Source organism: Gossypium hirsutum, chromosome D08 (assembly GCF_007990345.1).
Source record: "Gossypium hirsutum isolate 1008001.06 chromosome D08, Gossypium_hirsutum_v2.1, whole genome shotgun sequence".
NCBI classification, from domain to species: domain Eukaryota; kingdom Viridiplantae; phylum Streptophyta; class Magnoliopsida; order Malvales; family Malvaceae; genus Gossypium; species Gossypium hirsutum.
Window position 1 is genome coordinate 49,577,357 of NC_053444.1, and position 72,089 is coordinate 49,649,445.

The following is a 72,089-nucleotide window of genomic DNA, read 5'->3' on the forward strand; positions in this document are numbered from 1 at the left end:
ATTCTATTTTAATTATCTTAGTTATTTATTTTAATTGTTTTATCTAACTTGGATTTTATTACGTTTCAGGTTATGTCAAAAATCTAAGTTTCTTTCCTAATGTCTAAACCCCTAAGTCAAATCCGCGACTTAGACAAACTTTGCGATCCGCTTCCACATTCATCTGCTTCATTCCTTATCATTTGGTGTCAAATTTGGGCATTTTGGGTGTTTATGGTTGATTTCTGAATTGATTTCCATTGCAAAACAATCTATAAGCAATTTTTACCCAAAAATTTTTTTGGAATTGATCTGAAATTTTATATATTGAGTGGGTAAATGCTTTTCAATTGATCTGAAATTTTATATATTGATTTATGGAATTGTATTACAATATAAAAAAATATTTCCCATGAAAAAAGTGATCGATAAGGTACAGAAAAAAGAAAATACAAAAAGAAAAGAAAAAATAAAAAAATCCTGTGAGTTGAATTTTGTGTCGAAACTTTCTATATAAAATCTACATTATTTGAGGAGGCTCAAATTTAAATTTCATGATTTTTAAAAATCGGGAACACCTCAAACGAAGTTTGTCAAGTTGCTTCTTCGCATTTTTTCAAGTTTTCGGGTTTCAACAATTTTCATTTACTCTTAGCCTTAGGTTTTAATTTGTTTTTAGTTTTTGTTTTTCCTTAGCACATTCTAATATTTTATTGTTTCTTATATTAGCAGGTTAGAGTACATTGCACATTCCTTCCTCCGTGCAACACAATTCTTTGGTGTCTAGCCACTTTTGGACTCCTAGTGCCGTTAGGATATTTGGTAGGTAGATTCTTTAACATTCTGATTGATTTTCATAAATACTCCTAAAACACTCACAAGATTAATCTTTACCTCATTGAGAATTCAATTTTATTTTTGAGTGTATAACGGTGAAATTTGTTTAATTTTTTATTTTTGAGTGCAATGTTTTTATTTTTCAGATTTTTCACAATGTCTCGTACTGGCAAAGGAAGTGATAACCAGAGTGAAACACCACTAGTGACCATCGAAAATATTGTTAGTTTCGCAATAAAATTACAACGTGACCTCAATGAATTCAATGATATGTTCGAACATAGGTTCGATAGGTTGCAACAAATTCTAGACACAATCGACAAAAATTTGGAACGTCTAAGTACAAAAATTGAGCATCGAAGTCATAATTGGGGAGATAAGGTTTATCATCCTCATCTTCATGCAAATAATGCTCGATGTCAACATTCCACGATTTTGAGGGAAGTATGATCCCGAGGAATATTGTGATGGGAATAAAAAATTGAACTTATGTTTCGTTACTACAAATGCCAGGGAAGAGGAAAATGTCCTATTGGTTACCCTTCTATTTTCAGATTATGCGTTGAGTTGGTGGGTTCAACTTGGAATTGATCGTTAAAGAAATTATGAAAAGGTAATTGAAACATGGGATGAGTTGAAGCAAGTGATGCGAAAGTAGTACATTCCTTCCTATTACTATAGAGAGGTCAAAATGAAACTTCAACGCCTTGTTTAAGATAATCGATCTATTGATGAGTACTTTAAGGCGATGAATATGCTTATGCAAAGAGCAAATGTGCGAAAAGATGAAGAAACTACCATGGTGCGATTTGTAGATGGCTTGAACATTTTGATAGCCAATGCTCTTAATCTTCAAACCTACATTGATCTTGAGGAGGTGGTACACAAGGCAGTTGAGATTGAGCAATAGTTTCAACAACGTCAATCTCGTCCATTTGGTGCATCAGAATATTATAGAGGCACGAGTTCTAATTCTACTTTCAAGAATTTGAAATCTTCTTATGCTACTAATAAATTGCTGCCAAAACATGATGAGACTAAACCTTTTGAGTAGAAAAGTGGGGCTCTTACAAAACCTTCTTCTACATCTTCTAAGCGGACCCCTTCTACTAATTTTTCACCAAAACAACAAAGAGCTCGTGACACTGAATGTTTTACGTGCAAAGGGCGTGGGCACTATAGTCGTGATTGTGCCAACACGAGGTTTCTGTTGATAAAAAAAAGATGATAATGAGAATTTTTTCCTCGAATCTATGTAGTTAGATGAGATAGAAATGTCGTGTTCTCCTATTGAGATATATTATATTGAATTGAATATTCATAATACTTGTGAGGGGGATATGAGAAGTGAGGAAGTAAAAATTGAAAAGACAGCGAGAAAAGAAACCTTGAGTGATAAAAGTCTACTTGATAATCCATTTTTGGTGAGTGAAAATACATATTGGGTACAATTGGTGAGTTCTCAAGTGGGACAAAAAAATGAAAAATAAGAAATATTCATGCAAAAGTGAGGAATGATTATGTTTAGTGGTGTTTCCTTGTTGTAGGATTTTAAGGATCCATTGACGGACTTCCAATTACATTACTCTACCATCAATCGACACTTTTACTTGTAGGAGAGAGGTAAGCTGAACATTAATAATTCTCCACAAGTACTACAAGGTAAGAAAGGTAAGGAAACATCAGAAATTGATTTAAGAAGCCATACAATAAATGTTTTTGATAAGTATGCTATTGATTTTGTTTTTCCTTACAACATGCTTTCTCATTGGTCAAATTTAATTAACCCTTGGTCTAAAAGTTCAATTGATTTTATGAGTTTATCTAGATTTGTAAAGGTTAAAAATAGTATTTTTGTTACACTAGATAGATTTATTAAAGCATTTTATATATTTGCTCTTGTAACAAAATTTTCTATCTTGACTTTAACGATGAATTTTTACATAATCTTAACATTCTTGATTTTTATAACTATGTGAAATTCTTGATTCATCATTGGAAAATCTTATGGATGACCATATATATTCACAGAAAGTTACAGGTTAATTTTTACTTGGACACTCATGTGCCTAATATTTTTTTGTTTAGTGTTGATGGTTTGTTTTTGAAGGAGAGATACTTGATCCATGATCATTTGGGAGATCAAAATCATATCTTTGATCCCGGAGACAATTTAGGTGCACAAGAAAGTTTAGGTAAGTATTTTTTTCATTTTATTGTTATTTGTTCTAATCCCTTTTCTTTTTTTGCGACTAAAGATTTTGGGACAAATCTTCTTGAGGAAGGGGAGAACAATGCAAATCTCAAAGCGTAATTTCAGACCCATGAATGTGACGGGATCACATTATCTCAAGGCCCAAAAACAATGTTAAAGGTCAAACAAATCAAACCAAGATTCGATGAAAGACAAGATTCGAGGATGAATCTTTTTAAGTAAAGGGGGAATGATACATGCACAGATGGGGTGAAATTTATTAAATTCCATTCACCGAAGCTACCAATTTTCAAGCTTGAGAAATCAATGGACTTCGATGAATTTTTGGATGGGATCCTGGCATTTTTAGGCTGAAATGTCTTATGGAGTTTGAATATCTATCTCTTAGCTTTGAAATGCACTTTGAATCACTCGATTTTGAGTTCAGCAGCTTAAGTTATGATCGTTTAAATAAAGACTGCGCAAGCAGAATTTCTGGACATGATTATGATGGGAATTATGAGTTTCGGGTTTTTAATTCGAGTTTAAAGCATATTGGGTTCAGGTTTTGTGCTTAATTTTTATTATATATGGCCCAATATTGTATTTATCAACTCTTATTATTTTATTATTCTAAATTTTTAATAATTATTAAGTCGTTTAAGTTATTTAGGAGTTTCATGTCAACAAGAAAGTTTAGTTTAAAACTACTTCTTATTTAGATTAATTAGAGTTTTAGTATACTCAAGATTTTTATTTAGATTTATTTAGTTAGCCTTTATATAGACTTTTACATTGTACACAAAGCATTCAATTCATTATTGTTCAACTTCTCTTTGAGTTAATAAATTCTCTTTGAATTTTTCTTTTCAATAATTTCTCTTGAGTTTCTTTTAGAAGAGTTTTAACAATCTTTTAATGTTGTAGGGATCATCTTCAAACTTTTTCTTACCAAGTTTTCTTTCTTGGAGGGGAAACTAGATCCACTTAAAGGGGGTTGTAGATTCTTCATGTTTCCAAGACTTCTCAGGACTTCTACATACCATATTCTATCTTTCTATCTATCTTCTTTAATTTCTTCCTTATTGTTCTAATCATAGATTTATTATTCTAATTTAATTATCTTACTTATTTATTTTAATTGTCTTATCTAACCTGGATTTAATTGGATTCTATTTAATTGTTCTAAGTTTCTTTCTGAACGTCTAGAGCTCTAAGTCACATCCATGAATTTGAAAAACTTTACGATCCGCTTTCGCATTCATCTACTTCATTCCTTATCAGCTTTAGTTTGAAAAGGTTTTGTGTGCTGGGTTCGCAGGTGAGGTTACGAGACCCAGTTCGCACTTTTTTCAGTACACATAACTTTTTGAAATTAGTTTAAAAACAGATTAATTTTTCTTAAAATGTCCTTGGCAGGGTTCGCATTAAAATCATGAGCCTATTTTGTTTAATGAGCCCTTTAAAAACCAGAGTCTAGGTTTGCCTTTAAAATATGAAACCAGGTCGTACTTTTTTAGAAAACATTTTCTTAGAACAAAATTTGCCTTAGCTTGCAAGACTAGTTCTCGCTTACGTACAAAGTTTTCCTTAGGTCACAATATTGGTGCATCACTTTGTCTTAGTGGACATAATCCAACCTAGCTCACATAGAACTAGGCTCACTGAGGAGCACTATCACTTAAGCTCGCATAGGGAACTTCACTGATACACAACTTACCCTTAGCTCTCGGGGGAGCTTTGTTGATACACAACTTATCCTTAGCTCTCGGGGGAGCTTTGCTAATACAAAACTTGTAGAATAATTCTTAAAACATTCTTCAAAAACCTTGGCGCACATAAGAGCTCGCACGAATTGTGCTATAATCATATTTTCAAATCATAATTGAAAACAGAGTATCGTAACTTAAAATAGAGCTTTTTAGTAACTTACCTTTAAACTTATTTTGAAAACATAATTCTTAGAAAACATATTCAGTTAAACTAAAAAACATAGCAATTGCTATACTTCAAATAATTCCAATCCACTCACACCTTTAAAAGCTTAGTAAAAAACATAATCATAATGAATCCCAAACACTCACTGGAAAACAAAGAACGTAAAGAACTTCAGCTTTGCCTATATCCTTGCTGGTAGACGGTCCGAATGGTTCTAAAAAATACACACACATATTACTTAGAAATAACAAAACATACAGAATTCATGTAATGCAAACCTGGACAGTCACACCTAACAAGACAAAGACTTACCCTGATAGCTACGTATTGAACTAAGAACACAAACTTGACAACATACTAATCAGTGAAGAATTCATAGAATTTAAGAGTCTCATTTATAGACCTAGGAGTCTTGAAAATATTAGGATAACCTAATTAGCTTACGAAAGTTGTTTCTTGGACGTAAAGTATTCCTAAATACACTAAATAAATTTTTTCTAATTTGATTTTGACTATATCTTTAATCGGTGAACTTTAGTTCACAACTTACCTTGCGAACCCTAGTCCGCCAACACACTAGGAAACCTACCTTACAGAGAAACTAGCAAACCCCCTTACGATAACTTTTGGCGTACACTGCTACTAGCAAACACCCTTGCTAATACTCTTTTAGTGAACATGTAGTTTGCACAATTCTTGGAAAACACCATAGCTCGTCTAACGCTTAGCGAAACCCCAGTTTGCGAGAACACTAGCAAACCCTTTCTTCCCATGGTCAAAACTTCTAGGCCCATTTGTGGGGTGTTACAATCTCTCCCACTTAAGACATTTCGTCTTCAAAATGTTCATCTTTGAATAGTTAAAGACACTGTTTCTTCATGGCTTTCTCTAATTCTTAGGTAGCATCACTGCTCTTGTGGTTTCGACACAAAAATTTGACCAAAGAAATCTATTTATTTCGCAAGGTTTTTATCTCGGGAGCCATAATATTTTTAAGGATGATAAGCAGTATTAAATTGATGCTTTGGACCCAAAGCTCATTGCAAAATTTTCCAAAATCGTGATGTGAATCTTGGATCTCGGTTAGAAATTATAGAAACTGGCATGCCATGCTATCGAACAATCTCAACAACGTAAATATCGGTCAGCCTTTGCAAAGAATCACTAGTATGAACAACTTAAAATTGTGCACTTTTAGTGAAACAATCTACATTTACCCAAATTGCATCTTTCTTGTTCACGATCACTGGTAACCCAGTCATGAAATCTAGGGTGATCCTTTCCCACTTCCTCTCAGTTATTTTGAGTTGATGTAACATTCCTGAAGGAAATTGATGCTTGGCTTTGACCTTTAGACAAGTTAAGCACTTGGCCACATACTCTATAATAGTTCACTTCAAACCAGACCATCAATACAATTCGTGAAGGTCACGATACATCTTTTTACTGCCTGGGCGCATCGCATATGGGCTATTGTGTGCTTCTCTAAGTATCGTTTGCTGTAGCTCTTCATCTCTAGGAACACAAAGTCTTCCACAAAAATAGAGCACTCATTCATCATTAAGTGTGAAGTCTCTTAGCACCGCTTGGAGAACCCTCTTCACCAAATTCTCATCAGTAACTTGACTTGCCTTAATCTACTGTGACAATGTGGGTCTTACTTGCAATCTGCAAGCAATTCCCTACCATTCGTCACACTTAGCTGCGCAAACATAACTCACAGATCGCTCATAGACATCATGCTCAAAGTATCTACTACAACATTCGCCTTACCAGGGTGATACTCTATCATGCAGTCATAGTCCTTTAGCAACTTGATCCATCTTATTTCCTGTAGATTCAATTCTTGTTGTGAAAGTAAATACTTGAGACTTTTGTGGTCAGTGTAGATAGTACATTTCTCACCATGCAGATAGTGTCGCCAAATCTTTAATGTGAACACCACTATTGTCAACTCTAAGTCATAGGTTAGGTAGTTTCGCTCATGAAGCTTCAGTTGCTCAGAAGCATAAGCTACCCCTTTCCCTTCTTGCATCAATACACATCCAAGCCCTATGCGAAAGGCATCACTATCAAGCACAAACTCCTTTCTCGGTTCTAGATGTGTCAACACAGGTGCTTTAGTAGGGATTTTTTTAAGCTTATTGAAGCTTTGTTGTCTTTCTTCTGCCCAGGCAAACTCCTCTTTCTTCTGAAGCAGCTTTGTTAAGGGTGTTGCTATATTGACGAACCCTTCAAAAAAACTTATGATAGTAACCTGTGAGTCCTAAAAAGCTACACACTTCAGTCATGTTCCTTGGTGATCTCCAATTCACAATGGCTTCAATCTTCGTTGGGTCAATGCGAACTCCTTCAGCTAAAACAATGTTCTCGAAAAATGTAACTTCTTTAAGCCAAAACTCACACTTGCTGAACTTCGCAAGCAATTGTTTCTCTCGCATTATTTGTAGCATAGTTCACAGATGTCCATCATTTTCTTCTATACACCAAAATGTCATCAATAAATACTACCATACATTGATCCAAGTATTTAGGGCATGCTCGATTCATCAAGTCCATAAAAGCAGCAAGTGCATTCATCAAACCAAAGGGCATTACAAAAAATTCGTAGTGCCCATATCTCATCCTGAAGGTTGTCTTCGACACATCAGATTCCTTCATCTTTAGCTGGTAGTATTCAAATCGTAAGTCGATCTTTGAAAACACAGTCACACCTTGCAGCTAGTCGAACAAATCATCGATTCGCGGTAACAAGTATTTGTTTTTTATAGTTAGTTTATTCAACTGTTTGTAATCGATGCACATCATCATACTTTCATCCTTCTTCTTCACAAATAGCACTTGTGAACCCCAAGGTGATATTCTTGGTCTAATGAAACCAATATCTAGTAGCACTTGAAGTTGAATCTTCAACTCCTTAAGTTCATTAGGTGCCATACGATACGATGTAATAAACAATGGTGAACTACCAGGATACAACTCAATGGCAAACTCCTCCTCGAGATTTAGTGGTAAACCTGGTAGGTTGTCAAGAAACACATCAGGGAAATCTTGAATAGCTCGTACCTCACAAACCTCTTTCGTCACATCCCACTTACCCATAACGGATGCAAGATAGCCTTCGCAGCCTTTGCTTAAAATTTTCTCTACTTTTAACATTGAGACTATGTTGGGCATTGTTCGAACTTGCTATCCTACCACCACCACTTCTTTTCCTTCACAGCTTTCTAGAGTGACTCCATTATGCTTGAAATAAATTTTGGCTTTGTGCTCAGTCAGCTAGTCTATTCCTAAAATAATGTCGAACCCATAGAATGGAAACTCCATTAAGTTCGCATAGAAAACTTGACCTTGTACCTCTAGTGGACAACTATGGTACACTTAATTGACTAACATACTTTCCCTAAATGAACTAGTGACAGTCACACCCTTTTCTATGGTTTCTATTGCTATTCCAAGTCACTAGCTAATTTATCAAGATAAACGAGTGTGTTGAACTAGAGTCAATCAAGGAAAATAAGGGAATAATGCGCAAGGTGAAGGTACCTATGATAATATTAATGACACCTTGCTCATGTGACTTCTTCATTACGTAAAATCATGCGAGGCCCCCTAACTCTTCTTCTTGAGTCGAAACATTATGGGCCATGGTCCATTGCCCAACTAGAATTATCTTGCGACCTCTACCCCTTCCTCGACCACGAGCACTAACTCGCACTTGGGTAGTGGTCGCAGCTTGAACTTGCGAACCCTTCTATCGTTCTAGGTAGTCTTTAACAAAGTGATATTTAGAAGCAACACCTAAAACACCCTCCAGTCTTTTTACAACACTCACCAAGATGATTTCTTTCACAGAGTTGGCAGTATATCCAGTTCGCAGACTCATGCGAACCCTTTTCTTATCATAAGTGTCCTTCTGACGTAATGGTCTATCTTGAAAGCTCACTTAACATTCTTACTAGAGTTTCATGAGTCACTGTCCCATTTGAATACTAACTCAGACACTTGTTTTTCATTTCGCGAGGTTTTAATGTCTTCAATGGCTTCGGCTTTGACCACCATCTCATCGAAGTTTACAGTGTTGTGAGTCACTAGATAGAGTTGGATGTCATAATGCAGTCCAAATCAAAACCTCTGAAAACGATTCTTCTCCAGTGATACCATCTCTTCAACATATTGGCTCAGTCACACAAACTCAGCCTCGTACTCAGCCACTATCAGTTCACTTTACATTAGGTTGATGAACTCTCATTTGCGAGCCTCTAAATATTGTTCTACCAAAAAATTCCTTTTGAAAGTTCCCAAAAAGAACTCTCATGTCAGTCTATTTGTAACAATTCCACGTTTTACAGTGTTCCACCAGCAATGTGCTTCACCAATGTGTAGGGACACTGTACATCCCAACTTCTTTGAATTAGAATAGGCTATCTGCTCAAGGATTTTCTAAACACCCTCAATCCATTACTTAGCCTTAATGGGATAAGCTTCATGGTCACCGCTAATTTTTTTTCCACCTAGAGTTCGTAAATGCTCCAATGGTAGTCCACAATTCACAGGCGCAACGTTGGTTCCAGCAGCTCACTGAAAAGCTCCAATCATAGCCTAAACCAAAGGATCCATGCTTCCTTCCAAAACATTTTCCCTATGGAGTCGGTCTTGCGTAGCCGAAATTGGGTCACCTTCTATAGGGTTAGCAGTTTCATCCATACGATTTGCATTCACTCTATGATGAGGCATTCTTTCTTTTTTTATCATACACAAGATACTAACTTGAGTAAGAGATTAAACACATAGCTGGGTATCTAGACTATCAGACACACTTGCGAACATAGTTCGCATAAAACAAGCTTTCACTTGCAACCACAGTTCGCACTTAGAGCAGACTTTTACGCGAACATTGTTCACGAAGAACATAACTTACTTACATAGTTGGCAGAGAGTAGAGGGATGATTCGGGCATCACCCTATAGAAGATATTGTTGAACTAAAGGCGATGTTTCTTCTCAGTCCTACCCCTGTAAATAATCTTACAATCATGCATACAGAGCAGTTCAAAATTTTCATACAAGCAAACTTAATTTTTTGCTCTGGCGGCCTACCTCGTCAAATCTGGCAAGCACACTTCGCCACTTTTTGGCGAGCTCACCTCGACATTTTCTAGAAAACTTATCGACCTTTCCCCTGCTATGACGAGCTTAACCTAGCTCTGATACCAATAAATATAACACCACAAACCCGACCTACAAATTTTTTACCCTGATTTGGCGAGCTACATTAGCCATCGAAATGACTCTCTGTTAACTCCCAACCTAACCTCTAACACCCCACTTAGTCTTAGAAAAAGTTTCGCTAACTAGTAACTCAACAGTAGAAACAATAAGCAGACGTGCAACATATGCAAGTTTGCATGCCCCAAAACATCACACTTCCTTAAGGCGAAATCCTAAAAAGTGCATCGGTTTAAATATGATTTAGGCAATATTTGTTTTGGACCAATTGGGCCTTTCAAGCCCACCTTATCAATTGTTATCCCTAAAAGCCCAATTTTGCGCTATATGGCCATACTTTTTTTTATTTAAACCCTGAATTAAGTAGCTTTCCCCTAAAAATTTTCTCGACCTTTTATACCATCAAGTCCTAACATTGCTTGTCTTAGATATGTTTTGAGAATAAGTTTGGGGAATTCAGAGAAGGGAATATGCTAAAAAAGTTATCTCTTCAAGTAGTCATTGTTGAAAAAAAATAAGAGAAAAATAAAAAGATAAAAAGTTATCCTAGAAATGGCACAGCTTTGAAATCTAAAAAGTTATCCTAGAAATGGCGCATCAATGCTTTGAAATCACTATTTTTTCAAACCATATTGGGTGCAAACCATAATTTAAATTACACCATTGCTCATGTACATATCTATATATATAAGAGGTATGAAACCTTGATCAGTCGAAGTTGTATAAATTTGGGCTTAATATGGAATGTAAAAACTATATCGAATTTTTTATTAGATCTACAGTTTCAAAAGCATAAGCTCGAATATATAGAGTTCATTCTTCAAAAATACATCGTCATGACAACACTTACATGCCATACATAATACAAAATACTTAAAAATCTCATGACGATGATTTATCCTCTGGCATAGTCTTTAGAGGTTCCTTTGCTTTGTCAGCGAGCCTGAGAAGGAAAGGTAATTAAGTAAGTTCAAAGAACTTAGTGATTCTCAAGGGTAAACAATTCAATAATCCTATACATTTTAAGTAAGCCTTTCTATCTCAGCACAGTCACACAATTTGCCAATTGGCGAATACCAACAGAGATAGACAACACGTCAAACACTATTCATTTGGCATGTACACTATGCTCATACAGTTATACAAACAACCTTCTTGGTATTAGCCCAAACCCTAGTCCATTTTTAGTCTCATATCATTAGTTTGTTTCTTTTCCTTTGTCAAGCCTTGTTAATCTGGTTTGAAATAACACTTGCCCTACCAAAGGCTGCACAACCATTTTCATGTATTACGATCTACCAGTTCAATGCACATTTCACTGAAGGCATCGCCATGAATCTACTTCATTTTTTTCTTTTTAGACCATATGGTTCATTTTAAAAGTGGGGGTGATGGCTTAACACAAAGAAAGACCCTTACATCTTTCACACAGACATACCCAAAACAGACCATTGACAACAACTTCTGCTCACTTGGACAAACATTTCATTTTCATAGGATAAGTATAATTACCTTGAATAAGACATAAATGAAAGCATATCTATACACACATAGAGTAAGAAGGAACTCACCAGATAGATGTAGAAAAGTTCAAATAGCAGGACCCTTACCCTTATCTTGAGAGCTTTCGAGAGTTTCTTAAGCTATAATATCAATATTTATCTTATCATAACATTTTACCAAAAGCTAAGCAAGTTTTAACAAAAACATTAATAGGAAACCAAAATCTGAAAGTTTCCTCCTTTCTCACTTTAAATTAACTGTAAAGCACAAAAGTCTAGGGCCTCGTAAATAACCATGAAAATAACTTGAGTTTCATCGATCTTTACCAAGCACTTAACGATAGAGGAGTTAGATGAATACAGTGAACCCAATCCTTCAAGCAATTCTTAGTGCTAGAGTTTTTTTCCAGGAAAAAGAAAATTTGGAGAGAAATTAAGGTTTGTCAAAGAAAGCATAAAACTTGCTTAGGAAGCATATGTTGGCTTTATATAGGTGCACACGAAATGAAAACTTAGTGAGCAAGTTTTATTTCATTCAATGCCCTTTCTTCGGTGCCTGTGACTAATAATTTTCTCTCTCATCTTAAATGCATGTCCTTTCAATTTAAAAAACCTTGTCTCATTCTAACTAGTCCTTTTTAAACCAACTAAATAGTTTAACCAGAACTATAAAATAATAATATAACCAACAGTTCTTTCAAGCTAAGGACTTAACACTAGGAAATAAACATTAGCGTTTATCAGCTGGGGTGGCATATACCTTGCAAGAGGGTCCACCAGACCCCCAAGCTCATCTTAACATGGACTTCATCCAAGGGCGTATTCTATAGACTTTAAACATTTAGTCATATCTATCACCTTATTCATTCAGAACTTATTCTATAAACTTTACTCAAATACTAGCTTTCGTCGGGCGGGATGTTACATTTAAGTTGGATGATTTTGGGAAAACACCCCAATTGAAGGCAAATTACATCAGTACGAGGCAAGTTGAGTTTAAGGTTGTAAGCTTAGAAATGTCAAATCCAATCCACACCTTAAACCTAGCCCCGTTACAACCCTACAAAGACTTGTAAATTTAAATCACTAAGTTGACTACATTAGTGGAGATTAGTTATTGAATTCAACATATGAAGACATGTATTGACCCTCATGAATGATGCTTACTTTAATCTAGGGAATTAAAAAAATTAAGTGAAGAGGAATCAAATGCATATATATAAAAGGACATTGAAATCATGATTTTATTAACACTTTGATATTTGAGGAATTTTGGGTAATAATTGTATACGAGGTGCATATTTGCAAAATTAATTTGAGGGAACGATTTTGTTAATACATAACCACATGCGTAATTAATTCTATTTGGTCTTGATAGGTTTTTTAGCATTTTTCATCTCTTGGGACGAGCAATGATTTAAGCTTGGGGTTTGCTAATTCTAAAATATAGAGTTATTTTTAGCACTTTTTAAGATATAAATTATGTAAATTATGGGTAGTTGATAATAGAGGTGATCATGGGCAGGGCCGGGCCGAGTTCAAGTCGGGCCCAGAAAAAATTTTTGGCCTCGGGCCCAGCCAGGCCTGAAATATAGGCCTAAACTTTTGTCTAGGCTCGGCCTGGGGAAAAATTCCTAAGCCTGAGCCCAGCCCAGCCCGTTTTTTTTTAAAACACTAAAATTGTATAAAAAACTTGCAAATTATAAGCAACCAACCAGAATATCCATACATTAACCAATCTACATATTTAATTTTATAACAAAATAAGAGCTTATGGATATAAAGTTCCGTTGCACCCTAAGCATGCCAATTTCATTTGGCTTATGCCTTATATGATAAACAGTAACGCTAATGGGGGAAAAACATTGATCAACTTAAATCGCTTAAAGATTTGAGCATAACAAAGTATGAATTCATATTGCAAGTTTTTTTATTTCAATCTAAGAGAGGTCTTTCAAATGCCTTTCCTCCACCAAAATAACTTTTCTTTCCCCGACAATTATGGAGTTGATATAAATCTTTCTTTTGATAAAAAACAACTTTTTATATATAACCATGAATCAAACACATCTCTTTGCTTTTAATAGGCACTCAAGCTCTATCAGAACCATCAGCAAAAGATACAAGTACCAACCACATCCCACAATTAAGCATTAAGCAACCATTTCCAAAGGAACTAGAGTTACATCTCTTTTCTAATGTGTTTCCATGAACCTTTAGGACCCTGAAATTTTGACAAATTCCTTCTCTTTTCTTACAAACACAGAGGATATTTGTCACTACAAATAGGATAATGGCCACCCCATGATTAATTACTTCATTTACGAATTTATAGTAATAAAATCCTGGTTACAAAGATGACAAGTACTGCAGCGGCCAATCCCACACTTAAAACCTAAGGCAGCAAATAATCAACATCCTCCAAGTTGAACTAGTTCTCTAATAAAAAAATTAGCCAGTTAAACATATAAAACTGGTTACTATATACTAGATATAGAGAAATAGTGCTTTAAGTGTCACTATAAGCTAAAAATGCCCATTCTACCGAAATTATCCAATCTATATTGATATATAGTTGTTGTTCAATCTCATTTATGTCTCTTGTAGCCAATCAGACAAATCAATACATTTCGCCTTAAACTTAATTAGGATGAAAAATTTATATAGGTTAGAAAGTCCTTTTGTAGAATGATAGCTACATACTAAACTCGAATTTTTCGATTAAAATAGATCTCAAGATGTAGCCTACCTTATCCATGTTGGGGACAAGCTCCTGAAGCTTTCTAATGCGATCGCTAATTTGTGTTCTCTGAACCTAACAAAAATAGTCATAGATAGTTAGAACTAAACATAAACACCATTTTACATCTTAATTATCAGCAAATGAAAACACTTACCCTTTCTGCAATACTTCAAGGATGAGTAGCACACCCTCGCTTCGCACAGACCCTGCAAGGTACCGAATCCTCCAAAAGTTTCTCCATATCTACATCTATAAGATTAAATATCCCACCAGAAATCTGATCACTTAGCTCTCCTTTGTACCCAAAAATAGAAGGAAAATAATGGGTATTGTAAAAAAAATTGGGGATTCAACCATATATATTTTTGCTCAAAAGAGTAAATTTATCCTTTCCTTTTTGGCTAGAAATGTATGGCCATTAGTTGGTCAGCTTTAAAAGGAAATAGTAAAGCCTAAACCATTAAAAGAATACTAAAAAGAATATAATAAGAAGACGATCAATATCTATCCTTTCACAGGTAATTCAAAGACGACAAAAACATAAAACAGAAGTATTCAAAATCCATATAATAGAAAAACTAACAAGCTGTGGAAGTTGAAATATAATATTAGTATGGCTATCTCTTAGTCTTACCAACTGAGAATGGAACTTTGTTAGTGGGAATTGCGTATCAAGCTCACTAGCCCTCTTAATCGAGGGAGAAACATCCATGGTTGGCGATAAATAGTCATAATTTGCAACAACTCCAAAGTTAGAGAAGTAGGCATCAAAGGCAGCAGCAGGATTATTCCCAAGAAAATTAGCTGGAGAACTTATGGATATAAAGTTCTGTTGCTTCGCTCTAACCTCTAATTCTGGAAATGGGTGGAGCCGTGGAGGATCGGAGGTGGATCGGTGGAGGTGGATTGGTGTCGGAGGTGAAGGTTGATTTTCGAATTGAGAAAAAAAAAAGGAGGGCAGTCGGGCACGGGTTAGGGATTGTGATTCGTGGAAGAGGGGAAATGGGAAATGGGGAAATGGGTGTTAAACTGTTAATGGGAAATGTATTTTAAAAAATAAAAATAAAATATATATTTATTATATTTGGGCTGGGCCCAGGCCAAAAAAATTTTGCCTGTGGCCCAACCCGTTTTCTAAACGAGCCTCGTTTTTTGACCAAGCTCATATTTCAGGCCTATATTTTTACCCGAACCCTCCCATATTTCGGGCAGGCCATCGGGCCAAGCCGGGCCACCTAACCCATGATAACCTCTAGTTGATAACACTTTTTATAGTTTTTCTTTATTATTATTTTTCAATGCTATGTAAATGTGTTATTTTAACTAATTTTATGCTAAATAATTTGTTTTCCATATTTTTTAGGAAATAAAAGAACCCATTAGAGGAAAGAAAGTAGGAATTCAAGTGTTAGGCTGATTTGTTAACGTCTTTGGATGTCCCAAAAATGCTTATTGGGCTTTAGAATCCATCTTGGCCCAACTCTAAAAGGAGTTAGCATCCTTGGACAACCCACTAAAAAATTTGAAGGCCCAACCCATCCAAAAGGAATCCCAAACCATCTATCCAAGGGAAAAATAATCCACAAGACCTTTCCTTCAACCTTATTCCTTGAATCAAGGAACCAACAAGAGAAAATAAGGGGATGACAACCACCAAGTGGAGGGAATCAAGGGGACGAATTCTTCCTCTTCCACAAATACCAAATTCATCCACTCTTCTTCCACTACTCAACGAATGGGCACACAAGTGAGATTTTCAAGGGATTCCTATGCTATTTTTAGGATGGGACGTTAAGGGGCTTCTCCACTATAAATAGGGCATCATTCCATCATTCATTAATCCTATTTTTTTCCACTTCTTAAGCACTACACTCTAGATAAGAAACATTAAATTGAGAGAAGCAAAGCAGTAAGATTTTGAGAGTTGCTAGAATCGACATTGAGAGAATATTTCTGCATCAAAGCAAAGGAGGGGAGCAAAGGAAGATCAATACTACCAGTGTTAAAGAAGTCAACAAAATTGACTTTTGGTTTCTTTCTTCTACTCTTTTACTTCTGTTCAAGTTGATAAACATGATTGCAATTTATTCTTTTGCTTTCAGTTCAATGTTTATAGCTTAATTTTGTTGAAGTCAGGTTAATTGCAATTAATTGATTTATTTTATTTATACTTTGTTAATTATGTTTTTTGTATTAGCTTGTTTACTCATTTAACTAAAATCATGCTCATGTTTATTCATGCATAATTAATGTTGGGAAACATTTGGACTAATTATTTTATTCAAACAAAATGATAATTAGTGGACACAATATTTGAATGGTGCATATTTGATTTCTTGGAAATTTAATTAGTAATGGTATTTAACAATATTGTTACCTTGTATAACCACGATATCTGCTTGTGAGGTTTTGATGTAAATTGATCATAGAAATATGCTAAAGAGACTTCAAGGTTAAAAAGTTTGATTTCATAACTTTTAATTTAAGGTTAGTAAATAGCCAATTTGCCAACGGATTGACCGTAACATTATTAAAATTTTTAAATTAAAGGAAAGTAATTAATCTAGCTCATTCATGTCATATTAATTTAAGCTTGTGCTTTGTTGATTTTTATTCTGTAGTATTTACTTTCATTTTTCTTTGCAAATTTAGGGAATTTACATTAGGTAAAATATTTATTAAATTCACTTTTATTTATTTCTTTCACCGACTTGTTATTTAATAATTTCACAATTTTTGCCTTACATATACAATCCCTGTGGAGACAATACTTTTTACTTATTACTTTATTACTTGTTGACAACTATGTATACTTGGACATCATTGATGGATAAAATATTTATTTTCTGCGATAGCGTACAAGCTCGTCCAACATCGTTTTCATGAAATGTTGGAGAACTTGCACGCCATTAACAAGGCTGGTGCAACGTACCTCTCTAACATACCCTTTGAGTAGTGGACTTAGTCGTGCAATGGAGGTCTACGATACGGGCACATAACAATGAACCTAGCAGAATGCATCAATTCCTTATTGAAGGGGACATTTCATTTGCAAGTAACGTCCGTTGTGAAAGAAACATATTTCTGCTTGGCGGCATTATTTTCAAAGTGAGCGGAAAAATACAATGGACAGATAAAGGACAGACACGTTTGGTGTGAGGATGTGATGAAAGAAATAAGAGACAATGCAAAATAAGCAAACTATGTCTACAGTGTGTCACTCGCGTCCAAACCTATTGTTTCAAGTTATAGAGTTCGACAGACCCGACCAAGGTATTTCCGAGTAAGCCTACTGTGTAAACTTGAGACAACGGACTTATGTTTGTAGTTGATCATAGAAATATGCTAAAGAGACTTCGTTATCCATGCGCACATGCAGTTGTTGCTTGCAAAGCTTTGTGGATGAAGTGCGCAAACTAGAACACATATACAACATGTGGAAAGCTAAATTCCCACCGGCCCTAGATGAACATATGTGGCCACTTGTATCGACTGCTCCATTCTAGTTGGTACAAAATATTTTATTGCATCGGAACCTAATAGGTCAATCAAATTCTAATCGAATACGCGACAATATGAATATTCGGGAGAGGACAGACCAACCAAGCTTATGCAATTATTATAAGAACCAGGGCATACTAGCCAAAATATCCACACTTCGAGGATACATTGAGGACAAGACCTCGTTAACAAATTTATCCATTTTTCGTATAATGGTTTGTTAATTTTTTTTCATAGATATATAAATATTGGTAAATTTTAAATATCGATATATTATTCATGTGCAAAACAGAATGATACAATATAAAAATCTATTCCATTTTTTTTGGAAACCTAATTGACCATATATGTTTTTTTATATGAAATACCTAATGCATGGAAATAATTGTACCAATACATATATTGATACTTTGTTGAAGTCTCGATACTTTTTGTTTGTTTATCAAATTTTTTTTAACTTTAAAGCTCAAACTGGTATTGATACGATAGGTTTGGTATCTATAAATTAGTTAAGGTATCGATATTTTGTTCAATGTATCGATAAATTTATTTTTTTTAATTTTTTTAACTTCGAAGCTCAAAGTGGTATCGATACCAAGTCAGGGGTATCGATACTTAGGTCTATTACATAATATTTTCTAACTGCTTGAAAGATAGATTTTGAAGTTTATCTCTTACAACTATTTCAAACAAATTGTCACTTAAAACTTATCGATTGTGTTTCAAAAACAATATTTATTTCAAACCATTACATTTGTAATATCGATCTCAAGTATCAAAATTTACATGTATGATTTACATGATAAGACAAAAAAATCATCGGCTTCGTCAGGCTGAATGTGTGCCACAACCCATGGGTATTGGTTGCAAGAAAGATTTCTTCTTTGTACAAAGATTTCTTCTTTGTACAAGTTGGGGTTCTAGCTCCTCTTCTTCATATTCAACTTCACCTCGATCGTCGTCTTTATATTTATCTCCTTCCTCTAAGGTTGAGTGCTATGTCATCGTAGGTTGCCATCGTGTGTCCTTCGTTCTATAAACAGGTAGTTGAAAAGATGAGCCACATTGGTAGAACAATGATGTTAGGGGTGTTTGTGACACTAACGGGGTACAAGTGTATGGTGTTGTATACATCGGTTGCATATAATATGGTGGAATTTTCAGAGGTGGTGGATACGTCGATATTGATGTGTAATATGCTGGGGACGAATGTGGTGCAAAAAACATAGCTGCAGAATTGCAAAAGGTGTTGAAGCAGGGTACGATGGTGTGCAGTGTGGTGCTTGTGTAAAAAATACATGGTTAGTGAAAGCACCAGAATAAGTCTAGCTATAATGACCGGGAGGTGGTGCTTTAATAGCCCGATTTTTAGCGATACCGAAAACAGTAGTTTCGAAACTCTGTTTTCTAGTGATTAAGTCCGTAAATGTTAATTATTAATATTTATGAGGTTATTATAGTATTATACTAAATCTTGGATTTTGCATCTAAAATGAAAAACCTTCTTTGATCATTATTTGAATAGATAACACAACCATGATATTGGTGGAAAATTCAGATCTGTCAATGCTAACATTAATCTATACACTCTTCTAACATCAGTACAATTCTCTTCAGTCTACAATTTCTACCATTTTGTAACAAGTCAACCAATATATATCATGAATGATATCATATTTTTAAGGAAATGTACCGATAATAATACTAGTAACAGAAACCTCCCCATGAGCTCGAATAACACAAGCTCTGACAGTAGCCTCAGCTGTAGATCTGATAATCGTATATTTAATCTTCATTTTATTGTTCTCTACACTACTATTATATTCTCGATCGTCTATTTTTCTGAGGAGTGGTCACAGATTTCATACTTTGTTTCTCGTTTCAGTCTGTCCAATTCAAACAATCTCGTTTCCAATGTTCCTTAGAACCACATAAATAAAAGCCTCATTATATAGTCAACACTCACCTCAATGATTTTTCACTATGAATACAAACCGATCTATCCATTTTACAAATACTTCCAATACTGGCTGCTGATGTAGTCGGGGATCTCAAGTTACTTGATTTCGGCTTATCTTTTCTTGAAAATCCTGACGGATAAGTGAAACAACTATAAACATCTTTTGATTACATCGATGGAGGATTCAAAAATGATCTAATTGTACTCTGTTTACCGCAATCACGGAGTCTCAACTTGGTCTATTTCCTTTCATTGTATACGTCTTCCACGTTTTATGATCGTTTAGATAAAATTACAAACTCTTTCTATTTCAAAGCTCTCATTAACATTTGTACATCTTCAATTAGACCCCATATAAAACGAGTCAACATTTTAGCTTCTATTGGTACTATATCTCTGGTATATTTACCAAGTCTGATAAACTCTCGTTCATTCTTTGTTACAGACATAATTCTCTGTTTTAGCTCTAGAAATGCTCTGTGCCTCTTTTCTAGGTACAGTCAAATGATGTATTTCTTCTTGAACTCTAATTGGAAGAGTTTTCAATTTTCTTGATATTTAGCAAAACCTGTTGTCAAAGTTATTCATCTATGATAACCTTCACCTTTCAAAGTGACATAGTGCTTTAGACTATCTTCAGAAAAACATACTATTTCATCAAAACTTGCTAAGTATTTTCCAACAATATTCAATTCTAGCCGCATCATCATCAGTTTCATCCCTGAATTATTTAGCTCCATGTTTCAAAATCTTATTAACTAAAGGTTTATGAACACTTACCAGATTTTGAGGACAAAAGAATGCTTTGGAAGGTACCATTGGTGGTGAAGGTCGTGGAGCCACAAGATTAGCTCGCATAACTCTAAGAATTATTAGTTTATCTTTTAAAAGAAAAAACCTCTTGTTTCACTATCCAACCTCTGCGAAATGACACACTATAACTAGCTCCTTGATTGGAAGCGAAAACATTACCATTTACCTCATCTAATACTACATAATTTAAACTCAGCTGAAAGTCAGGTCGAATCATACTACATCACACTATCCCAAATTAATGAGGCATGTATTTCTAGATTCAACACAGGCTATGTTCAGTCCTAGAATCAACTAAACCGTAGCTTTGATACCACTAAATGTAAAACCCCTTATCTATCCAGTCATAAGACCTGAGCTACAAAGTGCTACAGTTAAAGCTAAAACAAAACACATTCAATTCACATCAATTATTTCAAATAAACGTGATATTTATTCAAAAATACACAATTAACATTCAAATTATACATGAATCATACAATCATAATCACTTCACTGCATAATCACCCAATATAAATCTTTCTCGGGCCTTATACAAGCTTATGTATTCACTAGTATCAAGCTAAAAATTAACTAGGACTAATGTGCAACATTTTTGAAATTAAAGATCAATTATATCATAAATAAAGCCTTCCAATAATCAATCATGTCATAAACATTCAAATATTATTAAATACAATTAAATCTGAGCCTTAATTGAGCTTACGAAAGCTCAAAAATTGACCCAAAAACACATAGCGATCAAATCGTAATATTTTAAAAAGATAATGGAAATTATGCAACACAGAGGTCACACGGTTGTGTGTCCAGGCTATGTAACTCACTGAACTCGTGTGGATCAAATTTCAAATTTCATAAAAAATCACACGACCGTGTGACAGACTGAAATCGTGTGATACATATACTTCTTAATTTCTAAAGAGCACACAGCCGTGTCACTAGCCTGTGTGTGACACATGGCCTTGTGTCAAACCGTGTGGTGTAAAAATAAGTCACTACATGCATAGCTCAATTAAACCATTCAAAGGGACCTAAAATACACATTTAGCCAACACAAATACTTGTTCAAACATACACTTTCCATGCCAAAAATACAACTTGTAACTTCTTCCTAAATACTTTACCAATATGCCACATTGGAATCATCACAATGAATATCTAAGAAACTTTCAAAACATTCATCCAATTCAAATAGGCATATAAGCTTATGTTACAACTTTCAATTTATCAAAATAACTTGTCAAAATCTCACTTCATTGACCTCACTTTATTTCACACCAAACTTAACCATTTAGGCTTCAAACATAGCTACTATCATTTAACATACATGCATTAAAATTTCATCCTAGCATTATCTAGAATCGACCTCTTTGTTACTTCAAAATTATGAACACCTTAACCACACACACATATAACATTCATGTTTCCAAGACATACAATATAACCTTTCAAAACTAACATTACATATAAACCATTTCAACAACTTTACAAAATTATCTCTTAAAACTCAAGAACACATATTCACATCCAAAACTATATACATTGACTTACCATTTAACACCATTTTTAATATCATTTCCATATACCAAAACTTATACCACCAAATCATATTCAAAGCCAAACAAACTTATCAATCCAAACTAGTTATATTAACCTATGGAACATTAGGACCTAGTCATTCACTTGTCACAAATATGGTTATTCACTTGCCACATACATATCTTATAATAATACCAAATCATCCAACATCATCCAACATCATCAACATCATTAAACCAAGATCATGAACATCCAAGATAATTTAAACAAAAATACAACCCTAAATACAGGACACATAACTGAATCTGTAACAAAATAAAAGACTATCGAATCAGAGGCTAAATAGTGTGAGCTCTGAGTTGATCCGATCGACGCATTCCACAAATTAACCTATTCAGAGACAGAAAAGCAAACAAGAAAAGCATTACGACTACTTAGTAAGCTCATATGACATTTAGACAACATACCTTGACCTTAAACTAAATTAAACTATTAAATCAATTTGGTAATTATTATGGCATTCTTATCTTCCTTGTACTTCTGTATACATTTCCACAAAAACAACCAATAGGTTAGTTTATTTATACATCAAGAACTATTAATGCAAATCACATATACTTATTCAAAGATTTAATATAGCAAAGCATATAATATCCAATTCATCATCAATTTATAACACATATACTTAAGTTCTCTTTCATAGCACATTCAATCATACTCGTTTTGAAACATTAGAAATTACTTCATTCAATTTTTTATTCACACACAATTCATACGTGTAATAATCAATTTCATAATTAATCTTTCTATTCATTTTGGAATTGTTTACTTACTATTTTCGCCCGGAGAACTATAGTAAATTTACTTTGGATGCACGGGATAAGATTGCTCACACAAGTTGTAAATTGGGACATTAACCCATAGCTATGGAGAATCTGTAACACATGCAGGATCTCAGCCATCGGTAAGGTATCCATCATCGGTACATAGTACCTGATAAATTATAAACACTGGCATATAGTGCCTGATACAATATAAACACTGGTACATAGTACGTGATAAACTATAAACATTACCACATAGTGCTTAATACAATATAAATATTGGTACATAGTACCTGATAAATTATAAACACTGACACATAGTGCCTGATACAATATAAACATCGGTACATAGTATCTGATAAATTATAAACTCCGGCATATAGTGCCTGCTATAATTAAAACCTAATGACATGTCATTTATATCTTAGTTATTCACTAAGTTTACACGGGCCTTAACACTGTCTTAGTAACATTTTAATCTTTGTATCACCATTCTATACATATCATCGTTTCACATAACGTTTCATTCATACAGTACTATTATTGTATTCATACTAATTCAATCTCTATAGCCATATATACGCCTTCATATTTCAAAAAACAATCCAAATACATTTTAATATTGACATATACACATCATTCAATCGTATCACAGCTTCGATCAATCAATACCACTCATCTATTCACTATTACCATTTAACTCTCTTATATTACAATTTAGTCTGATAGATGTCATATTAATAAAAATTACACTTCTGTATATAAAAAATTAATAGGTATAAACAAAAAATTCAAATATAATAATAGAATACAATAAGTTTCATATGAACTTACCTAGAAAATAGCAACCAACGAGAAGTTGAGGACTAATTTGTAATTTCTCCTATTTCTCAATTATTATCTGATTGATCCAAATCCAATCTATAATAATTCATTACAAATTATCTTTTCTAAACATCTTATAACAGAATATATTAAGCATGTATCAACTTAATTTCATTTTTTGTATGTCCCCTAAATTTTTGGATTTTATTCAATTTAGTCCCTAAGACCGAAATTTTCACATTTAAGCCATATTTTATCAGCTTGATTTCAATTTCATCCTTGTACAGTCCTCTAAATTCAATAATTACGTAAATTTCATATTAGTTTCAATATTTACATTTTAGTCCATAAACTCAAAATTAACAAATTTCACTCTACAATTTAGTCCCTATTTCATCTCTAAGTTTAACCAATAATATAATAGCATCAAAAAATGCAAAGTTCATTAATGGTAACATTTAAGATCTTTAACAATATCAAAAATTAACACCCGAGTTAGCTACACCGAGTCACAATGATATCAAAAACATAAAATTCATGAAAAATGGGTTGATGTAAACTCACTATGCAAAGTTAAATGCTTGAGCCCTAAGAGAGTTTTCTTCAATGGAGGTTTCGATGGAAGGGATGAAGATGAGATAGTTTTTTTCTCTCACCTTCCACCTTATACTTATTTGTTTTACTAATAATATCTTATACATATATTAATATTTAAAAAATGTTAACATTATTAATTAAAATCCCTTCAAACCGTGCACTTACATGCTAAAATGGGTTGACTTCCAATATAAACCTTGGTTAATTATCATTCAAGCCCTTTTAATAATTAAAAATCAATAGCAATTAACTTTTATGATATTTACGATTTAGCCCTTATACCTTAATTAACTATCAAATCATTAAAATTTTTGAACCAGAATTCAATTAACCTATATAAGAACTTTGTAAATATATAATAGAAATATTTACGAGCTTGGTTTGCAAAAATGAGGTCCCAAAACCTCATTTTCTAAAACCACTAACTTTAGGTACAAATCACTTGTACCTTGACCAACTTCCACATAACCAAAATTATTAGACCATAATTTAGTATAATATAGTAATAACCTTGTAAATATTAATAATTAAAATTCATGAACTCAATCATTGGAAAACGGGATTTCAAAACTACTGTTTCTAGTACCGCTTAAAATAGGGTTGTTACAGGTGTAGCCATCGGTGCCTCTTATTGGGTTCAAGCCTGTGTTGAACTCATCTCAGCACCTTTTCCACACCTTAGATTCTGGTTTGATCGTTGTGGCCTTCTTGGACTACGTTGCCTACCCCTCGCCTCCTTCGGCAGTAGATATGGCTTGTCATGGTGTCTCAACCATGGCATGTACTCCGAATCAGTTGCCAATTCCCAAGCAACAATTGGTTCACAGATAGGTAAGAAATCATACCTATGCTCCCAAATGTTGATATATTATTTGTGAAATTTAAGCTAATCTTCATCGGTTTTCTCCAACAAGTTGACCTTGTGCAGTGTTCTGATGTCTTGGGGTGGCAGCAGAATAGTTTACCTAAACCCAAATTTGTGCATCACTCGATCAAATTCGTGTATTTTCCCTGTGGTGTAAACTATCAACAACGCCTTCACATGTCAGATATTGCTATTGAACAAGAATTTGGATAGGACCCATTCAAACTATAGTACGAAATAATAAAGTTTATTATCTTCTTAATATTAATTTTGAATCCTTACATAAATATTACATAATTAAAAAGTTTAAAAAACTAATTTCAGCTTTCGGTTGCTGATCTAACAATAGTCGAAAATCTTCGAGCTCCTCTAGTAGTCCCACATAATTCGGGTCATGGTTCCACCTATTCAAATAATTTTTTTTAAATCGGCTTAATTAAATAATATAATGATAATTATATTATAGAATTAATTTTACCTTGTTACGAATGGGAAAGCATAAGGGTAGTTGGCTCGGGGACGTAAAAATGGTAGCTAGATCTATGCCCATGACTGTAGAAGGAGTACACAACCACCATTTTTTTATTTTTTGTGGTTGTGTCATCCGACACATCTCTTGGTACAACGTCGCCAACACGACTAACCCCCAACTAAGTCGGCATGCTTTTTTTAAGTTGAAGAGTTGTAGCAACCACCTGAAAAGTACAAGAGTTCAAAATTTATCGAGCATCAGAACACCTCCGATTAACCTCAAAAGGTACGCTCGGGCGTGTTGTTCTCTTTCAACGGGACTTGAACTCCCGTAGAGATTTCAAAAATTTTCTTGCAACCATTTCATCTCTATCTGGTCACCGAAAAGCCTTTTTGGCACCTTGCCAAACAATTACTCGCAAGTGTCACTCCAATCGCCAACTGCCACCGATCCCATAACAACTGGCCCATTCACCCGTAAATTGAGCTATAATTGAACGTCCTCGAGTGTGATTGTACACTCACCGCATGGAAGGTGAAATATGTGTCTTAGGTCTCCATCTTTCCACTAACACACTGATAAGTGTAGGGTCCAATTTACACCCCCGAGCATACAAGACACGTGCAAGAATCCCACAACTTCCAAATAGGGTTCAATCATATGCGAAAATATTATAGATAGATTTTGCATACACGACTCCAAAATATGATCTTCGGCGTGATTATAAAAAATAAAAAATAAATAAAATTTAATATTTTTAACAACTTAATAATGAACTTAAATAAAATTATAAAAATTAAAAATATTTTCTTACCATTTACAGTTGAATCGCGGAAATGTGGTTGTCATTGAAATGAATAAGAGTATTTGTCATTCCAAAATTGATTTAAAATGAATAAAAAACCCGAATTAAATCAAGAATTTAAGAGAATTTTAATTAAAATTTTAGAATTAAATTCTTGAAAGAATTGAGAGAATTAAGAGAATTGATAGAAATGGATTTGATTGAAAAAATAAGGAAAATATTTGGGTTTATATAGAAATAAAAATTAGACGTTTTTTATGGTCGTTAGCAACTGGACCGTTAGGGGAGGTTACCGTGGGGTGAAAAAGCATCCAGCTGGACGCGTTTCCCCTTTTCTCCAAGACTAGCCTATTCCGGTAAATATGTTACAAATTGGCCTAATCACTCAATTAATTTTTAAAATTGACATTTTTGCCTAATTTAGCCTTTTTTTTCCTTCCCAGGAAACCCTAGAGACCACTGTTCTTTTAGCCGCCGTTGATGGTACACTACGACCGACAATGCCACAAAAAATAACCTCTCTTTTACCCCTTCAACCTTTTTCTTCCTTTCATCCAGTGCCGCCGTGAGTTATCGTGGTCCTCCGTTCACTACCGCTATCTTGGGCGGAAAACGACACCAATCAAATCCTTTTCCTCTCTTGTTTTTATTTTCTGAAATGGTTCCCTCCAATACGAAGGTATAATATGTATAGTTAGGTTATATTTCTTTACAAAAACAATATGATTGCGGGATACGCTATAGATAATGTTAAATGGTTCTGGAGGGCCATCAATTTAAAGTATAGGAGTATGCCATTCTTGCAAAAAGGCAAATGAAATTAAAGAGATCAGTATTGTCGTGTTTTACAAATAAAATCAAAATGATATACTAAAATATGGTATAATCTTATATAGAAGAAAAATATATTGAAAAAAATCCTAAACGATATATTAAAATACTATATATATAACATTGTTGATGCAGGAGCTTGATCAGAGGAAGAAAGCACAGGCTTGGCTCAAGCTCACATGATGGTAGCACAAGATCCCCATCTTAATTCATGAGCAAAATTTGATAGACTTGGTCCAAGTTGAGTGTCATGTTTTACACCCTAAACTTTGGTTAGCACTTTTAACTTGGTTTTATTATTATTTTTTCTAAGAAATTAGGTAAGATTTAGTATCTAGAAAAAAATTTCAAAATTTTTTTTTAATTTTGATTTATATAATGATATGGCACTCTAATATTAGGGCAAAATACTAAAAAAGCCATTTTTTTAAATTTACCAAAATAGGCCCGGTATTTTATTCTTTACCGGAATAGACTCTTTTCCCCTAAATCGCGTCCACGTAAGCGCAAAGTCAGAGGATATGTCAGCAAATCGCGTTCACGTCAGCACGCTATGGTGACGTGGCAACAAAGCGCGTCCTTGAAAGCGCGATTTGTGTCCACATCATCAAAGCGCGCTGACGTGGACGCGATTTGCTGCCACGTCGCGCGCCCTTGGGGACGCAATTTCACTGTGTTTCCCATGTTAGGATTTTTAGGGTTTTGGAGAGAAATTAATTAATTAAATTACGTTTTGTAATTAAAATTTATTAAATTTTAGGGTTTAGGGTTTCATAATTAAATTAATTAAAATTTATTCAAAATTTGATTACGTTTCGTGTTTATGGGTTTTTAAGATAAAATCAAAGCAGGATGATTTATCAGAAGGATTTTTGCAGTCACGCCCACGTGTACGCGCTTTTGCTATAGTAGGTCCTGGAAAAATAATTTCGAGTTGACGTTTCTGAGCAAATAGTATAAAAAACGCTTCAAGCAGGATACTATATGTGAAGAATTTGTGAAATCGTGCCCTCCTGGACGCGCTTTTGCTACAGTTGGTCCTAGAAGAAATAATTTTGAGTTGACGTTTCTAAGCAAATAGTATAAAATCGCTTCTACTAGGATGCTTTATGAGAAGAATTTGTGAAATCGCGCCCACGTGGACGCGCTTTTGCTGCAGTAGGTCCTGAAAAAATTATTTCGAGTAGACGTTTCTGAGCAAATAGCATAAAAAAAAGCTTCAAGCAGGATGCTATTTGAGAAGAATTTCTGAAATCGCGTCCTCGTGGACGCGCTTTTGCTACAGTTGGTCCTGGAAGAAATAATTTCGAGTTGACGTTTTTGAGCAAATAGTATAAAATCGCTTCTACCAGGATGTTTTATGAGAAAAATTTGTGAAATCGCGCCCACGTGGACGCGCTTTTGCTACAGGAGCATGTTTGGGCTGAGGCTATAAATGAGGCAAAAAAATGTTCTCAGAATGCATAAGTCACAGCAGAAACAATTTAGAGAGGCTAAGAAGGTTAGAGTTTCAAATATGAGTGAACGTATTAGTGTTGTTATTTACTATGATGGTAAGGTTTACTACACCGAGAATGGTGTTGTTTTTTTGTCGGAGAATATGGTGCGACTGGTTTTTAACCAGAACATAGATTTGATAGAACTTCGTAAAAGAATTAGGCGTAAAATTTTCGGAACGACACCAATGAAAGTTCTATCTATCACGTATCGATTTTGTTCTTCTGTTGATCTGGTGACATATGACTCGTTCGACATAAAAGGTGCTCGTAGCTTGGAGGCAATGGTGCAGGTGCTCGTAGCTTGGAGGCAACTCATCTTGCTAGTGGAGTACCTTATATTAAGTTATATGTACAATTTACATTGCCAAATGATGTACTTGCGACCGGTGTTTGAGATGTATACACGACCCCTGGCCGACACTCGGTTAGCAGGTTACAAAATATGGAACAACCCATGTTTGGTAGCGGTGTCGAATGCATATCCCCTGCAAGACATTCTATCGGTGGATGGGACATGTACGTCGGTGGCTCGATGTTTGATGCTAGAAATACGTATTGGGGAACGACATCAAGTTCTAGTGGGTGGAAATCTACATCCAATTGGGGACGTTATGAAATGCCTAGAAGAAGGGATGATGTACTCCCTACCAAGTCAACCGGTGAAGGGACCTCGTACGCTATAGATGATTGTTGGTTAGAAGATGACTTCGATGTAGATCCACCTCGAGAGCCTGGGCCCGATGGTGCAGAAATTGGCTTATTTTCTGAACCGGTGCCTATTTCAACAAAACCTGAAAATGCTAAAAGGAGTACAGATGAAGAAGAAAATCCACAATTCAGAGCATACTCACCTCCAGCCCACATGCATAATGTCGATCTTTCTGCAGATGATGCGTTAGAGTTTCCAGATCTACCACACCGGTTGATTGATCGTACAAGTTTGGGGGTAGATTCGAATGAATTTAAAGTTGGTAATCAGCTTACCAACAAGGATAGTTTTATTGGTGCTTTGAAACAACATAGCATCAAAAACGGCGTTAACTACCACGTCGTTAAATCCAAATCTGATAAGTTTGAGGCGAAGTGTGCGGTGCAAGACGGCACATGTTCATGGAAAATCTATGCCTCGTTAAGGAAAAGGACAGGGTTGTGGGAGATTAAAAAGTACAAAGGTCCACATACATGTGCTGCAGGTACAGTATTGACGGTTTCTGAATAGGTGTTTCATTATTTAATGTACCCCGTTTATAGGTGTTTCACAAGATCATCCCAAGATGGATTCAGCTATCTTAGCTAGCTTGATACTGCCCACGGTAAAAGCAGATCCCAGGACTTCAGTGCCGGTGTTAATTGTTAATATTCGTAGCCAAATGGGGTATACGCCCTCTTACCGCAAGGCTTGGATAGCTAAGCAAAAGGCGTTGGAGAAGATGCATAGTGGGTGGGACGCCTCATATAATGAAATATGGCAGTGGTGTCAGGTGCTAAAGAGATACGTCCCAGGTGCCATCACAGACCTTGAAACGGAACATGCTTACTACAACAGTCGATTGCTACGTGGATGCCAAGTGTTCAAACGCCTGTTTTGGACCTTTAAGCAATGTCGAGACACATTCCCATACTGCAAGCCATTGGTACAAATTGACGGTACCTTTATTTCGGTAGGTATACTCATCGGCTATTGCTTGCAGTGGCACAGGATGGCAGTGGAAGAATTCTTCCAATTGCATTTGCAATAATACCAGGGGAGTCGTCTGATGACTGGGATTTCTTTCTCTCTAGGTTAATGAGGCATGTGTGCCCCCAACCTAATATCTGTGTTATTTCAGATCGGGGCGCCGGTATACTAGCTGCATTTGATCGACAGAGAAGCTTATGGCAGCGCACACACCATAGATATTGCCTAAGACACATTGTTTCGAACTACTACTGGGCAATATTCATCTAAGAGCGAACGACAACAAGTGACCAACATGAGTATTTAGTCTATATCTGTGTTATTTCGTTTGTCAATTTGAATTAGTTTTATTTGTAGAAGTGGTATGTAATATTCGTTATGAACTTATATTGGCAGGGTATGAAATAAATAAAGACCGTTTTCACCAGATGTTGGCAATTTTACGTTCAATTAACGGAGAAGGGGCGAACTACCTCTATAACATACATTTCAAACAATGGGCACAAGCATACGATGACGGCCTATGATATGGCCATATGACGTTGAACCTAGCTGAATGCATAAATTCTGTTCTAAAAGGAACACACCATCTACTGATAACATCGGTTGTGCGAGAGACATATTTTCGTTTGGCGGCGCTATTTCCAAAGCGAGCAGCAAGTTATGCAGGCCAGATGCAGGGAGGCCATGTATGGTGCAGTAAGATAGTTCAAGAAATTAACAAGGCCAAGGCAAGGGCAAACACCATGCACACAGTGTGTCACAATCGAGACAATTTATGGTTTCGCGTGACAGAGTTTGATAGGCCGCACCAAGATGTTGTTGGCGGGCAATATCGTGTACACTTGCGAAATAGGACTTGTGACTGTGGGATGTTTGATGCACTTCGTTATCCATGCGCTCATGTTATTGCAGCTTGTCAGAATCTCTGTCTAGATCCGATGAGCTATGTGGACGAAGTGTACAAATTAGAAAACATGTATAGCGTCTGGAGACACGTTTTCCCACCTGTCCCAGATGAACATAAGTGACCGCCCGTATCTCTTGCTCCTTTTAAGCTGTTACCGGATAGAGAATTGCATCGTAAACCAAAGGGTCGACCTTGCTCGACTAGAATACGTAACAATATGGATATCCGAGAAAAAACCAGTCAACAGAAGTTGTGCTGATGGTGTAGGAATCCAGGCCATACAAGTCGATCATGCCCTAACCAGAATAATTGAATGTAATTGTAAATAAATTATATTTTTTCAATTATTTATTGATAATTGTATTAATTGTTAGTAAAATTATCAAATTATATCAAATTATTAATTGTTAGTACCAGTCAAAACATTTTTTCAAATCTAACATTATGTGAATGTAAAAATATTAACTGATAATTGTATTAATGGTTAGTAGAATTATCAATTATATTTAACTTAAGGGTTAGGGTTTTAAAGTTAAGGTTTTAGGGTTTAGGGTTTTAAAGTTTAGGGTTTAGTGTTTTTAAGTTTAGTGTTTATGGTTTTTAGGTTTAGGGTTTGTGTTTTTTAAGTTAAGGGTTATGGTTTTTAGGTTTACGGTTTGAGGTTTTTAAGTTAAGGGTTAGGGTTTTTAGGTTTAGGGTTTTTAGTTTAGGGTTTATGGTTTTTAGGTTTAAGGTTTGGGGTTTTTAAGTTTAAGGTTTGTGGTTTTTAGGTTTAGGGTTTGAGGGTTTTAAGTTAAGGGTTAGTGGGTTTTTAGGTTTAGGGTTTGGGGTTTTTAAATTAAGGGTTAGCATTTTTAATTTAAGGGTTAGGGTTTTTAAGTTAAGTGTTAGGATTAGGGTTAGGGTTTTTAGCTTAAGGGTTTATGATTTGTCAATTAAATTATGCATTTAATTATAATTTATAAATTTATAAATTTTTAATAAATTAGTTTAGGGTTTTTTAGTAATAACTCAAAAAAATTTCTATTTTATTACATCAAATAATATCAAAATATTCAAAATATTTGTACAAATAAATTTAAATACAAAAATCAATCTCCGTGCCCGCCGGATTCAGTGCCACATGGCTGCCGTCGACAGTTACGCGCTGGATTCCTCATTTGTCCAGCTTCCGGTGGCAGTTGTGGTTCCTACGGCGGGGATTTTAGTTCTTTCGGTAGGGCATCTGTTGTCGGAGTTGGGACGATGATCCACCTTGAAAGAATAGTGAATGTGGAGGTGTTTGCATCACCAACAGTGACGGTGTTTGAAACCCATACGATGGTGGGGATTGGTAAAAAGAAAAGCTCTCCGACGGCCCCTCTTGCGATCCCTCGTGCGCCGCTGGCCTATACATCGGTGGTCCACTCGGCGTAACAGGAAATGGAGCTGAACCGGGCCATTGGCTCCAACCTGCCATAGGACTCGAAAAAGGATACATATAAGGGTTAGGATACATAAAAGGGCTAGGAAACGCACCTGGCATCATCTGAAAAGGTGGTTGCGTGGGTATCATCGGTTGAACTGCTAGGTCGGGTGACTGTGTTGGTGCTCTCATTGGGCCTAGTGATTGCATGGCCGCTGGTGATGGGCCGAGTGAATGTCTGGGCCTCGTTGAGAGGCCAGCATCGTCGTCTCCTCGTCTTAGATTTAGAGGCTCGCGCCTTTCCCTTTGGACACATATTTGCCGCTGCCTCTCCTCTGGCGTCAGTAAATACGGCTTGCCATGGATCCTAAACTATGGCATGTATTCCGGCACGCACGCTAACTCCAGAACGATGATTGGTTCCCGAGTAGGTACATATTCATACCGATCTTCCCACATTTCCATGTACTTGGACCAGTATCTCAGCCAATCCGTATTCAATTGCCGAAGGTCAACTTTGTGTTGATCGTCAAACACCTCAGGTTCCACGGGAATCAGTTGTCTACATCCAAACTGTCGTAGCACTCTATCTGACTGGTGCGGCTCCACGGTCGCGTAGTTGATCAACGCGACTTTCACGTACCAAGCATTTCGATTTTGTAAGAACTCATCCGAAATTACTGCCCGAATTACTGGATCCTCATATGGTGTCCATTGAAACTATATGAACAGTATAGAAATATTAGTTATATACATAATATTAAATACTAAATACTAATTACCAATCGACTAGCGAATGATGGAAATATCAATTTTATTTAATACTTACATGTGCTTCCGACTGTTGGTCTAATAGAAGTCGTATATCTTCAAGTTCGGTAGGTAATCGAGCATGACTTGCCGGATGGTTCCACCTAATTAAATAAACTTTTAGCATACTTTTATTTTTAAATATCTACATAATAATTGTAAAATCTAATATAAAATTTACCTTGTTATGAGTGGGAATGTATATGGGTGGTCCACTCGAGGACGTAGAAATAGAAAACGAAACCGTGCCCATGACTGCAGTAGTGACAGACAACCTCTTATTTTTGCTCTCCTCGGTCGCGTCGCCCCACACATCTCCCTATATAATGTGGCCAAGACGGCATACCCCCAACTCAATTCACCGGTTGTTCTAAAATCAACGTGTTTCAGCAGCCATCTTAGATGTACGCGGCTCCGTGATAAGTCCGGCATCAGATAACCTCCAATTAACTGAAGAATGTATGCCCAAGCATATCGGATTCTTTCTATTTCGGTTGAATCTTCATCCGGATTCGGGAATGTGTCTTGCAACCAGCCCATCTCGATCTTACCTTCGTTCATTTTCTCTGGAATAGCACCCAGAAGCTCGTAGCACACCGCTGGCCAATCGCTAGATTGGGCAGACCCCGTGACTGGGTACCCGTCCACTGGTAATCCCAATTGCAAGCTGACGTCTTCCAAAGTGATAGTGCACTCTCCACATGGAAGATGGAATATGTGCGTCTCGGGTCTCCACCTCTCGATCAACGCACTGATTAGTTTCGGGTCCACCTTACATCCCCGGCCTACCGTTGCCACGTGCCAAAAACCCGCTTCCCATAGGTAGTTCTCTACCAATGGTGATGGAGGAGCATGCATATTCCAGATATTGCATTCCAATACCCGATCTACAGACTTTTATAACAAATAATAAATTAATAATTATCTAAAAATGCATAAATAAAAAAATCTTAAATAATATTTAAAAATTAAATTTAACACTTACCATCTTCATTTGTTCCACGGATATGTGGTGCTTATCAAGACGAGTCAATCCTCCGTCCATTACTGAAATCGTACAAATTTTTTCGGTTTAAAAATTGGGGATTTAAGAGTGATTTTTTTCGGTTTAAAAAAATCAAAATTATTTAAAATTATTTAAAAATAGGGATTTAAGAGAAATTTAAAAGGAAATTGAGAGCTAATTGAGATTAAATATGAATTTGAGAGAAATTTGGAAGGAAATTGAGAGGAAATTTGAGAGAAGATTTGTTTGTGAAAAAAAAGGGTGGGGGTATTTATAGGTTTTTTTTTACCGTTGGGGGTGGGGCAACGGTCAAATTTTTGACCGTTGCACTGTTCACGAGCGGTCTAAATCGCGTCCCCAGGGACGCGCCACTTCATCAAAGCGCAACCACGTCAGAGCGCTTTGCTGACGTGGCAACAAATCGCGCTCTCAAAGCAGCGCTTTGTTGCCATGTCAGCATAGCGCGCTGACGTGGACGCGATTTGCTGACATATCCCCTGACTTCGCGTTGACGTGGACGCGATTTAGGGGAAAGGGGTCCATTCCGGTAAATAATAAAATACCGGGCCCATTTCAGTAAATTTAAAAAAAATTGACTTTTTTTGGTAAATTGCCCCTAATATTACATCACATCATCATTTAAATATTTTATAAAATTCTAATTTTTAAGTGATAATATGATGATACAATATCAAATGTGTCAAATAAATAAAATTGAAAAAGTTGTTAAGTTTGAGGATTAACGAAAATAATTCAAAGACTAAGTAGAGAATTATCAAAATCAGGACTTTATCTCTTTTTCTAAGGTTTAATATATCATTTGGTACTTGAATTTGATAATTTTTTTAATGTGCTACCTGTGTTGTTTTTTGGTCTAATTTAATATATATATTTGACAAATGTTATATTTTTTTACACCCAAAGGTTACAATGCTAACTTTTTTAGTGTATAATTTGGATTTTAGGATTTATTTAATGAAAGTTAATCGCTAATAGTATTAGGTTTAAATTTTTTATGATTTTGTTAATAGAATAAATGTAGTGTTAATTGTGAATTTATTTTATTTTCATTTAATTTGTCAAATACAATCTAATTAATGTGAATTAATTTAGGTTTAGGGTTGATATGATGAAAGTTAATTACTAATATTATTAGCTAAGAATTTTTATAAAATCAATTTTAAAGCTCGAATTAAAAACTAAAAAGTTAATATTGTTACATTCATGTACCTAAATATATATAATTTTTGTCAAATGTAGTTATCATAAAGACAAAAAAAACATATATTACAATAAAAAAATTTCAAACTAAAATACCAAGGTAAATTAAAGATAATTAAGTATAACGTTTTTGCCGTATAAAAAGGAAGGTACTAAAGTTTAGACTTTAGATGCACTATTGAATTTGTGCAGACAATTATTAGCCACACAAATGAGTTTAGATGAGGAACAGTCCTAAAGACATGATCAAAAAGCCTCTCATCTCACTTCCAACGTGTCATGAAATGACTGGCAGAGATCTCATATCTCGTTCCACCTCACCACCATTTCATCATTCAAAGTGCACCTTCCAAAGCTAAGGGCCTCTGAGCCTTGTTGTCATCCAATCAATTCCAACAAAAATCCTCCATTGTTGATGGTTCAAGCCTTTCCATCATACATTTGACACCCATCTCTTTGCATAAAAATTATGCAAATGAGGACCCTCAATGCAGCAACTCCAAGTTTGACACCTCTCTCGGTTCTTTCTGAGACAAGAACCGAGACCAGAAAAGCACCATTGCTCCCCATTGCTTCACCACTCAAACTACCCAACTCCCCGGCTTTTATTAAGACCCAACCAGCTTTGCACCAGTGTTTTTCAAGAACCTTGCATGGGGGTTTACTGCTACTGCCATCACTTCTCCCCAATGGTTTCGCTAAAGCCTTGTCATACGAGGAAGCCCTACAGCAGACTACGGGATTCTCCTCGTCTGTTGATTTTGACCCAAATGGGATCCTTGATACCGTTGTCAGTTTTGTAACTGAGAATCCCACGGTTATAGCTGGTGGCACCGTTGCTTTAGCAGTTCCTTTGATTTTGTCTCGTCTGTTAAAGAATCCAAAGCCATGGGGAGTTGAGTCTGCAAGGAGTGCTTACGCCAAGCTAGGTGACGATGCCACTGCTCAGTTGCTGGACATAAGGCCTCTCAAGGAGTCTAGAGATGTTGGTAGCCCTGACATTAAGGGATTTGGGAAGAAACCGGTGTCAATTGCCTACAATGGTGAAGATAAACCAGGGTTCTTGACAAAACTGTCTTTGAAATTCAAGGAACCTGAAAATACTACCTTATTCATTATAGACAAGTAAGCTTCTGAAAACCCTATGCCTTGTATATATTTGTTCATATGTGAATTCCCAGCATTGTCTATGAAACCTTCGTTTCTAGTTAAGGATCCACTCTTATTGATGATTGTATCACTGTATCTGAGATTAAATGGTTTGTGTGTTGGTTGTGGAGGAAGAATGTAGAAATGTATATGCCTATACGGAGGCTCATTGGCCTTAAGCTACACAATAGAATATGGCCATTGCCTCTTTCTTAATTGATCCTAACCCATAAATTAACTGCATTTTGTTCCAAGGGTTGAAGGTTTCTAAATTGATAGTCTATACGTTCTTAACTGTTGAAATGTGTCCTTTAAACATATGTAAGCATTGGCTGACAAATATTTTATTTGTAACTATATGCAGTTTGTTTGTAGGAAAGATGAAATTAGAACTTTCATTTGATTCATCTTCTCATATTGCTTTAAATTTGTGTTGAAAGCCAGATTTGATGGGAATTCCGAACTGGTTGCGGAGTTGGTCACTGCAAATGGATTCAAAGCTGCTTATGCAGTCAAAGATGGTGCTGAAGGACCACGGGGATGGGTGGTATGTGCTGTTCTAAATCAATTTTTTTTGTTTCTTTCTCCATTTTTTCTAAATTTAGCAATTGCACCTTTTGAGAATGGTTTCAATTTTGCAGAACAGTGGTCTTCCCTGGATACAACCAAAGAAAGGTCTTGACCTTAGCAATTTGACAGAAGCATTCGCTGAGGCCTTCGGAGTACCTATCTTCATCTCCTAATTGCTTATTCACTTTTAAGATTTTGATGTCATAGAGAGACTTTTCTAGATCTTGAATTGATTTTGTTGGAAAGTTCTTCAGCCTTTCTTATTAGTTTTCTTCTATATGATAAATGGTTGTGATAATCTGCAGGAGGGATCAGATGGCCTTTCTGTTACTGTGGGGATTGCTGCAGCTGCAGGGTTAGGCCTTTTGGCTTTTTCAGAGGTTAGGTTTTTGAGTCCTTTTAGTACAGTACCTCTGATTATATATATACACACACACCTCGAAACAACTCAAATTGTGGGTTTGCCATATCTTCTGCAGATAGAAACGATCCTTCAACTTTTAGGCTCAGCTGCTATTGTGCAGCTTGTAAGCAAGAAATTCCTGTATGCAGAGGTAAGTCTCCACTTTATATTAAATTGGATAATCAAATGTCCTAAAAGCCTAAGCCCTGTGTAGAAAGTAAGTGCAAGATGAGCAAAGATAAATGACCATTGCATGGTCCAATAGGCAACAGTACACTCATCCAGTGACTGTTTGTTCTAAATGCTTAAGCTCATACAAAATGATATGGTTATGAACAAATATGGAATGTGTCACTTAACTTATGTCTCTAGTTCCGTAAGGCCAAAACATAATGGTTTGACTTTCTACTCTGCTATTTATAACAGAACCGAAAGCAAACACTTAAACAAGTTGATGAATTCTTAAACACGAAGGTGGCTCCTAAGGAACTTGTCGATGATGTAAAGGTATCCAACCTTGATATAGACCTTGGTTATTATTTGTATGCTATTTTTATCTTGCATGACTAATTTTTCTATTTTTTGTATTTGCCTGTGAACTCAGCAAATTGGAGCAGCCCTTTTACCAACAACTACCACTAGCAAGGCTCTTCCTGCACCTACGGAGGAAAAACCTGAACCCAAAGTCAAAGCAGTGGCAGAAGCCCCTCAAACAAATTCAGTTCCCGAAACAGTACCCGAGGCAGATGGAATCACTGGATTTTCAAGACCACTTTCCCCATATGCTTCTGTAATGTCACTTTTTATCACTCCATATGCTGTTGTATGTGCTTGTATTAGAAATTGAAAAATGCTTATGTTTCCATTATTTATGGTGGCAGTATCCAGATTTGAAGCCTCCAACATCGCCTACTCCATCACATCCTGCCACTAGCAAAGCTATTCTTTCACCTCCAGAGGCAAAACCGGAGCCAAAAGTCGAAGCAGCAGCAGAAACCCCTTCTCTAATTAATTCAGTTCCCAAAACAGATGGAAACTCCGGATATCCTAAACCACTTTCACCATATCCTTCGGTAATGTCTCACTTTTATTACTCCATGAATTCCTTGTTTCATCTTATAGTATTTTATAAAGTACTAGAACCTGTTGTTTCATTTTCCCCTTCCTACAGTTTCATGCACAAAGGAAAAAAAATGCTTACATTTGGCATTTTTTCCTATCTTTATGGTTGCAGTATCCAGATTTGAAGCCACCAACATCTCCTACTCCATCACAGCCCTAGCTTCATGGTTTCATTACACTGTGTCAGTTTCTTCGGCCAGCGAAGCAATTGGTTGGTCGGGAAACTTTAAAGCTATCAAGTAAGTTGTGTAATCTACCCCCCTGTTAGATGGTTTTCTAGCTTATGCAACGATTGTATCGAAAAATGAGAATCTCCCAAAAGTCTGCTGCAATCATCTGTGTTAATTCATTTGGGCTTTCTTGTAATTACTAGTTATATTATAGATCTTACTTCATAATTTTGAAAGAACCCTTTTTAGCATTTTGAGTCAACATTTGAACGAATAATACGATGCAAGCATGTGAAGGTGTCAAGGCATTGTCTTTTGTAGATCAGATGTGAAAAGATATTTGCTTTAATTACATTGTTTTTGAAGATTCAATTAAAATATCGTAGATAGTAGAAGTTCGAATCTCAAACTTGGACTCGATAGTGGTAAATTCCGAGTTCAATCATGTAAAAACTTTACTAAAATACTACTTCATGAATTCATCATGTAAATGAACATATGCTCATTTAACAATCTACCTTCATCTCTATAATGGAAAACCTCTAATTTTGGCTCTCAACATTTATATATTTTTGTCCGTTTGATTTTTTTTTAGTTAAATTTGATCAGAGTTTACTTGTGTTTTTTTTATCTGAAATACTAAATAAGATGTTAAATTATTAAACATATTAGTCCACATGTACTCCTTGTTATTTTTTTGAACTTTTTATAATTTTTGTGAATTTTGAATTTTTTATTTTCTTGAATATTTTTATAATTTTTAAATTATTTATTAAATTGACATATAAAATAAATAGTATTGTATATACAAATTACTACACGGGTCGTTATGTCAACACTATTAAAAAAATAATGTTTTAGTCAATAATTTTATTTAGAAAACTTATGAAAGAAAACACGCTTTCAAGCAACCTATAGAAAGTGGCAATGTTGGAATAGTGAAAAACCAAAGAGGGAAAGGAAAGTGTAGAACAATTGGTTGTGAACATTTTTGGTTCATCGCCGGGCCCAAACAAGAGGCTCAACGTTAAAGGAACAGGTGTAAATTAGAAATGAAAATACCTGCAAGTGGTGAGTGTAATAACGAGTTCATTGTATTTAAAATTAAATTTTGAAAACTGATATTATTAGAAAGTATGACTATAAAACCAACATAGAAAAAAAAATCAGAAATGTTGACGAATGATGTATATAAATGATGTACATACTTGAATGTCAGGCAATGAGCATAGTAACGCTTATGATTTTAACTTTGACCAGATTCATGCATTACTATGTTAATTGCTTACAACACGACACTCCACATTGAGATTTGTTGATGGGTGACATCCACATTGGTATTACACTGTCCCAATCTCTCAAAACTTTATCTGTTACCAATGAGATAATCTAAAACCCATTTGTTTTCAACACATAACTGTTCCAGCATGTTATTCCAAGATAAGAGATGGAAACAACCTTATGTTTGATGTAACAGACAATGGAAATCAAAAACAGCAATGAACAGAAGCGACAATTCACCCAGAATTTTTGGTTACCTGTAAATATCAGATGAATGTTGTGGACTTTTTATTAGGCTTCTTCCTCTTATGTCCAAACATTCTTCTTCTCTTCCAAAACTTGGTCCCCAAAAATTCTGTGAGGCTATTCATTAGAGAATAAGATCCCTTAGCTCTGGCATTGCTTGTGTAGCTATCTGCTGCAATGGTGGGAAGGGTGAGATCGGACGGATAAGAAAATCTGGTAGCGGTGGTCAACCTCTTTGAACCGCCGAGATATGGCAGTTTCATCAGATGCCGTTCGATTAGATGACTGAGTGATACCAATTCATATGAATCATATAAAGGGCTGCCACAATCCCATATACCGATTGTTGTAGCTGCTTCATTTTGGCCATGGGTTTCAAATGATTCTTTCATTTTATTTTGTTAAAAGAAATTATGGGATGTATCAGATTGGTTTAAGCAGACCTATATATTTATATCCAAATACAGAGAATCTGTAGAGCCAAGAATTTTTAATTTTCATCTGGCCTTTCCTAGTTTGCTAGGGTATTCAAAATGTTGCAATGTCAGAAATTTGAACCATTTTGGTTTTTACTTGGCTAGTGTTTGGAAAGTTACCATTTGGGTGTAATTGTTTGTAATTACATAAAGTTAACATGTTCGGGTAACTATTGTAATTGGTTGGTCTCATCGAATTGGGTGTAATTGAAACACTCATTTTACATTCTAATTTTGTAGAGGAGGGTGAGAATCGGAGTAATTACAGTCAAATTCAAATTTTAAGAAAATTATTTTTATACAAGTTATAAAATTATATTCGAAGCATGATATGTATGAGTGTTTGGGATGGTTATGACAAAAAAATTATTATATTACAAAAATAATTTATGTATTTTATAAAGTTATAACAAAAAAATTACTTACATCCTAAACAAATTTTTAAAGTTTACAAAAAATAATTTACATATTATAATTTTTTATAATATATTTATTTATAAAAATTTATGGGCATAACTTATTCATGTGACTATACTATATATTATAAAAATAATTTACTTATCCATAAAAAAATATTATTTTTTTATCATAATGTGTTTATAAAAAAAACTTTTAAATATAATGACCAAAAAATATATTATTTATAAGAAGTGTTATGAAAGTTTTGGAAAATTTATAAAACATATTTTATAAAGGTTAAATATTATAAATATTATATTATTTTGACTTAATTTACGTATTACAGAAAGAGATATAAGCTAGCATAAGTTTTTCTCCAAATTAAGTTTATGTAAGTTTTTATAATTAAAGCTATAAAGTATTTGAATTGTGAACTTAAATATTATAAGGTCAATGCTAATTATATAAATAGAAAAAGTTTTCTTACACCATATAGTGGCGTATGATACCCATTTGAGAAAATGGTGTCGGACACAAGTATCATAGACAACTCACGAACTTTTTAATTTGATACATTCAATGCTTCGAAATGTGGCTGAGAAGATATTTGTTGTGCTAAAAAAAATCATCATACTAACAACATCACCTTAGTATAGCATAAAAAAGTGGATCGTATTAACATGTTGTATATTTTATAATTTTAATCATAGGTGAAATTGAGATGAATCTATATACTTCGAAGAGTACATGAAAGAAGGAAATCTTAATAATATTAATGATGCAGATTTAAATTTAAATAATGGTGAACTTAATTAAGAATTAACAAATGATGATAAAAAAAACATATGTTAAATATTAAAGTTGGAATAAATCAACAAATCATATAATATATGTCGAAACTATTTTTTTGAAAAATAAAAATTTTAAGTTGTCGACTTCAAAAAATGATGAAAATTGGGAGTCGCCACCAATTTTTTTTAGGGTGTGATTGGATCACCTAAAAAACAGCTTTGGTCTACGAGTTTAGAAAACGGGTTCGGGAGTTAGTTACGTACGAGGAAGGATTAGCACCCTCGTAACGCCCAAAAATTGGTACCTAGTTAATTAATTAATGTCTTAATGTCGAAAATTTGAAAAATATAATCCTTAAAAACTTAAAACGTTACGTATTAAGACCCTTCTCATTTCAGAGAAAGAAGATACCACACCCAATGTGTTAAGGCACAGCATTCTAATTTTTCCCCAAAAATGAATTGGGCCAAAATACTTATACAATAAAAACTTTAAAAGAACATCCACTTATCCAAGATTTAAGAAATCACACCCAATACGTTAGGGCACGATCCCTTTAGAATTCCAAACTCGGAATATTTCTTTTACTTTAAAAGAACATCCACTTATCCAAGATTTAAGAAATCACACCCAATACGTTAGGGCACAATTCCTTTAAAATCCCAAACTCGGAATATTTCCTTTATGATTTTTTTTAAAAAATCTTCATTTCGAGAAATCAATGCGTCACATCCAATACGTTAGGACGCAACGTGTTGAATTCCCAATAATGAGCTCTTATTTTTTATTAAAGAGAAATGCTCGATTGTTAGATTTAACAAAGGAAATCGGAACCCAATACGTTAGGGCTCAATTTCCTTAAAAATCCTAAATACAAGCATTATCTCAAATTTGAAAAGTTTGAAATCGAGTAAAAAAAATAATGTGATATGAGGTTGAATGCATGTATAAATGTCACAGTAACAAATGCAACAATAACTATAACAATGATATAATAACATAAAATTTAAACAAACTAAACTAATATAAAAACAAAAAATAACGAATGACATATAAAATATCAAATAAATGAGCAATATAAATAAAATAAATGAAATTACGAAGAATTAGAGGCATACATATGAATTTTCATGTAAAACTTTGATTTACAAAATTTATAATGTACTTATGGGAACATAAAATATATTGAAAATTATTAAATGATGTCAACATTATTAAAATCCAAAAAAATGTATACATATAAATGTGAATAAAACTTTAGTTTTAAAAATATAAATGCGTATAAAAAATAAAACATATACATATGTTTTTTTTTAAATAATTACAAAACAAATAATAAAAAAACAATTACATTATTAAAATTAATTAAGAAAATAATAAGAAAAACCAAATTGAACAGCAATTGAAAAATTTTGGGGCAAATCCGCGAATAAATGAAACTCCAAGGACTAATTCGAACACGCGAATTCATAGAGGGGCTAGAAGGGAAATTTTCCCTTCTCCTCTAAAACGGCGCCGTTCAAAAGGATTAAATTGGAATTTAAAATAAATTAAAGGTCGAATTTAAAAAAATAAAAAAAAACTAATTGAAAATATATTAAAAGGCAGAGGGGCTAAAAATGCAATTTACCCCTCCGCTAAAAAACATGCGGATCCTAGGCCGGGTCGGGTCGGAGTCGGGTCGGCCTCCCCAAAACGACGCCGTTTTAGGCATCTGGGGGCTCTCCAAAACGGCACCGTTTTGGTACCTTATATAAGCCCCCAACATCTCAAAAAAAATCATTTTCAAAACCAAAATAAAAACAAAAACCCCCTTTGAAATTTTCTCCCCTCGGTCTGCCCTCCGACTATTGGTCGGTCATAGGTCAGTCGCCGGGCACCGCGCCGGCCGCCGATCTCCGGCACCGGCACCGCCATCTGCGGTGGCCGGAGGGGGAAAAATTTCTAGGTTTGCCCTTTTAGCCCCCTGAGTCTAAATCTGGGCTCAAATCGCACAAAACACCAATGAAAGTGCCCCTAAAAGCAACGAAACCTTTCGGCTTCCTGTCGTTTTTCATCGGAGACGACACCCTCAACCATCCACGCGATCTAGGGCTCAAAAAGGAGGTTGTATCTCTCTTTTCCTTTTTTATTAACAGTATATAAACGAATAATAAATAACAGAATATAAAACAACCTTTGATTTTCACTGTAACCCTGTTTGTGCTGTAAAAACGTGTTTTTTATTCTTGATTTTCTAATCCCTTTTTCAGTCTTAACAATGGCTTTATATAGCCATAATATCCATAAGAAATATGAAAATAAAGTCCTATTTACATTGATTTGATTCTCAATCTCTTGATTTCTTTCCATATACTGTTTTGCTTTCTTTCCTTGTTGTGCAGGTGAAGATCGGGGCTGAGATTCGTGGCTGTGGTGCTTGAGGATTTCCCTAGAACCTCTAGGGTTTCTGACTAACGTTTTGGGCACTTTGGGCCACACATAATTGGGCCACCGTGCCTTGGGCCCCTGTTGTATTTTGGATTTGGGCCATATAGGCCAATGTAATTTGAGCCCTTTTAGGCCCGGGTAAAATCTGTTATTACAATATATATTTACACTAAAGTAATATGTTCAAAATAACATTTACTTTTAAGCATACTTAAATATGTACATTTGTCACGATTTTATTTGCTATGGATTTCCATTAATATATTGCAAAAATTTTAAAAGGTTGTAGTTTTCATACTTAATTCAATTGCTTTCATTAGTATAATGAATGCTTCAATTTTGAAACTTGGACCACTAATATATAGTATTTAAAGAGTATATATTATATAATATTTTATATAGTATTTAGAAATCATCTTTCATATTGTTTGTGAGAGTATTAACTTTTTTTTATTATAAAAATTTCAAATAAATTTAATATAAAATAACTAATACATACAATCAATCCGTACATTACACGAGAAAAGAAACTGATATACACTAAAATAGTTAGATAAAATTGCATGTAATGTTTATTTTTCTTGCTACTTTTGTTAGTAACCGTATTATCATTTACTTTTTTAAACTAACATAATATATATGATGATTTAATTTTAATCTATTTTACTTGTTAGAAATAATTTTTATTGTAATTAATATTTTTAAAAATATAAATGATGTAATTTTATAAATAAGAGAAATACAATATAATTACACTCATGATGATTTTAATAAAATACTTAATAGACCCATTGGTATGTATGAAAAGAGTGGAAACAATAGTCGGTGAGGAAAATGACAGATCCGTTTATTAGAAAATTGGGTTTCCACGTTAAGCAAATGGCAGCATCCCACTCCACGAATTAAAAACAACGGCAATTAGCAATGTTTATCTCAGATTTGAACTTTGGGATCTCAATCTTATTGGTCATTTTGTTCCCATCATACAAAAGAAAAACAAAGTTGAAGCCGAAAAGAAAATATTATCATTACATCTTCCATAACAAAAAATGTCATATGTGACATTGGATGGAACTCAGCAATGTTGGTTGGATGAATGCTTTGTACTGTGTGTTACTGATGACACACTCTTTCTTTTTGTACAAAACAAATCATTGCAACTTTAAATTTATTAAAATAATGATTACATTCCTTCTACAAACTCATTTGATTCACAAAATGTCAAATTATTTATAATAATAAAATCATTTAAATGTAAAATTGCTTTGGATATATTATCACGTTTTTTTATTCACTTAATCATTAAATTTTTAATAGTATTGATATCATGTTTACTTCATTTTAGTCACGCAATTTTTAAGCTGCATTCATTGAAGTAAAAAAAAATTGAAGTTAAAAAAAAACATAAACTAAAATAATGCATTAAAATTTGTCAAATTATACTTGCTTATTCCATTCTTGAAAATTTTAAGTTTATTATTTTCAATATTAAAATTTTAAATTTCAAAACATCAAAATCAATTAAATAAATTGTTGAATTTTATATCTCTTGATAATGTCAAATTGACAACTTATGGTTACAATAATATTGAAATTAATTAAGTTAATTAATTAATTCAACCTCCTTCTAAATTCTAAAATTTTATTTTATGTTTCTAGATTATTTTTAACTAAATCAACTTTGTCTATGGAACTTGAATTTCTTCTTTCCTTTTTTTAGAAAAAATTCAAGTTTCATAAACAATTATTAAATATAATCTCGAATTTTTCCTGCTAAGCTAAGAGAAAATAACAAATTCTTACAATTAATTATATTAATTGCTTGTTCTTCATTTAGGTAAGAAAGTGATAAAAAATTTTCGGATTTGGTTTGGCATAGAAGATAAAATTAATTAATTTAATTAATTGTAAGGATTTTTTTTTCTTTTTAGCTTAGCCCAAAAGATTCAAAATCATATAATAAAAAATTTTGAGTTTCGTAGACAATTATTAAAGGTGAGTTATTTGAGTTGATTTTAATTTGAAAACGTAAAATAAAAATTTAAATTTTAGAAAGAAATTAAATTAATTAATTATTTCAATATTATAGTAACAAACTGGCTAACACTATCAAGGGATAAAAATTTTCAATAATTTATTTAATTGATTTTGAGGGGGTAAACAACTAAACAAGTACAATTTGAGCCAACAATCTCTTGGCCTAGTGATAAGAGTATTTGTGTTGTGGCATGAGAGCTTGGGTTTAATCTTTCAATCCCAAGCAATCCCACCCTTAACCCCAATTACAAAAAAGGGTACAATTTGACAATTTTTTAATGCATTCTTTTAGTTTTTACCGGTTTTTAACTTCAAGCTTTAATATTTTTTTGCTTTGATCAATACTTAAAAAAAAAATTTAGGGTGACCAAAATGAAAGTGTAAACATGATGTGCCATGTACAGTCAACTGTCGTTAAAGATTTAATGCTTAAGCGACTAAAATGAAAGCGCCCTAAAAATTGAGTGACGAAATTGCATGTAAAATTAGGTTAATTTACCCAAATAATACAAAAAAGTTCAATTCTAAAATGGGTTGTCAGTGGAATTAATTACAGAAATGGTATATTTCTTGGGTGGAGTCTTTCTTATAGGCACCACCACTTTTTTTTATAATAAATTTTTTTATTTTTTTTAAATATTATTTTATTAATAGTGTATTTCTCATAGGCGGCTCCATTATGTATTATTTTTCTGGGTACAATACATGACTCGTGTGTATGTACGAATGTGGTATGGGATAGGTGGTGCCTATCTAGTAGGCGCCACTAGTGACTCCAACCTTATAGACGGCACCAGTGCTTTACTTTTCGCTATATAAACTCACTTGAAAATTAAATGAGTAGGAGAAATCCAAAAAAATTTAGCAGAACAAAAGTAAAAAGATAGGGAGAAGAAAGAAAGGAAAACAAAAAGAATGATAAGGTATTTTAGTTTATTTCTTTTTAAATAGAATGGAGACTTTTGTTAGTAATTTTGTTATTTGAAAGTTATTTTGTTAGGTTATTAATTTTGTTAGCTTTTGAATGAAAAATTTTGCATTAAAAGTTTTATATAAGTAACTTTTTTGCTATTCGAAATTGTTTTGAGAATTTTGAATTTTTTTTAATAGATCTAGTATTGAAAATGGAGAATCAATTTTTTGTATACGTTTATTTCAATGGAGAAATGTTGACAACAACCGTGAGATGTATATTTGAATGTTGCCAACAAGTAGCAATGAGATTTAATAAAAATATCTCGTTTGATGATATGAAGGAAAGGACTAGTGCAAAAATTGATAGACGTTGTGGGAGAAGGATCTCGAAAATCACCGAATATTCACTAAAAATACTATTTATTTTTCTACAAGTTTCTAGTTTCGACGGATCCCATAAAATTCACCGAAATGAAACTTGTAGACAATGAAGACGTGGAGACAATAGTCGTTCTTTATGGTGGGACTCGGATAAACCAAAATGCACCGATTTAGTTATTTGTTAAGTTAGCTAGTGTGGAGCCAACTGAAGATCCCACTCTAATAGATGAAGAACGTGGAGCTCAAGAGTCGTGTATAGTGATTTTAATATCATATGTTGATAGTCAATTGACTATACGCGGGATCGACATCGATCTTAATACTACACCCGAGACTGATGTGGTTGGTGATGATGTATAACATAGTAGTGATCCTTCTGATCACGAGGTCGATAGTGATAGCGATCCTGACGTGGATAAGGTCCCAAATGATATTGACGACGAAGGCGTGAATGATGATGAAAACGTTAAACCCGTCTTCAGTCGGGAACCAAATTCGTTGTATTGTGATACACAATAATCTTAGAGCACACATGTCACCGATAGACCCCGATGTGGTGGACGCATCCGAATTCTTGGAGTACCTTAAAATACTACCTGCTCACCAGCTGGCCGTAGATTCTGATCTTGAGGAGTTGTTCGTGGGCCAGAGATTTGAAAGTAAGAAAGAGTGCATATTTTCCATTAAGCGGGTGTCTAAACCAACATTATATATTGGGGAGTGTTGGAGGTCAAAGGAAGGCTGCAATTGGCGAATACGAGCTACATTTATCCAGAAGTTGCAGATATGAGAGATACAAAAATTTGTTGGGCCTCACACATGCACTTCAACATGTATGATAGAAGATCATCGAAAACTTGATTCTAAAACTATCTGTACGTGCATCATGCCAATGGTGAAAGACATGCTGACCATTAAAGTTTCGGTACTAATTGTCGAAATACAGACACGATTCTAGTATTTAGTATCATACCGGAAGGCATGAATAGCAAAACAGATGGTAATGAAGCAATTGTACGGAGATTTTGATGCGTCGTACAATGAGTTACAGGGATGGATAGTCGCTATGCAAGAGTACGTGCCGGGGACTATCATTGAGTTGCAGACACGACTTTATGGTCTGGATGATCAAATACAATCAAGACATGACTATACGGTATATATACATAGATTCTGATTCTTGCGATTGCTCAAGACAAGAACAAGAACGTGTTCCCGATAGTGTTTGCCATCGTAGATAAGGTGAACATAGAGTCGTGGGAATTCTTCCTTCCAAACTTGTGGAGGTTTGTTATTAGTAACAATAATATTTGCATCATATCCGATAGAAGGAAAGGATTAATTGCCGCTATTAGGCATTCTGGTGTGTCATGGAGATCCATTTACTGCATCCGGCACATTGCGACTAACTTCCACCGAGATTATAAGAATGCAGACTAGCGGAGACAAATTGTAAGAATGGGTAAAGAATAACCTTATCCTTTCAATATATAATCTAATATTTTAGGACGAGACTGTAGCTTATATTTTCTTAATACATACACAGTGCACGAGCTAGAGCTACACATTTTTCGGCAAAGGATGACTCGACTTGAGAGTGACATGGAGAGTTACATAAACATATCTTTCCGATAATGGTTGGGTACCATAGAACCGTGGCATAGGCTCAAAATTTCAACGAGGGCTTTCGCTATGGTCATATGACCACTAATTTGACGGAGGGGGTTAACTCATTGTTGTTAAAAACGCAACATCTTCCGATTTCATCTTTCTTCTCAGTTACATTCTACAGGTTGGCTACCTTGATGCCAAGAATGGGGCAGTACTAAGTCAACCAGATGGAGGCGGGACACGTGTTTGTCGAATATGTTAGGAATGCAATGGTTGCAAACCAGTGGATGGTGAGGTCAATAAATGTAGAAGTATATTCACGACGTAATGAAACGTTTCGAGTTACAGAGACCATCGATCATCGACCCGGTATACCACCTAGGTCCTACTGAGTTGATCTCTGAAACAGACGATGTGATTACAGGAGGTTCCAAACACTTATTTATCCCATCTACATGTCTTGACAGCTTGTGCTAAAGTCTTGCGCAATGTTGAAAATTTTTCGATGAAGTGTACACCCTTGAGCGCCCATTGCGTGTATGGGAGAACGAGGTCCTTGTGCTTCCTGACCTATCTACATGGGAGGTGCCTCCAACAACTTTCAAGCTTGTCCCAGACAAAGGGTTGCGTAGGAATCTGAAAGGTCGTCCGCAATCATCCAGAATCAATAATGAAATGGACATTAGGAAGAAATTCGATGGGAAACTGTGTGGCATATGCAGATTAGTCGGTCATAATTGGAGTAAATACCCACTCTGAAACTACTATATTGGACATCGTTGTGATCGGGTAGGAATTGAGATGTTGTTCAAATCCTATTAATTACATTCACTACATGTAGAGAGGATTGAATCTAAAATTTGTCTAAAATTTGTTGCAATTAATCTAATTTGAATTACAAAATTTATTGTTCAAACCATATTTTTACGTAAATAATACAAATTGATAACTGAAATGGCAAAAAAGTCATTACATAAATACAAAGTTGACTATTTAAATTGAAAAAAGAACCCCTAAAATTAATAACTAAAATGGCCAAAAAGTCATTACATAAATATAAAGTTGTTTAAATTACAAAACCCCCTAAAATTGATGGTTTGATGGTGTGGTCCTAGGGGTATATTTTTGTGGAGCTCGACGTTCACATTGCGGGTGATTGCGACGATCAACGTTCTCTTCACCCGCATGTAGGAGTGTGCAAAACATAGATGAAAAATCATATGTATCAAACGCCATCGATGAACTTGAGCCGGAAGTAATGGAGTACGGCGGTGGATAAGGGCCTGGAGAAGTGGAGTACGATGGTACATACGGGCCGAGAGAAGTGGAGTACGACAGTGGATACAGGCTAGAAGGAGTGGAGTATTGAGGTGGATACGAGCCGGGATGACTGGAGTACTGAGGTGGTAGTGGGTTGAAGATATTAAACTCTGAATGATATCTGTAGCCTGACGAGCCCGGGAAATAGTCATTGTTAGGCCCAATTTTTGGCCTGGGTTTCAAATAACCCAAATAGGTCACAAAGGGCCCGTATGGCCCAAAAAGACTAACCCTAATCCAAAAAAAATTGAAACCCTAAGTAGCACGTGGCCTCCCCTTTTTAGCCGCCGCAAGATTCGGGGTGAGCCTTCACGTGCGCTGTTCCTCTCCGCGCGCCGCTCCTTGCGCGCCACACCTGCAACAACAAACTGGAACAAAGCAAAATCAGGCAACAAAATAGGAACAAACAACAGATGAGATTCGTCTTTGATTTTTTTATTTTTTCATTTCGGCTATTTAAAGCCATGAAAGATCAATGTAAATGGGGGGGATTTCTTTTTGGGGAATCAATAAAAAAGGTTCAATATCAACAAGTAGAGATCTTGAGAATACAAAGAGAGATTTAAGGTTGAAACATTCTTTTTGTGTTTTGGCTTCTTTGTTTCGATTTATTTTTTTCAGAATATACAGCAAATAATAAAAAATAAAGAGGGAGAAAGAAAGGATCTTACCTGGGGCCGTCGCAGTGTCCCCTCTCCGTCGCAATCGGAGGCCGGGGCGTCGTCGGAGGCCAAGGGATGGCTGCAGCGGCTGAGGTGAAAAAACAGTGGCATTCAGGGGTTAGGGAAAATCTAGCAGAGGTTTCTCCCCCCTGTTTTAATTTTATTTTTTAGAAAATGAAATGAAATGATTTTTTAGGAAGATTTTTGTTTTAAATAATAGAGGTAAAACGACGCCGTTTAGTTTGCCAGACCCGTGCGGTGACCCGACCCGGAGGGGAGGATCCGCGCGCTCTGACGTCAGGTGGTACATTTGCGCGTTTGGTCCCTCAGTTTTTAAAAGTTGTTTAAATCGATTTCTTTGTTTCTTTTAAATTCGGCCACGCGCTTTATCTCTGTTTCATTTCGATCCCCATTGAAACGCAACATTTTAGGGAAAAGGGTTAATATCCCATTTGATCCCCCTCTATTATGTGCGTGTTTAGTTGGGTACCCATATTTATGTTTATTCCAAATTTGCGCTTAGATTTTGCTTGAGTTTCAAATTAGTCATTCTGTTATTTTTGTATTATTATTATTATTATTATTATTATTATTATTATAAATACCATCAATATGTATATTTTTAATGCCAAGCTTCTCATATGTATATGTATGCATTTTTAATATATATATATATTTATTTATTTTTAAGCTTCATACGCATGCATATATTTTGTTCGTACATTTTCAAAATTTCTTTTTGTATAGTTTTTTATTTTTATTTTTTTTCACATGTTTTATACATACCTACACATTTCTTTATTTTATAAATATAGATATACATAATTTTATATTTTTATTTTGTTGATTTTTCACATGTACATATTTTATTTATTATTATTTTATTTTCACCATTCTCATATTTTATAATGCATGTGCACTTTATAACATACACGCTTTCCACATTGTGTAATTTAAAATACACCTACATTTTCTATAATATATTTATGTACACGTTTTCTTTAAAATCATTATAAATATTTTTTTGTTATCTTATATATTCTGTAATTTTATATACACATACATATTTTTGTATTTTATCCTTTTCCGCGATCTTCAAATACATATACATGCATTTTTTTAGTTTTTTTTTTGTGTTGATATATTTCGTTCTATCTTTTTATGTGTATCCTTGTACATGTGTGTCAAATATATGTATGCACGTGTTTGTGAATCTTCTTGTATATTGTACTTGTATATATTTGTGTAAATATTTAATCATATATGCTTTAAATTGAAGTATTTGTATCATATTGTACATTAACCCTTTTAACCAACCCTTTTAAAAATATATTTTGGTTTTTACCATTCATCAAAGTTATCTTCTTGACTTAAAAGTTTTTTTTTGAATAAAAGCATTATCGGAAGTTTGGGATTTTCGAGGGAAATTGAGCCCTAACGTATTGGGTTCCGATTTTCTTTGTTAATCTTAAATGACCGAGAATATTTTTTATTCAAGATGCATAAAAATCATTTTTGGGAACTTAACTTGTTGTGCCCTAACGTATTGGGTGTGGCATGTTACTTTCTCGAAATGAAGATTTTCGAATAAAATAAAAGTGATATTCAAGTTTGGGGATTACGAGGAATTGTACCCTAACGTATTAGGACTCGATTTCTTTACATGACTTGAACAATTGATTATCCTTTTGCAAATTTCATCATTCAAGCCCATTTTAAAATCTTTTTTAACTTTCGACACTAAGACATTAAATAGTCAATTTGGTACCGATTTTTGGGCGTTACGAGGGTGCTAACCCTTCCTCGTGCGTAACTGACTCCCGAACCTGTTTTCAAAATTCGCAGACCAAAATAATTTTTAAGGTGGGCCGGTCACACCTTAATAAAGGATCGGTGGCGACTCCAGTTTTATTTTAAAAAAAGTCGATAACTAAAATTTTTGTTTTCAAAAAATGGTTTCGACAGCTTGACGACTCCGCTGGGGACTTTGAGAGTCGAGCCATAAATTGATTATATTTGTCTTTGTGTCGAAAATCAAAAGTTTTAAAAAAATTTTCATGAGTTCCCTTCGCATTCCTTGATTTTTCATCTTGGTACGTTGGCAACTTTGCATTTGCATTCTGCATTTTACCTTTTAAGTGGGAGCAAGAAACTAGTCCTTCGTGAGGTTTTCACCTCCGTGCAGGGTAGTGGATCGCTTCCGGGATACATCCGTACCTATGTCTTCGTGAAATTTTCATCTCTGTGCAGCCATAGGGAAATGTATCCCCCTGAACTGAACTCGATCCATATGAGCCTATAATGGGTGAAGATCGAGGAATCTGCTGGTTCGGGTACCCTTACTCTAGAAACTAAACCTCATATAGTGAACTTTAGGCACTCGCCCTAGGTTGAGCTATACCAAACCCTAGAGGATTCCTAAATAAGCATTCTTGTTATTTCATATTGAATTATATCTTTATGCGTGATACTAACTTGAGTTTATTTTGTTTTGATTGCATGATATCATGATTGCATTGCATTGGCATCTTAGAAAAGAGATGTTGATTTAAGCTCGATTACTAGATTAGAAAGCTTGTTATGGAATATGGGTTTCTTGATAAGGTGGAAGATAATACGGTGGTCCGAAGAAAATATGGCACGAAAAGCCTAACAGGAGGAGTATACGACTTTGCTGCATGACCTGAGGATCCAAATTGTCAAAGTTTATTCAAAAGTCATCAAAGGTCCCAATCCCATAAAGAAGCTAATGAACGTGAATGAGCAAGGATTTACGACCTAGATCAAACAAAAAAAGAGATCAAATTCGCGAGATGTATCTTAATATCTGAAGGGTCGATGTCTTCACTTGGACTACGAGGGTAAAGCCGTATATATATGTCCGCTTTGTGTAAAGAGATTTGTTTTCTAGTAAAGTTTTCTAATAAAAATTGAACATGAATCAACGTCTCTTTTCGCATTCATTTCATGCATTTGCATTTCATTACATCATGCATTAAACACCGTTAAGGGATCCTGATTAACTAAAATCATAACTCAGTTAACCTGGAAACCAACCAACCAACCAAGCACTGTTACGGCACTCGGGCAAAGATGAAAGATATGGATCAGAGATTGGAAAAACTCGAACAGTGTCAAAAGGAGATGCAGGACCGACTTCAGCTACAGGTGCAGGAGCGGTTAGACAAGATGAAACAAGAGATGTCCGAGAAGATGCGAGAATCCCTAGAAGATATAATGGCAAAGTTAAATCTACTGATAACTAAGGGGAGTGATAAAGGAAAGGGCCCCATGGACAATGTCGATGAGGGGAATGATGATGAGCCTCTCTATCCTCCAGGTTTCACCCCTCCACATGTGCGAACTCAAGCTGAATACCCGCGTAAATCTACTGTCACCATCATGCCGCAGTAATTTCGGGCTGGTGTTTCGAGCTTCCAAGCTGGATCGGGATCTAATCTCGAAAATAATCCTATTAACTCTGCCATTCCTGACTTTGATGAAGTGGTTGAGAAGGAAAGAATGAATGAGGAGTTACCAAGGTAGTTAGAGGAAAGGTGCAAGTGGCTAGAGGAGAAATTCAAGGCGATGGAAGTCACTGAAAGCTATCGCGGGATTGACGCTAAAGAGCTAAGCTTAGTTCCAGATTTGGTACTCCCTCACAAGTTTAAGATGCCAGAATTCGAGAAGTACAATGGGACGTCTTGCCCAGAGGCTCATATCACCATGTTCTGCAGGCAAATGGCTGGATACGTTAATAATGACCAGCTATTAATACACTGTTTCCAAGATAGCCTAGTAGGGGCAGCATCTAAGTGGTACAATCAGCTGAGCCATACCACAATTGGTTCATGGAAGGACTTGGCACAAGCATTCATAAAACAGTATAGTTATGTGACGGCATGGCTCCTGATAGAATTACCCTTCAAAACATGGAGAAGAAGCCGAGCGAAAGCTTTAGGCAGTACGCACAAAGATGGAGGGAAGTTGCAGTCCAAGTTCAACCACCGCTCTTAGAGAAAGAAATGACGATGCTTTTTATAAATACATTAAAAGCCCCGTTCATCACACATATGTTAGGAAGTGTCACAAAAAGCTTTTCTGACATAGTCATGAATGGTGAAATGATTGAAAGCGCTATAAGGAGTGGGAAAATTAATGCAGATGAGAGTAACAAGAGGTTAGTCCCAAGGAGAAGAGAACATGAGGTGAACAACACGGGTTACTCCAAATCAGTTATTGTGTGCCAGCCAAGAAAGGTGGTTGCTAACCAATACGGTCCATCAAAACAGGAAGCTGGTACAGGACAAAACACTGAGAGGCCCCAATTCACGCTAATTCCGGTGTCATATAGGGAGCTATATCAAAATTTGTTTGATGCACATGTTGTTTCCCTTTTTCATGTGAAGCCTCTACAACCTCTGTATCCCAAATGGTATGATGCGAATGCACAATGTGAATACCATGCAGGAATTACGGGACACTCGATTGAGAATTGCACTGCCTTCAAGAAGCAAGTTGAAAGACTCATCGACATGGGTGTTGTCAAGTTTGATGACCCATCTAGTGCAGAAAATCCGCTACCCAATCATGATTGATGATGGATGGAATACAATTTGCACATCGACGCCATATATGCAGACAATTGAAAGGGGTCATTGTTAGATATTCGCCTAGAAAATGTTATAAATAATGGGACTGCAGAGGAAACTCATATGTTATTTAGAGTCTGATAGAGTAATGTTCAGAACACACTTGTTGCTTTTAGCCTAGAAGCAAAGAACTTCTTTGTGAAATGGGCTCATGTCTGAACATTATTATTCTTAATGAAATACATTATTGCAATTATCTTTGAACAAATGTTCTTTCATTCTTTACGATTTCTTCTTTCATTCTTTTGGATTTTTCTGCCAAACTATTCATTCATTCATTCATATTATTCATATATTCTTTTGTATATCCTTCGGTACTCACCATGGGTCCCCAAATATCAATGACATGAGTGACGCTGCTATAGACTCAGAATTTCCTTTTTAGTGAGACATGTGTTTAGAGGGATCTCACAACCTGGAAGATGACATAGATTGTAGCTTATCTCCAGACTTATTGAGGATGGTAGAATAAGAGGATAGACAGATCCTACATCACAATAAATCATCAGAAATTGTGAGCTTGGTGAAGATTGGAATTGACATGACCACAAAGACGAGGCGGGACCTTATAGAGCTACCCCAAGAATTCAATGATGTCTTCACATGGTCATACCCAGATATGCCCAGGTTAAGCACTGTCATCACAATCGAAACAACAACACGATTTGCAGTATGTTCGAGGTTAATATCATAAATGATGCAGTGAAAACACTATCGGAGCAGTGCCTCTCTCTTTAGTTCATCACGATTTTTTCTATTGAAGTTGAAATTCTTTCTCTCTGGGTATTGGCTGAGCAAGTTGGATGAAGCAGAACGGATCCAATCACAATGTGATCAATTGAACTTGATAGAAGGAAGAAGACTAAAAGCTATTCATCACGGTCAGATGTACCAGAAATGAATGATACGAGCCTATAACAAAAGGTTCATCCTAGAGAATTCCACGAAGGTGACCAAATGTTGAAGATCCTCCCTCTACAGAAAATATCTTGGAGGGAAGCGGATGCCAAATTGGGATGAACCTTATGATTATAGAGAAGGTTTTTTTTCCAAAGGAGCTTTAATTTTGAGCGAGAGGGATGATAAACCTGCAAAGTCCTGTAAACTCAGATTCAGTCAAGAAATACTCCGCTTAAAGAAGGAGAGGACCAAGGTAAAAACCCGCAAAGGGAAGTTTGAGTCCGAAAAAAAGTGATGTGAAAAAATGAAAAGATGAAAATGAAAAATGAAAAGGTAAAATGGAAAGGCTAAGGTGAAAACCCGCAAAGGGCGCCTTAGACCAAAGGGAATTTGAGTTGAAAACCCGAAAAGGGCGGCTCAAATAATTGATCAAAATGGCGTTTAAAATTATCAGAGCAGCTCAAATACTGATCAGAATGGGGCATACAGTGGTCTTGCTATACCTGAATCAGCAGGAAAGGGTAGGCGACATCTTGGGGCATCGACAAAGTACTGTAGATCTCCTAAACACATGTTAAACTTAGAATGGTCTTCAGAAAGTCTGTACAGCAAAATTCAAGCTGCGATATTTGGGGCACCTAATCCTTATATTATTTTTTGTTATTCTTGGAACACTTCATTCATTTCCAAGAGATGCGTTCCTAAATCAATTTCTTCGTTATCCATCTTTATTATCTTTGACAACTTATTCATTTCGAGCTATGCTCAGAACCAACTCAATTCTTATCCATGATCTTTTTTTTGCAAGCATGTTGCATTAGAATAATGATTAATGGACTAATAAAACTTTCACAAGGGAAGTTTTGCATATTACTCTAGAAGTTTCTGAATAATATAGGAACCTCAAACAGGACTATTGTTTAGAACGCACCAGGTTGGAAATCTGATAAAGAAGAGTCTAAATTAAGACTATCCCTTTGAATTTTCTTGTCTAAAATATTGATTGAACAAAATGGCAAGATGTCGTGTTGGTGACAAAGCTTTAATGAGCAAGAGAGCAATGATCACTGAATAATAAGAAGAAGTTGTTCTTGTAGAAGAAAAGTCTTCATTTGTGCATGAGCATTTGGTATGACACCCTGGGAATAGTGTAAGAGACCAAAGAGTTTCACGTCCTGTATCCTTGAATTGTGATAATAGAGGATTGAGAAAAGGTCAAATCTTTTACTCTTGGGATACAACGGAAAAAGATGGTACAAATTTTGCATCCCAACGGATCAAACTTGGAGGTTTACAGTGGGGGCCAATCTGACTAAGTGTTTCTTTGGAGACTCCAGCTGAGCAATAAGGTGATATAACACATTAGTGATGAAACCTTAATAAACTTGGAGTAATAATAACCTAAGCGTTAAAATATCATTTTCATGACATTCTGCATTCATTCAAACACCATTCACATCTGTCTAGTTAGGAGCATTTGATTCATTTTTGATCATGTCATCCTAATCATTAGGCATAATTAGGTTCACTATACAGGTCATGTTCCCTAGAGAACAGATCAGTGATGCTAACAGATCTTGCCTTTCTGCATCGAAGTGAAGCAGATTGAGGACACCAACCTCGCCTCCCTCGGTTGCAGTGGAGCAGGTTGAAGATTATAGATCTTGCCTCCCTAAGCAGTAGTGGAGCAGATCGAAGATGGCGGATTTTACCTCCCTGAAGTTGCAGTGGAGTACAATGAAGCCAGTAATTCTATCTCCCTGGGCAGCAGTGGAATAGATTGAAGATTTCAGATCTTACCTCCCTAAGCAGTAGTGGAGCAGGTCAAAGATGGTGAATTTTACCTCCCTGTGGTTACAGTGAAGTACATTGAAGCCAGTAATTCTACTTCCCTGGGCAGCAGCGGGATAGATTGAAGATTTCAGATCTTGTCTCCCTAAGCAGTAGTGGAGCAGATCAAAGATGGCAGATTTTACCTCCCTGTGGTTACAGTGGAGTACATTGAAACCAGTAATTCTACTTCCCTGGGCAGTAGTGGAATAGATTAAAGATACCAAATCTTGTCTTCCCATACTAGTGGCGAAGTAGATCGAAGAAAACAGATCTTGTCTTCATGTATCGGCGTGAAGTAGATCAAATACAACAGATATTGTCTCCCCATACTGGTGGTGGAGTAGATTGAAGAAAGCAGATCGTGTCTTCCCATACTGGTGGCGAAGTAGATCCAAGAAAGCAGATCGTGTCTTCATGTATTAGCGTGAAGTAGATCAAAGATAGCAGATCTTGTCTTCATGTATTAGCATGAAATAGATCGAAGAAAACAGATCTTGTCTTCATGTATTGGCGTGAAGTAGATCAAAGATGGCGGATTTTACCTCCCTGAGGTTACAATGGAGTACATTGAAGCCAGTAATTCTATCTCTGGGTAGCAGTGGAATAGATTGAAGATTACAGATCTTATCTCCCTAAGCAATAGTGGAGCAGATCAAAGATGGTGGATTTTACCTTCCCGAGGTTGCAGTAGAGTATATTGAAGCCAGTAATTCTATTCCCCCGATCGGCAGTGGAATCGATCGAAGAAAGTAGATTTTGTCTTCATGTATTGGTATGAAGTAGAGTGAAAAAAGCAGATCTTGTCTTCCCATACTGGTGCTGAAGTAGATCGAAGATACAAGTCTTATCTCCCTGAAGTTGCAGTGGAGCAGACAAAAGTAACCAATCCTATTTCCTTGAAGTTGCAATAGAGTGGATTAAAACCGCAGATCTCATCTCTCTGAAATTACAGTAGAGCAGATTGCATCAGATTTACCCTCAAGTTGTAACAGAACAAGTTAAAGCTATAAGTCTTATCTCCCTGAAGTTGCAGTGGAGTAGACTAAAGATAGCAAATTTTGTTCTTTTGAGAAGCCACAAGGTACGAATCCTATCTCCCTGACGTTGCAGTGGAGTGGATCGAAGCACTGGTTCCTATACCTCTGAAGATGCGGTAGGAAGGAATGAAGCTACCTAAAAAAGAAAAGCACTGAAGAAATTGAGGCTTAGTAGGACCAGGCACTATTGGGCCTTGTAGTCTTTGCTCTGTTCCCGTTACACGACAACAAGCAAAGAGGGGCAGCTGTTAGGCCCAATTTTTGGCCTGGGTTTAAAATAACCCAAACAGGTCACAAAGGGCCCGTATGGCCCAACAAGACTAACCCTAATCCAAAAAAATTGAAACCCTAAGCAACACGTGGCCTTCCATTTTCAGCCGCCGCAAGGTTCGGGGGAGCCTTCTCCACGTGCGCCGCTCCTCTCCGCGCGCCGCTCCTTGCGCGCCACACCTGCAACAACAAACTGGAACAAAGCAAAATCGGGCAACAAAATAGGAACAAACAACAGATGAGATTCGTCTTTGATTTTTCTATTTTTACATTTCGGCTATTTAAAGCCATGAAAGATCAATGTAAATGGGGGGATTTCTTTTTGGGGAATCAATAAAAAAGGTTCAATATCAACAAGCAGAGATCTTGAGAATACAAAGAGAGATTTAAGGTTGAAACATTCTTTTTGTGTTTTGGCTTCTTTGTTTCGATTTATTTTTTTTCAGAATATACAGCAAATAATAAAAAAGAAAGAGGGAGAAAGAAAGGATCTTACCTGGGGCCGTCGCGGTGTCCCCTCTCCGTCACAATCGGAGGCTGGGGCGTCGTCGGAGGCCAAGGGATGGCTGCGGCGGCTGAGGTGAAAAAACAGTGGCATTCAGGGGTTAGGGAAAATCTAGCAGAGGTTTCTCCCCCCTGTTTTAATTTTATTTTTTAGAAAATGAAATGAAATGATTTTTTTAGGAAGATTTTTGTTTTAAATAAAAGAGGTAAAATGACGCCGTTTAGTTTGCCAGACCCGCGCGGTGACCCGACCCGGAGGGGAGGATCCGCGCGCTCTGACGTCAGGTGGTACATTTGCGCGTTTGGTCCCTCAGTTTTTAAAAGTTGTTTAAATCGATTTCTTTGTTTTTTTAAATTCGGCCACGCGCTTTATCTCTGTTTCATTTCGATCCCCATTGAAACACAACATTTTGGGGAAAAGGGTTAATATCCCATTTGATCCCCCTCTATTATGTGCGTGTTTAGTTGGGTACCTATATTTATGTTTATTCCAAATTTGCGCTTAGATTTTGCTTGAGTTTCAAATTAGTCATTCTGTTATTTTTGTATTATTATTATTATTATTATTATTATTATTATAAATACCATCAATATGTATATTTTTAATGCCAAGCTTCTCATATGTATATGTATGCATTTTTAATATATATATATATATATATTTATTTTTAAGCTTCATACGCATGCATATATTTTGTTCGTACATTTTCAAAATTTCTTTTTTGTATAGTTTTTTATTTTTATTTTTTTTCACATGTTTTATACATACCTACACATTTCTTTATTTTATAAATATAGATATACATAATTTTATATTTTTATTTTGTTGATTTTTCACATGTACATATTTTATTTATTATTATTTTATTTTCACCATTCTCATATTTTATAATGCATGTGCACTTTATAACATACACGCTTTCCACATTGTGTAATTTAAAATACACCTACATTTTCTATAATATATTTATGTACACGTTTTCTTTAAAATCATTATAAATATTTTTTTGTTATCTTATATATTCTGTAATTTTATATACACATACATATTTTTGTATTTTATCCTTTTTCGCGATCTTCAAATACATATACATGCATTTTTTTAGTTTTTTTTGTGTTGATATATTTCGTTCTATCTTTTTATGTGTATCCTTATACATGTGTGTCAAATATATGTATGCACGTGTTTGTGAATCTTCTTGTATATTGTACTTGTATATATTTGTGTAAATATTTAATCATATATGCTTTAAATTGAAGTATTTGTATCATATTGTACATTAACCCTTTTAACCAACCCCTTTAAAAATATATTTGGTTTTTACCATTCATCAAAGTTATCTTCTTGACTTAAAAGATTTTTTTGAATAAAAGCATTATCGGAAGTTTGGGATTTTCGAGAGAAATTGAGCCCTAACGTATTGGGTTCCGATTTTATTTGTTAATCTTAAATGATCGAGAATATTTTTTATTCAAGATGCATAAAAATCATTTTTGGGGACTTAACTTGTTGTGCCCTAACGTATTGGGTGTGGCATGTTACTTTCTCGAAATGAAGATTTTCGAATAAAATAAAAGTGATATTCAAGTTTGGGGATTACGAGGAATTGTACCCTAACGTATTGGGACTCGATTTCTTTACATGACTTGAACAATTGATTATCCTTTTGCAAATTTCATCATTCAAGCCCATTTTAAAATCTTTTTTAACTTTCGACACTAAGACATTAAATAGTCAATTTGGTACCGATTTTGGGCGTTACGAGGGTGCTAACCCTTCCTCGTGCGTAACTGACTCCCGAACCTGTTTTCAAAATTCGCAGACTAAAATAATTTTTAAGGTGGGCCGGTCACACCTTAATAAAGGATCGGTGGCGACTCCAGTTTTATTTTAAAAAAAGTCGATAACTAAAATTTTTGTTTTCAAAAAACAGTTTCGACAGTCATCACCTCCCAAATCTAGATGGTAAGAATTATCCCCAAAGTGTAGCTCCGGCTCTGCCTCTGGCTCGAGTGCATGATGTAGATCTGGAAGGAGTTGCCCAAGTAGTGTCATATACGAGGGGACTACCATCGACTACCTACCAAACAAAAATGGTTTCCCTATCTCAGAGTACCACTGTATGTACTCTAACGAGGGTTGCAGATCCAAAGCACAATCCATCTGAGGTACCCTCCCCAACCGGTTGTTCCACATTGTAATATATTCTTCATGCATTTCCGCCCAATCATTTCGATATTTCCCTCTCTTGTTATTCCCATGGATCTCCCCCAATTGTACTAGCAGTGTCGGGATATACTGTATGCAGCCGAACTGTCGGAGCACTCAATTACCATGATACCACTCCACTGTCTGAAAATTGATAACGGGTGCGTTAATGCACCATAGGTTTGAATGGACGTTGGCAGATGAGGGAATAACCATCATAATTTCTAGAACATAATACGATATCCAAATGAACTGCACAGTTAATAACATGGTTATATTAACGTGGGTTGAGTGAGATAAAATAATAAATTAAGTTGATATTGGAAAAACTTACCCCCTCTCTAGCATGATTCTCGATCATCAGACGGTATATCAGAACCGTGTATGACCTCCCGATACTCAGATTAGTGCTCCATCTACGAAAAAAATTATTAGAATAATATAATCTGAAAAAAAGTCAACTAATTGTTATAATGAGTAAAAATTCATCACCTATTAATGAATGGAAATACATATGATTTGTGACTAATGGATGCCAAGAATGGCATCCGGTAAAGTGTCCACGACTACAACAATATGAGGCATCCGCCTATGTCACCACAGAAGGATCTGTCGTCCTACAAAGTTCGTGATACAACATGGCTAATACTGCGAACCCCAACTGTACGAATGGGTCTTATGCAAATTAGATAATAGGGGTAAGTACATCAAGTGGACCCTATTGCTGTTTGCATTCGGCATGAGTACACATCCTATAAGGTGCATAATATAAGCTCGAACGACATGCATCACCTCTCATTCACTGGCAGTACTTGAAAAATGCCTGAAATTGACTTCTAGCCATGAAAACTTCAAACCCGTATTTTTTCCCTCACTGGGCGAGCGTCCAAGTAAGTCATAGAAAAAGACAGTTTGCCTAGAGATCGAACTTATGCCCGTGACTGCATTCCCATCGATGAGGAGCCTGAGCTGTAGTGCAACATCCTCTAGAGTGACGGTGCACTCCCTGCACAACAAATGAAATGTGTGGGTTTCCAGACGCCGTCACTCGACTAAAGAGGGAATCAAGTCGTATCGCAGATCAAAGGTCCGGATCAATGCTGCTGATCCGAAACCGGTTAACTCTAAGTATGACATTAGGCATTCATCTGGCAGAAATCCTACACTATTAACACGACCCCTCAATGCGCGGTACGAGCCCTAACATTATTAAATTAGCAAAATAGTTAATACAATATAATTTAATTCTGCAAATAACATGAGTATCAAATAAAAATTTCATTACCATCTCATTAATAGTACTTGATATGTGATTATCATTATTAATCAAAGAACTCATTTGTTGCAAATCTGCAAATAAAAAAATGAATTTATTTAATTTGTTGCAAAAAATACAATAAATAATTTCGAATTTCAGAAACAGAAAAATACGGTAAATATCTCATAATTTCCCATAATTTACCTACAATAAAAAAATTTGTTTTAGTGTACAATAATATAATTAAAATAAATATAAACCATCTAAACATAAAAAACATACGAATTAAAAAAAATAAAAATAAAAATAGAAACATACCTGATTAGTTTCTTTCAAACAACCTATAAAATTATATAACAACAAATTTAATCAACATTTTAATAAATCAATAAAAACTGTCAAATAAATAAAAATCAAATAAAATTAAATTATATAAAAATCACATTAAAAAAAATCACAAAACACTAAACTAAACACTAACAATTTATATAACCTAATCATCAATTACTAACAAAATAACTATAAAATTACCTTTTTTTTTTAAAAATTTGCTTTACTAAAAAATCACAAAACACTAAACTAAACACTAACAATTTATATAACCTAATCATAAATTACTAACAAAATAATTATAAAATTACTTTTTTAAAAATTACATTGCTTAAAAATCACAAAACCCTAAACTAAACACTAACAATTTATAATCTAATCCCATAAATTACTAACAAAATAAATAACTACAACATTTAAAAAAAAAGAAATTACATTACTAAAAAATAACAAAACACAAAACACTAACAATTTATAACCTAATCATAAACTACTAACAAAATAACTATAAAATTATTATTTTTTAAATTACATTACTAAAAACTCACAAAACACAACAATTTATAATAAATTACTAACAAAATATTTAACAAAATAATTTTACATTAATAAAAAATCACTAAATACTAAACTAAACACAATAATTTATAACATAATCCTAAATTACTAACAAATTAATTTTAAAATAATTATAAAAACCCAAAAAAATTACATTAATAAAAAATATTAAACTAAAACCATAAACACTAAACATAAACAATTTATAAATAATAATTAATAACAAAAAATTCACAGCATCTTAATTAAACTCTTTAAATTAAAAACAAAATTAAAATTATTTACTAAAATAATACATTACCTTTTTTTTTTCTTTCTTCTTCTTCTTCTTTTCTTCTCCTTTCTCTCTTTTCTTCCCCACACACCGGTGCTTCATCTTGGGGGACCATGCTTATAAGGTCCCCATTTCAAAAAAAAATTTCCCTTTTGAAGGGACTAAACATTGCCTTGGCAGTGTGTTCTGCGCAGGGGGCAAGGGAAGGCTGGGATGCTGGGCGTTCAGCGTACAAGGGTGAGGGGACTGGTCACATCAGTGCTGCCTACCTGGCAGGCGCGGCACCAGTGCCGCCTATCTGACAAGCCTGATTGGTGCTGCCAATCCAGGTGGCGTTACACGCGCGGGTATTTTTAACCCGTATTTCAACCCGTTGACTATATTTTGACCCGATATATATAAAAATATTTTTAAAAATAAAATAATAATATTTTTTAAAGTAAAAAAGATTATAAAAAAAAAGGTGGTGACGCTTATGAGAAAGGCTCTACCCAAAAAAACATACTAGTTTGGTAAATAATCTTGCTCACAGCCTATTTTAGTATTTAATTTTTTTATATTATTTGGGTAAATTAACTGTAAAATTGCTTAGTATATATTAACACGTTTTTATTTTAGTCACTTAAGCATTAAATTTTTAATAGTATTGATATCATGTTACTTCATTTTAGTCACGCAATTTCTAAGTTGCATTCATTGAGGTAAAAAAATTAAAGTGAAAACAAAAACATAAACTAAAATAATGCATTAAAATTTGTCAAATTATGCTTGTTTATTCCATTCTTGAAAATTTTAAGTTTGTTTTTTTTTTCAATATTAAAATTTTAAATTTCAAAATATCAAAATCAATTAATTAAAATTTTGAATTTTATATCCCTTGATAATGTCAAATTGACAACTTATGGTTACAATAATATTGAAATTAATTAAGTTAATTAATTAATTCAACATCCTTCTAAATTTTAAAATTTTATTTTATGTTTCTAGATTATTTTTAACTAAATCAACTTTGTCTATAGAACTTGAATTTCTTGTTTTTTTTGTAGAAAAATATTCAAGTTTCATAAACAATTATTAAATATGATCTCAAATTTTTCATGCTAAGCTAAAAGCAAATAACAAATTCTTACAATTAATTACATTAATTGCTTGTTCTTCATTTACGTAAGGAAGTGATAAAAAATTTTCATATTTGGTTTGGCATAGAAGATTAAATTAATTAATTTAATTAATTGTATGAATTTTTTTTCTTTTTAGCTTAGCCCAATAGATTCAATATTATATAATCAAAATAATTTTGAGTTTAGTAGATAATTATAAAAGATAGTTATTTGAGTTGATTTTAATTTGAAAACGTAAAAAAAAAATTAAATTTTAGAAAGAAATTAATTAATTAATTAATTAATTTCAATATTATAGTTAAAAATTGGCTAACAAGGGATAAAAATTTTCAATAATTTATTTAATTAATTTTGAGGTGGTAAACAACTAAACAAGTACAATTTGAGCCAACAATCTCTTAGCCTAGTGATTAGAGTATTTGTGTTATGGCATGAGAGCTTGGGTTAAATCTTTCAATCCCAAGCAACCCCACCCTTAACCCCAATTACAAAAAAAAGGGTACAATTTGACATTTTTTTAATGCATTTTTTTAGTTTTTATCGTTTTTTCACTTCAAGCTTTAATATTTTTTTGCTCTGATCAATACTTAAAGAAAAAGGAATTTTTTTTTAGATGACCAAAATGAAAGTGTAAATATGATGTGCTATGTACAGTTAACTGTCGTTAAAGATTTAATGCTTAAGTGACTAAAATGAAATCACCCTAAAAATTGAGTGACAAAATTATAAAAATTTTATTTTAAATAACCAAAAAAGTTGAATGACTAACTAGAATAGTTTACCCAATTGCTTAACATATTATTTAATAGATTATTCTATTATCTTAGGTTGATTTTATTAGAATGTAAATTTTATTATTTAATTGAAGAAATATAAAAGCAAAAAATTATTAAATTGTTATTATTGTAGAATAGTATTGTTTGGAAAATATGTGTAAGTATCATAGGCATGTGAAAAACTTTGGAAAGATTTTATGAATGCTATGTTATTATTAAATTGCTTAAAGCTGTTTTCTTTTATACCAATTGTTTGTATAGGTTTATAAAAATAACTAAAATAAATTATTAAAAAATATGTAAAATATAAAAAATTTATTGATTAATATGAGCCGATAGTTGAAATCAATTTGATCGATTGATTCAGTTAAGTTAATTTCAATTTAAACGATTTTAATGATTAAACTGGTTGAAGGATTGGTTTATTTAATTATGTTGATCAGTTATCGTTCATTAAATTTCAAAATTGAATTCATCGACTTAATATTTAAATATTATTATATTCATAAGTCGGTTAAATATATTATTTTAAATAAGTTGATTAAGCAACTCAATCAACTTCAGAGTTAAGTTGATTTATACCATAAATTAGAAAGAAAAAAATAAACTAAATTCATGGAATTGACAATTTGTTTACCCGTACGAATGGATTTATAATGAGTAATATAAGGTATATGAGTAGGAAAAATTGTAGTGTAGTGGAGAGGTCCAAATTTTCAAAAAGCAGTCTTCCCACTCCACTTTAGAGAAAGTGACTAAGGCCCCGTTCTCCTCTACTTTTCAAACGGACTTTTGTAATAAAAAGTCCTTTTCTCTTAAAAGCAAGGAAGAACGGCCATCGTTTCAGAACTATTTTCACCATCTAAAAAGTACTTTTTGGCTGATGAAGAAGTTAAAAATTTCAACTTTTCTTTAGCCAAAAGTCTGTTTGGCTGATAATTTCCCATTTTAACCTGTCTTCTCCCCCAAAAAAGTTTCTTTTCTCTGGTTCTTTGGAGCTCTATACCCATTTTTTCACATTTTCACTTTCAAAGTTCTTTGTTTAGGTTCTTTGTTCCTCTTCCGCCGGTGAGTTTTTTTTTTCTTCTTCTCTTTAATTATTTCCTCAAGTTCTGATTGTTTGATTTTTACAGAAATTTTACAGAAATTAATTGACTGATTACTTTGAAAATTAATCAGGGAAAATTCTGGATTACTGCTTTGCTTTACTGCTTCTTTTGCTTTACTGCTTGTGCCTTACTGCTTTACTTCGTTTGCTTTACTACTTTCGATTAGAATCAGGGAAAATTTTGGCTTACTGCTTTCGATTAGAATTTTCAGGGAAAATTCTGGATTACTTCTTTGCTTTACTGCCTTACTGCTTTAACTATTAGTTGTGTCTCTGCTGCTTTTTTAGTTGATGAAAACAAAAGAAATATAGACTAAATATTTGAATATTTAATAGATTAAATACTGATTGCTTTACTGATTGCTAGATCCCCAGGAGTGTGTATCAATTTGGTTGCCGATACATATTACGCTCTATTCACTTCTATGTGATAGATTGAATATTTGAGGGAGAGAATAATACTAGGTCTGTTTGATTGACAGAATTGATTTTCCGGAAAATTATTTCCAACTTTTCTAGCGTTTGATTGGCAGAAAACATTTTTTATTTGGAAAATGAAGTTCAAAACAAGGGAAAATGGGTTACATTTTAGGGAAAATGTCTTACCCTTTCAATTTCCGTAAGACATTTTCCGTGCTCTCCTCTCTATCGCCTCCTTTATTCCTTCTTTCATTTCCGGTAGAAAACTACTTCTGTTTATCGATTTTCCAGTAACTTGTTTTTTTTAATTATTCAATACTTGTTTTTTAACATAATTACAAATAATTTATTTGATATTAGTTTTTTTCAATTTATAATGATTAATATTGTAGCTTAATAATTGAGTATTATTATAAATAAATCATTGCAATATATGTAAAAATAATTTAAAATATAAAAATTTATTAATATATATTAATATATGTAAAAAAAACTTTTCCGAAAAATATTTTCAAAAAATCTGCAAAGCAGCAGAAAATATTTTATACGGATTCAATCAAACACCAGAAAATATTTTCCAGTAAATCATTTTACAGAAAAGTAAAATATTTTCCAGAAATCATTTTACGGAAAATATTTTACTGGCAATCAAACAGACTCTAAATTTAACTATAGACTTTTAAGTGCATATTGAGAGGAGACTGCTATAAACATGCATTAGGGGTTGATTAGAAAACTAGAGCAATTTTAAGTCACAGAGAGAATTCAATTAATAATATGAAGAGAGTCATGGAACTGCTAAACTGTTAGGATTGTCTCCAGACCACTGAACCACCAAGCAGTTCTTATTGAACTTATACCTGAAAAGACATTAATAGAACTAGCAAAATAGGATGCAATAGAACCAGCAACAACATGTGCAGGAGCTAGCTTTCCAAGCTTTTCCTCCAAACCTGGAGCTGTAGCCTGTAATAGAATTAAAGTTCAACAATACCATTATTCATTGATTAACATCGAAAATAAAACCTTTACATAAGCAAAATCAATGAAAAAGATTCAGAGGTTGATAAATAAACTACAAAAAATCAAATAGCATGCAAAACAAACCTCCACTGCAACTTTAGACCAAGCTCTCTTCTTTATATCCATCAAGTTCATCCCTACACCATCAATTGTATCAATACAAGCATAGCCCCCTAAGAATAGACATGCCATGAAAGAGCTAACAAGAGAGATCCTCCCAGTGTTCTCATAAGTTTCTTGTTGTGTCTCAAATATCTTCCGAATTGGATAAGTGTTAGGTAACTTAAGAAAAAAATAACAGAATGGGAAATTCCAAATTGGGTGAGACAGAGAGGCAACTTTCTTCAAAGTAAGTTTGAATGGCAGTTATACTTTCCTCCTTATCTTCAATGATCAAATCCCATTATGTGTACAATCATTATAAGACTACCAACTCAGAACCATCTAACTTTCAACATTCTATATTAATGCTTTTTTAGGCCCCATTAAACACATGCTCTTTACCTCTATGCTCAGCTTTGCCTAAAACCACCCAAATGGCGGTCACCACCATATTCTGAATCATTTTTGTCTCACATTTAAATGCAAATCCACAACAGTTTCCATAAGTTAAGCTTATTCATCTCCAATCATCACTGCCATGACAAGGTGCAACAGGTGTTGCTTGCACTACTCCACGAAAATAGTGAATCTCATCATGAATTTTCTTAGGATTGCAATCATTGTTTACTCCCTTTGGCACCAAAAGAAATGGAATATTGGTGTTTGACATTGTACAATTGTCATAGCAAGTCAGATTAACAAATAGATAACATCCATTTTCTGAGTTCCTCTTTAAATGTCTGTATCTCTATAGAATTGTAAATCATTTAAATTTTCCTTCTTTTCTTGGCAGTTTGACTTACGTTATGGGGCAAAGAGGTCACTAGCTGATCCTCCTAGACTTACTCTGGCCTTGAAATCATGTGATATCAGTTCTACTAGACCTCATTTACTCATTGTTGGTGGGAAGTATGTAGCTGATCTTTCCTTCCTTTATTATTTATTATTTGCTTTTTTTGTTCTCTGCTAATCTTGTATTTGAATGTTTGAAGTGATGCATTTGCTCGACTATATTATAGAAGGATGTTCCCACCATTGACCTCCTGCCAGAAAAGAATGTTACCACCTACTAGTGTTAATTATTTCTGCCCAATGCATCTCTCTGACCGTGTTAGTTTTGAAATTCTTTGTTACTTCTTACTCTTGTTGACTTCTTTCTTAGAAATATCTCTGGTAAATTTTATGATTTCTTCTCATCAGGACCAAGTTTTATTTTGTATAGTGTGGACTTATGAATAGATAGTCCTGAATGATGTAACTATTCAATTAGCAAATGATAATAATTCTCTGCTTGTTTTCCTTTTCTTTTCATTATTGGTAAGTTAGTGAGCTTATCATCTTCATTAGGTCACTATTGACTAGTTTGCTATTACTGGAATCTTTTACTTTATTACTCTGCACATAAAAAAAAAGTTTTGTTGGATGTTTAAAGTTAAAAGTGTGGATAGGAGTCAGTTGTGAACTGCTGATTGGTATCCATTGACATCCCCACTGCTTTAATACATTTTAAAATAAAATAATACAAATGTGTTAAAAGCATTAATTAAAAATTAAAAATAATTCCGGAATAATACAATTATGTCAATATCTAATTACAAATATTTAATTATTATATTTAAATATTTAAATATAGTTTATAATTCTAATTAAATTTAATAAATAATTAATATTAATTACTTAGAAATATTTAAAATTAATATTATATATTAAAATATTAACAATAAGTTATAATAAATTATTTTTTATATTTTTGCTAAAATATCATAAT

At 34.4% G+C, this 72,089-nt stretch overlaps 3 protein-coding genes and 1 pseudogene across 5 annotated transcripts; 2 read left to right on the top strand and 2 right to left on the bottom strand.

Annotated features, from left to right (window-relative positions):
* Window positions 1-13,327: 13,327 nt before the first annotated feature.
* Window positions 13,328-15,430, bottom strand: LOC107899921 (transcription factor bHLH80-like; annotated as a pseudogene).
* Window positions 15,431-36,258: 20,828 nt separating this feature from the next.
* LOC107900941 (rhodanese-like domain-containing protein 4, chloroplastic) lies at window positions 36,259-39,700 on the top strand. The gene is made up of 9 exons (XM_016826733.2): window positions 36,259-37,107; window positions 37,576-37,678; window positions 37,773-37,853; window positions 38,007-38,081; window positions 38,181-38,255; window positions 38,531-38,611; window positions 38,709-38,894; window positions 38,986-39,177; window positions 39,339-39,700. Exons 1-9 carry the CDS (start codon window positions 36,452-36,454, stop codon window positions 39,384-39,386), a joined length of 1,497 nt encoding a protein of 498 aa, XP_016682222.1. The 5' UTR covers window positions 36,259-36,451; the 3' UTR covers window positions 39,387-39,700.
* A 28,660-nt stretch (window positions 39,701-68,360) lies between these two features.
* Window positions 68,361-71,620, top strand: LOC107900938 (protein ALTERED SEED GERMINATION 2). 3 transcript variants are annotated; one of them, XR_001685072.2, is made up of 3 exons: window positions 68,361-68,736; window positions 71,115-71,230; window positions 71,314-71,620. XR_001685072.2 is itself a non-coding variant. In XM_016826730.2 (3 exons), exons 1-3 carry the CDS (start codon window positions 70,802-70,804, stop codon window positions 71,558-71,560), a joined length of 438 nt encoding a protein of 145 aa, XP_016682219.1. In that variant the 5' UTR covers window positions 70,525-70,801; the 3' UTR covers window positions 71,561-71,620. The 3 variants fall into 3 exon arrangements, 2 of the variants coding, with proteins under 2 accessions (XP_016682219.1, XP_016682220.1); XM_016826730.2 differs by lacking the exon at window positions 68,361-68,736 and adding an exon at window positions 70,525-70,876; XM_016826731.2 differs by lacking the exon at window positions 68,361-68,736 and adding an exon at window positions 70,525-70,867.
* LOC107900940 (xylulose kinase 2) lies at window positions 69,989-70,528 on the bottom strand. The gene is made up of 2 exons (XM_016826732.2): window positions 70,304-70,528; window positions 69,989-70,162 (listed from the first exon to the last, which is right to left on the bottom strand). Exons 1-2 carry the CDS (start codon window positions 70,409-70,411, stop codon window positions 69,995-69,997), a joined length of 276 nt encoding a protein of 91 aa, XP_016682221.1. The 5' UTR covers window positions 70,412-70,528; the 3' UTR covers window positions 69,989-69,994.
* Window positions 71,621-72,089: the final 469 nt, after the last annotated feature.

What these genes read in the sequence shown, in the direction of transcription:
- LOC107900941 (XM_016826733.2), top strand. Translation starts at nt 36,452, where the DNA reads ATGCAAATGAGGACCCTCAATGCAGCAACTCCAAGTTTGACACCTCTC. An exon ending in CATTCGCTGAGGCCTTCGGA is followed by an intron (nt 37,854 to 38,006) that starts GTACCTATCTTC and finishes GATAATCTGCAG; the next exon opens with GAGGGATCAGATGGCCTTTC. An exon ending in GCCTTTTGGCTTTTTCAGAG is followed by an intron (nt 38,082 to 38,180) that starts GTTAGGTTTTTG and finishes TATCTTCTGCAG; the next exon opens with ATAGAAACGATCCTTCAACT.
- LOC107900940 (XM_016826732.2), bottom strand. Translation starts at nt 70,411, where the DNA reads ATGGCATGTCTATTCTTAGGGGGCTATGCTTGTATTGATACAATTGAT. An exon ending in GGTCTAAAGTTGCAGTGGAG is followed by an intron (nt 70,163 to 70,303) that starts GTTTGTTTTGCA and finishes ATTCTATTACAG; the next exon opens with GCTACAGCTCCAGGTTTGGA.
- LOC107900938 (XM_016826730.2), top strand. Translation starts at nt 70,802, where the DNA reads ATGCAAATCCACAACAGTTTCCATAAGTTAAGCTTATTCATCTCCAAT. An exon ending in GCCATGACAAGGTGCAACAG is followed by an intron (nt 70,877 to 71,114) that starts GTGTTGCTTGCA and finishes TTTTCTTGGCAG; the next exon opens with TTTGACTTACGTTATGGGGC. An exon ending in TTACTCATTGTTGGTGGGAA is followed by an intron (nt 71,231 to 71,313) that starts GTATGTAGCTGA and finishes GAATGTTTGAAG; the next exon opens with TGATGCATTTGCTCGACTAT.